A 60,948-nucleotide genomic window follows, 5' to 3' on the forward strand; every position below is an offset into this window, starting at 1 on the left:
ACAGGGTTACAGATAACACAGAATGCCCAGTTAAATCTGAATTTCAGACAAACAACAAGTAAGTTTCAGCCTAAGTATGTCCCATGCAATATCTGGGACCTACTTATACCAAATATTGCATAGGACATACTTATATACTTATACCAAAACAGTATTCATTGTTTATCTGAAATTCAAATTTAACTGGATGTCCTGTATTTTTATTTACTAAATCTGACAACCCTACTCAAGGGCGTTGCTGTGACTTTGCCTAACTGGTTTAACAAGTACCAACCTGCACCCAGCACAAGGCAGGCTTTCAATAAATATCGGATGGATGGATAGATGGGTAGATGGGTGAATGGTAGGTGGGTGGGTGGTTGGATGTGCAGCTGGGTGCATGGAAGGGTGGATGGTGAGTGGGTAGGTGGATGAATAGATGGATGAGTGGCTGGCTGGATGGGTGGATGGATGGATGGTGGGTGAGTGGGTAGGTGGATAGATGGGTAGATGGATGGATGGTGGGTGGATAGATGGATGGATGGATGGTGGGTGGGTGGGTAGGTGGATGGATGGATGGGTGGGTAGGTGGATGGATGGATGAGTGGATGGATGGATAGATGGATGAGTGGATGGATGGGTGGATGGATGGATGGATGGTGGGTGGGTGGGTAGGTGGATGGATGGAGGGATGGATGGATGGTTGGTGGGTGGGTAGGTGGATGGGTGGATGGATGGATAGATGGATGAATGGATGGATGGGTGGATGGATGGATGGATGGTGGGTGGATAGGTGGGTGGATGGATGGATGGATGGATGGTGGGTGGGTGGGTAGATGGATGGATGGATGGATGATGGGTGGGTGGGTGGGTGGATGGATGGATGGTGGGTGGATAGGTGGATGGATGGGTGGATGGATGAATAGATGGATGGATGAGTGGATGGATAGATGGATGGATGGTAGGTGGGTGGGTATGTGGATGGATGGATACTGGATACTATAATGGTTTTGACAGCAAACAGCCTTAAGTATCCCATGACAGAGTCAGGGTGAAGCAAAGGAAGTGCTTGCAGATAGGAAGAACCCCAGCTCGAACACATCTTACCATGTCTGGGATTAATCTGCTCAGCTTCTGTATCTATCAGATGGAAATGCTCTGCTGTGCCCCAGGCAGGAGGAAGCCCAGTGTGCTGGGGCATGGGCCAGGTATCCTTGACATGGGAAGGAGGGAACCTGCCTGCAGGCTTCAAAGCCTTCCCAGCCCCTACCTGATTTCACATAAAAGGTGACCTCTCAATTCCCGGCACCAAGGAGCTGCTCCCAGACAGCTGGCCACCCCCGTGGCCAAGGCCAAGCTTACCAGCTTCTCCCGGCTGCCGTTCAGAGGCTTTCTCAGTGCTGGTGTCCAGTCAATACACCTCTCCCACCTGGAGGTCCTGAGCCCCGGGAGCCACATCTTTCGAGAGAGGCCTGCCTCCATCTGTAGGGAAGGGACTCCTACCGGTTGGTTGGGCCCACAGCACCTGTAGAGATCTTGCTAACCAGCCCTCCTCTTTTGGAGAACTGCCCTCTTGTGGAACCAAGGTCTTGTGGAAAGCAGCCCACACCCCCGGCCCCAGTCACAGAGAACGCCTGAGGGTAGAGGGCATCTCCCCGGGGTGGGGGCGCATCATCACCACATGGACCTACCTACAAGGGCCCTGGGCAAGGAGCAGTGGGGTGTAGGCAGACAGGGCCAGCGGGCGGGGGACACAAAGCGGACCAGGGACAGGGCGCCCCGCTGAGATAGGAGCTAGGAAGAGGCCCCCTCCCATCCCCGTGGGACTTCGGTGGGACGATCCCTCTTTCTCTCCTTGCCTCCTTCAGGTTGGGTTTCTTGCAGCCAAAAGGCTCCTGCTGACTTCCACATCTCCGAACCAGGCCGCACAGGGTCGGAGGGCTGGCCCTCACCAGGACTAGGCTTAGCCCTGTGGGCACCTCCACCAGCCTCAGGGGCCGGGGTGCCATGCCCCACCGTCTGGTGGCTTCCTGCTGGCTCTGACATGGCAGGGGCAGTGCACGATCACCCCGAACACCCCTTGCCCCGCCAGCCCCATCTTAGACAAGAAACCAGAAACCCAGAGAGACAAATAGCACACCTAAGAAGCCGGGGAGGGGGGTGGGGGGAGGGGGCGGGGGAGGGGGTGGAGCCCTGTCTGAGCCCCTGCAGGATTCTTCCTGGTGGCGTGGCATCGACTACACTCAGCCCAGCCCCTCCCACAGCTGCCCCTAGTGGCCAAGGTTCCCAGGGCCCCAGGGGACAGGGGACATCTGCACCACTACAATACTTGGGGGAGGGGGTTGGTACTCCATCCCCCTGTGCTGTGCTAAGCTCAGGACAGTCCTGCAGACTCTGGGGTCCCTGAACTGGGGTAGGGGAGTCCCCGGGGGAATCCCCGAGAAGTCCCTTGGCAGGAGCCCCCCCCGCCGCGTGGCCTGCTTGTCTATGAAGAGCATGGGACACCCCTCCCGACTGATCGGAGGGCCCTGCGGGGGCCGAAGTGAAAGCTGCTTTGGGAAAAAAAACCCCACGCCTACCCCAGCCAGGCCCAGGAAAGGCCCGAGGTGAGGCGCGCCCCCTCCTCCCCCCCCAGCCCTCTACCCGCTCCTCCTCCTTCTCTTCCCAAGGAGACAGATGGTGATGGAAACGGCCTCCTTCGTTTTCCGGAGGATGACTCAGACCGCAGCTGCTTCCTCAGCCCCACACAGCAGCCTGCAGCCTGCCCTCCCCCGTCCGGGAGCACCCCACCCCACCCCACCACCCCTCCCGGGACAATGCTGGGCGGAGGGGCTGCAGAATCTCTGCCCTGACACCCCCCTCCCCAGGCCTGGGTGGGGAAGGGCTGCGGGTCCCACAGCCTGGGCTGACCCCAGGCGGCCCCAGCTGCACACCCATCCCCATCCGAGTAGGCACCTCGAAGCCTCTCACTTCCCGCCCACCCGCTGACGTCAGCACCCCAGGACAGCAGGAGGACCGAGTGTTCTGGGCTCCCCCAGTGTCCCAGGGTGGGGAGAGATGTGGGGAGGAGGGCAGGGGAGAGGCAGGGGCTGGGTGGCCCAGCGGAGCCCTGGTTCTCAGGGACACTGGGAGAGGCACGAGTGGAGGGGGAGGGGAGGGCTAGGAGGGAGCCCCGAGGGAGAAGAACGAGAGCAGTTTCCAGAAGCAGGAGGTCCAGAGATTACTGTGGAATGCGGCAGGAACCAGACAGACCAGACTCCTCCGAGGAAAATGTGAGCCAGAGCCCAGCACGGCAGACCCACCCAGGGATTGCCCCTGGGGACATAAACCCGACCCCTCAACTCAGAACCGGGTTCTCACTCAGAGCTCAGGGACAGCTCTCCCCCCTGGAAGCCCCCCAGGACCGTTTGGCGGGACCCCTACCAGCTCCTTTTCCTCTCCCCTCCTGCCATGCCACAGAACCTCCCTCCAGGACAAGGTCACACATGCATGCACACTGTCTAGCTCGGGGTATGGAAATCAGAAGGCCGAGTTAGAGTCCCTCTTCCCTGCCCCGTGGGAAAGAGCAGCAGTCACCCCACCCCCACCCCCTATCGTCCTGCGCCTCCCCCCACTCCCAGTGACTGCTGCAGAAACTGAGCTCGGGGAGGTTCGGTCCCTTTGCCCAGGGCCCTAGACCCCAGACCACAGTAGGCACTGCCCTCCGCGGGAACATCCACTCAGGTAGGGCCTGGGCGGGTGGCCGGGACTCAGACGGGGGGCCTCCACCTTCCAGCCAGGGAAGTCTGCGGAGGTCCCTGGGGCGCTAGGGCTCCCACAGAGGGTCCCCTGACAGCTGAGCAGACTCCAGCACCCTCCTCGTGTTCCTCCCTGTATGCTGCCCCCGCACTTTGAGCTTCAGGTTCCCTAAGTCGGGAGTAACAAAAGCCCCCTCAGCTCCTGACCAGGTCAATGGGAGGAGGGTGGGGGGCTGTGGACGGGAGGGGGCCCGGGTGCTGAACAGCTGGTTTTCTCCAGGATGGGAAATGCCGACTGCAGGGTAGAGCCCTGTTCCAGCAGGGACACCCAGATGTGAGCTTCGAGTCAGGCCCTGGCATCTGTCCTCCATGTGGCCTTGAGCGAGCTCTTAGCCCCTTGGACCCTGGGTGCCCATCTGCTGACAGGTGGTGACACCACCTGGACAGAGCCGTGTGACAGTGGACTGGGCTGAGCCCCGGCAGGCACCCTGGGTCGCACGCTGAGCCCCCTCTGTATGCACCTGCGCCCTCTGAGCGCCCTTCCAGGGCAGGGCCTGGGGCTCCTCCCCACACTCTGCCCTCTGAGCGTCCCACTGCACATACTGGAGCTGTGGGCACTGACCCACATCCTCACGCCGAGGCAAACCCCAAGGCCGGGCCCTGGCTGAGCCACCCAGGCAGGGCCAGAGGCACAACCAAGCACCTGGGTCCCAGGCCTGGCAGGCCCTGCCAAGGGCTGTGGGGGAGCCAGCTGCCCCTGGAAAGACCTGACATGGGGTGTCTTGAGGTCATGGTTAAGCAGAACTGAGGCCTCAGAGGAAGTCAGCACGGTGGTCAAGAAGGGCTCCCAAGTGTCCCCAACCTTTGTAAACTGCCACGTGCCCCATAAACCTAAGCTGACCTCATCCACAGCAAATGCCGGGGGGCCTGGCTGGCTTCACTGCTGGGCATCCCTGTCTCCCGTGGTCTTTCTGGACAGTCAGTCAGGTGGCGGCCCATTCTCCCTGCGGCAGAAGCCGGAAGCTGACCTCCGACACACACTCAGGCCACGTGCAGACTCACACTCAGCTCTAACCCTACCAGCTCCCGCCAGGTTGGCCCTGCCTCCCTGCCTCCCTCCCCACACCCAGGGGATCTTTCCCCATAAGGCTGGTCCCCCTCCCCATCCCTGCTCAAGCCCTTTCTGCCCCTTCCCCCGCCCTCCCTGCCCTATTCCCTGGCTTGTCCAGAAGAGCCTTCCCTGACTCCCCCAGCCCGCACCCCTCAGCTCCCAGGCTACAGTGGCCGGCTGGTCCACACCGGGCCGCGGGAGGGCTGCTCACTCCCACCCCAGCCTCCACAGCACGCCTCTCCTTTTCACAGACAGTGAAGGCCACTGCTCAGAGGGTGTCACACCCCTCACGCCGTTCGACCCTCCAGCAGCCCTGGGTGGGACCCGCACCTCCACTGGTGTTCTAATGGGGCCCCCAGCTCCAAGCAGCAAGGGTGCCCGCCCAGGACCTAGCAGCATATGAGCACAGAACCAGGATCTGGTAGCTTCAGTGCTCCCAGGCTGGACCACTGGGCCACACAGCCCACCGTCCTCAGGGCATAACCAGCCCCCAGGCAGGTCAGGCCCACTTCTGGACCCTGCGGCTCATGGGCTTGCACTCCCCGTCTGCACAGGGCCACACAGGTGGCGGTCAGACTGCACCTGTCCCCCCACCCGGCCTCTGCACCCCCCACCTCCCACACATGCCCAGCCTGCCCATCCCTCTACTCGCCACCCCCCCAAACCAGCAGCCACTCCAGGGAAGCAGGTGATGATTCAGGCCTGAGTCAGCAGCTTTGGGAGAAGGACTTGGCCACCTCTTTGCCAGCACAAGGCGGGAGGCGGGGAGAAGAGTCCAGGCTCTGTTAGCTCGGGTCAGCAGGGTCCCCCGGCCAGCACTGAATCAGCCACAGCCCTGCTGGGTACTGGAGCCCAGAAACGCTCTCCTGCAGAAGCTACACACACAGGCCCCATCGGCGGGGAGGTGGGTCCAGACCACTGGGAGCCAGTGAGCGGAGGTCTCCTGGCTGGAGGATGGCCTTCTGGACCCACTCGGACTGCAGCCCCCCACCCAGTGGAAACGGAGCTACAGGCTGATGCACTCACTCAGCAAACATCCCTTGGCGCCCTCCACGGCAGGTCCTGTGCTGGGAGAGCAAACGTGGGGGCAGGGGCAGGGCGCCAAGCGCTGGGGCCATCCCCAACCTGGAATGCCCAAAGAAATGGCTCTAGCTCTCAGCAGGGAGGGGTGTGAAGGGCTCCCACGAAGCTAAAGCAGGGAGGGGGCCCCTTGCTATCCCGCTTGCGCCGGCTTTGAATCTGGACCTCACGCAGTCGTCTGCGCTCAGTAAGTCAACAACAGACGCGATTTAAGATGGGAAAAAGACAAAGGGCATCCTGGTGACAGCCATGGGCAGGTGCCATGCATGTTCCTTGCCTCCGTGGACTCGATGTGGTGTTGGCTGCTGCTAGCTGGGCCGGCGTGGGCTGGGGACACGTCTGGAAGGACCAGCCATAGAAGGGCTCTGGCGGGCGCTCCCCCAACAGCCAGATGCCCCTGACTTGGCAAAGGGCGCAGCTGTGCACACGGTCAGGAGACCATTCGCCAGCGCTCCGCCCATCATATTAGAACTAGATTTTCCAGTTAATTTAAAAAATATGGCCAAAGGAATAAGGAATCGGTGGATTGAAGGAAATGGGGGTGCCACCTGGGGAGGCCCCAAAGGGCTTCCCTGGAGAGGGACACACACTGAGTCGGGGAGAGCCTGGGGGGGTCCTAAAGGGCACACATCACAGGGACAGCCCGGGGTTCATGCTGAGGGATCCCTGCAGAGCTAGGGTGGGAGGAACTCACTCAGAACTCCCCCACCCTGCGCCTCCACCCCACACCCCTTCAGCCACACCTGGCCTGGAAACCACAGGCTAATCATACACAAGCCTGTGCCGGAAAGAGAGGTCAAGTTCAGCGGCAGAGAAGGGAGATCAGGGACTCTCCCAGGGACCCACTAGTGGAGAGGCAGAGAGTCTCCCCAGAGGGAGGTCCAGAGGGGCCAGAGGGAGTTGGGGAGGGAGGGGGTCAGGCAGTGCGGGGTGGGGGGCCGCCCCTGCAGAGCCAGCAGCTTAGGAACTGCTGTGGCCAGTGTCTGCAGAAGGACCAAATTGGGGTTTGAGCTTTTTGGCTTTTTTTTTTTAACTCTCAAACCTCCGGCTGCTGTACAGGATACATACATCCTGGGCCCTGCTGGTGCTCGGGAAGGTACGGGGCGGGGCTGAGGAGAGCTGGGAAGGACTGGGGGCAAGATCTGGGGGGCGGGGAGGCTTTGGGAGTGGAGCAGGCCAGCTGGGGCACAAGGAGCCCCTTCCCCACCTTGGACTGAATCTGTCAACTCTATCCATGGGACAGCTTAGGTAGATGCAAACAGGTTCTCTTCCACAAAGGTGAAGAAGCTCAGCGCCTAATTCAGGGGTGGCGGGGGCAACATGGAGGCCAGACCTGAACTTGGGTTATTCTGGGATGACAGGTGGCTGCAGTGTTGGGGGGGCCCGGGGCAGGGCTGAAGGCCAAGGGGTGGGTCAGAGTGAGGCAGGCACCAGCTGTGATTCTATTCATAAATACCTCTGTAACAGGCTCCCTCCCTAAAATAAAACCTTCAAGACCTATGAGGCCCAGGCTTGGCACCGTGTCTCTAAGAAACACAGTCCAGGAGCCGAAAAGCACCAGCAAGGAATTCCAGACTTGGTCCCCATCTCTCTAAGGACACCAGGTTGAGTCCAACCCAGCAGCCTAAATGCCCTTCTCTCCCTGCCCTCCGTGCTTCTCTGAGCCCCCTCCCCTTCTCCCCTGCCCCCAGCCCTGCCTCTCCAGAGGGAAGAGAAGACCCACCCCTGAATCTGCAGCTTCAGGGCCAAGGGCAGGGTGAGTGGGAATAGTCCTGCGTGGTACAGACCCTGGGCTTGGGGTGCAGAGGGTCCCAGGTGCCTCTGCACCCTCAAAGCCCTAAGGATCCCCCCGGGGATTCCATCTGGTGTGCCCCCAATTACTCCCTCCCCTCAGTTCCCAGGACCAGGGCTGCCCGTCCCACTTGTCCATCTAGACCTTCCCTGGGCAGCTGTGGCCACTGGGGGCGGCAGGGGAGGTCAGGGGCAGCGTGTCCCACTGGGGCTCTGCAGAAGCCCCAGGGCTGCTCCCTGCTTCGCAGGCTGCATCTCCAGCCATGACCCTGGGCACAAAGCCCCCTCAGGGCAGGCCACCAACTGCCTGGGGGACCAAGGGATCACTGGCCCAGCCAGCTCAGAGAGGAGCCTGAGGGCAGCAGGCCACAGACCCAGAGACCGGCCAGCTCTGCTCACACCCCAGCCTCCGTGCAGCTCAGCGTCCTTGGCTTGCAGAGGAGCAGGTCCCCCGTGCCTGCCCCCAGCAGTGGGGCCCCCACAGTCTCGGCAGCCCTGGGGCTTGGCGGTGGTGGTCTATGGTCACCACTAACATCGGATTTGCTTCTAAAGGACCAGGGTCAGGGTCTGCCAGCCTCTGGCCAACATGTCACCGGCTAATCAACATGTGACCTGGTTCCGTGTGTGTTTCTGGTTAGAGACACCTAATTTCGTGTAGAATTGACCCCTGAAATCTGTGCTGACCCCCCCCCGACATACACACACAGTCGAATATCCCCGTATAACTTTTAACTGCCCCAAAACTTGACTGGTAACACAAACGGTCAGTTAATACACATTGCACATGCTCTATGTGTCACACGCTGTAGTCTTACGATAGACGAAGCTGGAGGAAAGAACACGTAGCCAAGAAAATCTTAAGAAGAACACATTTACGGCACCGGACCACATTTACTGAGAAGGAATCCGCGTCTAAGTGGACCCACCAGTTCAAACCCGTGTTGTTCAAGGATCTGTACGCAGCAGGCTCGCTCCCTCCGAGCTCCGGGCCAGCCGCTCTGTAACCGGCCCCAGAAGGACGCCTCCTGACACACGTGTTCTCGGGAGGCGCGCCCCAGCCATTTCAACGGCGAAACCTCCAACAAAAGGACCAAAATGCGGAAAACACGTTGTGGGACAGGCGGACAAGGACCCTTGCTCACAGTGTGGAGTGAGACCAGGAGGCAGGGCGTCGCCTCCTCCGACCTCAGCTGGGGACCTGCTCGTTTGGGGACTCCAAGTGTTTGCGGTCCTGGGCATGTTCCCAAATGGCTGTGGTTTTAGGGTTAGAAATATGTGTTAACCAGTAGGGAAGCTCACAAACCATGAATGTCCTATGAGTGTGTGTGGGTGTTCAAATGAAGGGGGGAGAGGCCACTCCCTGACCCAAGCCTCTACTGACCCGCCTGGCCACTGTCCCTCCTGAGAGCCGCTGTGTGGTCCCGTCTCCTGGACCCCGGTCCCCGACCAGGGGTAGGCCCCGACTGACCCCAGCCAACAGCCTGGCACTCAGGGGCTCCCTGCAGTCTGAGCTAGGAACACAGAGGATCTTTGGGAAACTCTGAGGGGCTGCCGTGAGCGGGTACTGAGGCCAAGGGGTCACGGCACAGAGGGAGAGACAGGGACGCTGGGAGGCTCCCTGTCCGGAGGTGACCAGAGGTATGGTGTCCTTACGGACCAGCACAGAGGCAGAATGGCTGCCCGAGGTGCCGCGGCTGCTCTGGGGCAAGGCTGTACCCAGGTTCTCACTCACCAGGTAGAACTAGCCCTGAAGTAGATGACTGGATGGACCAGTGGGTGTGTGGGTGGGTGGGCAGGAGGGTGGCTAGGTGGACAGATGGACAGGTGGGTGGATAGATGGGTGGGTAGGTGGACAGATGGGTGGACGGAAGGGTGGGTAGATGGATAGATGGACAGGTGGGTGGGTAGATGGAAGGATGGGTGGACAGCTGGGTGGGTGGATGGACTGGTGAGTGGGTGTGTGGATGGATGGAATGGTGGGTGGACAGGTGGGTGGGTGGATGGACAGGTGGGTGGACGGAAGGATGGGTGGGTCAGTGGTTTGGCATGCTTTTGCTGACTCCATTCTGTCGCAGTGTCAGAGGTCATCTCAGGGCATCCCAGAAAGGAAACAAAAGGAAAAATGTTTCAAAATGAAAGCAATAAAGGGCACTCTGGGTGCTTGTCCAGGGAAATGAAACTGAAGGCCAGGCTGCTGCCCAGGGTCTCTGGGCTCATGGGTGTCCCCCCAGCACACTCAGGTTTGTCGCGGCTTTCACCTCCGCATCACACGTCAGGCAGGGAGACCGCTCTCTGAGAAATGCCCACGCCTGCCTTCCTGCTCCCAGCACAGCTCACACTGGCAGAACCAAAGCATGCTCACCCCAGTCTCCGAGTTCTGCTTCCTGACGAGAGGCGGTGGCCAGCTCTGTGCAGGTCCGGGGGGATGGGAGGGCACCCTTGCTCTGCTGGAGCGTGGAGGAGGGGCGCGTGCTCCCCCAGAGTCAGGCCCCAGCGCCACGCGGTTGCCGGCCAGCGTGTCAGAGGCGGTGGGCCACGTGTTGGAGCTCCAGCGTGTTCCTTGTCCTCGGGCATCTGGGTATCCAGAGCTGGGGGTAGGCATGGGTGCACCCCCAGCTCCGAAAAGAGACCCAGGCCCCGGAAAGGGACCTGCCAGGGGGACATGGCTTCCAGAAAGAACGTCCGGCATTAGACGGGCTGAGCGTGCTGTCCTGGCTGCAGGAAGTTTCTGAGGTGGGACAGGAAACCAGGTCAGAATGAGGCCTGGATGGGGGCGTGCCTGGGGGTGTACAGTCACTAGAAGAAATGGGGACCCAGGTTGGGGGGGTCTTTTTACGTCTCGGTGGCTAAGGCGGGATGAGCCTTACAAAGCTGAGGCATGGTGGGTCAGAGCCCAAGGCCAGAGGGAAAGCCACTCTGAGAGCAGCGTCCGTACCCCAGCCTGCCTGGCCCCTGACCTCGGCCACCCACTGCACATGGACACAGACCCTCACGGACACACACTCCCTGCCGTCTTCAGCCGGCTCTGGCGGTTACCCGTTGGCCTGCAGTGAACTGACTCTGCCCACGGGGTGCGCACAGATGTGCCTCTCCCCGGTGCCCGCCCGTGAGGCCTTGGACTGGGGACGCCTGTCCCGGGGCCCGCCTGCACCAGGCAGGTACACAAGGGAGAAAGCCCTGGGCAGGAGCCCACCCTGCTGGTGCCGGCTCCCTGCAGCCTCCCTCTGCTCCTTCGGGGCAGGGGGCCTCACCGCTGAGTGGGCCGCAGTGGGGCTGGCCGGTTGGCTGGGATGCAGACCCCGGCCGGGCCGGGCCTCCGCCCAGTCTCCGGGTGAGGCTTGGGGTTCTGCCCACTCCCCAGGCCCCGGGGGTGAGAGCAGGGCTGCGGGGCACAGAGACCCTGCTCAACGCCGAGCTCCCAGCTCGGCCATCCTCCCAAGCCCAGGCTCAAGGCTAGAAGGTCACTCTTTCCTCCACTGCATTCTTCCATCCACCAGGTCAACAAACACACCCACTGACCACAGCCGGTAGCAGCCAGGCACCAGCTCAGGAGAGCAGTGAGTCAGCCGGCCCGCGTCTCCTGCCCCACCTCCAGGTCATGCCAACGCTGGGCGTCAGGCTCTGGGATCCAGGAGAGCACAGAGAGGCCTGAAACCCAGCTCCGGGGAGGGCAGGAAGGCTTCCAGGAGGAGGCCCCGAAGCTCAGAGGGTCAGGGAGAGGGGCAAGGAGCAGGACAGGGGAGGGCTGGCCAGCCTTCCAGGCAGAGGCACACTCGCCCATGCAAGGACTCGGCGCATTCCAAGAACTGCTGAGTCCCCATCCAGGAATGGCCATCACATCTCCGCGTCTCCAGGTTGGAGGGTGTCCAAGAGTCGGCAAGCACCTTTCTTGGCTGGCTCTCCTAGGTACTCAGGGGCCCTCATCCGGCACTGGCTTGTTGCCAGAAGCCACTCCTGCACTCTGGGGCGACCCAAGATTTCCTGGGCCGGGCAGAGGCTGGGAGTGGGCATTTACAGGCCCTATCCCCACCCGACAGAGGCGCACGGTGGGTCCTGGCGCAGAAGCTGGGGCAAGGCTGGGAAAGCACCTGGCCCTAAGCATCTGCACCCGGTGCACTGCCCCCTGCCTCATGCCCTTCTGTGGTCAGTCAGTCCCACCCACCCGGCCGGCCTCCCCAGGGTCTGAATTCCACAGGTCTCTGGAAAGGTTTGTCAGACAAACCCAGGGACAGGGATGCTCTAGCCACATTTTCTCATCTTGCCCTAATTACAAGCTTTAGAAGTTCCTGTCATTCTCCTTGACAGGTGGGGAAGCTGAGGCTTGAAGTTGATGTCCAGGCCAGACCCACACACTGAGCGCTGGAGCCGGGCCCTCAGGGCAGGGGCTATGTCTCCGCCGTCAGACCGGGGCTGGACAGAGCCCCGCCTGCCTCCACCTGCCCCCTGATGTACCCATGGTCCCCTGGGCCCTGAGGCCTGGGGCAATCTGCTCCCTGTGAGCTCCAACTGAGGGTTAGATATCAGAAGGGACTTCCAGAGCTGGGGGCCACCTCTCCCTAGCCGGTCAGCCAGGCTTCCTGAGCCTGCTATGGGCAGGCCCACCCTGGGCAATGTGGAGGTCATGGACCAGGTCCTGCAGTCCGGCGGGATTGATGAGGCAGGGCAAGAAGAGGGGTGGCAGAGAACATGGCCACAGCACTCCTGGAGGTGGCAAGCAGGGGCAGCTTCCTCAGGCCTGTTGCCTGCAGGCCCAGCCAGTCCAGGCTGCCCCAGACCCCTCAGACCCCATCCTGGGCGGGCCTGAGAGGACTGCTGGGAGGCCCGCAGGGGAGGGACCCTCAGACGCGGGATCCAGCTGGCCAGAGCAGGGGGGTCCCGGGTAGGGGGCAGAGGCAGATGAGTGACAGCCCGACTTTGACTTTGCCCCTGAGCCCTGTGGCTGAGCGGGTCAGACGGCTTGCTGCCAGTGGGGGCTGGATCTGGAGGAGGGGTCGAGGGCGAGAAGATGGGGCGCAGGGGCGACCAGGGGGGCGGCCCGAGGTGAGGTCTGGGGTGGGGGGCCGCTTCCAGTTGTTTCCCAGGCCCCCGCTCCGTGTGCTCCGCCCCCCCCGCCGCCCCCGCCCGCCAGGAGTAAGGCCAGCAGGGGGGGGAAGGGGCGACCTCAGGGCGGTGGCGGCGGGGGCACCGGCCCGCGAGGGGAGAGCCCCGCCGCCGGCGCACCCGCCGCCGCCGCCGCCGCCCCTGGGCCGGGCGGGGCGGGGCCTCCCGGCGACCCCTCCCCTTCTCCGCCCCGGGCCGCGCCCGCCCCCCACGTGGCCGCGGGCGGGCGGGGCGGGGCGGCACCTCCTCTTCCGCGCGCCCCGCGCAGCGGGAGCCCAGCCCGAGCCGGCCGAAACCGAGCCCAGCCCGAGCGGTGCGGAGCCCGCGGTGGGCCGGCAGCCGCGGCCCCTGGCCCGACCCGAGCGAGCGCCGCCGCGCCCCGCCCGGTAAGTCCGCACCTCTGCGCCCCCCGCCAGGAGCCGCAGGGGAAACTGAGTCCGAGCGAGGGAGCTCTTGGGGCCGGGGAGGGGGTTGGGGCAGCGCGGGGTGCGCCCCAGGGGGCGGCACAGGGCGGCGGGCTCGGGGCTCCCAGCTCCCGGGCGGCGCCCCAGGAGCCCCCGGCCCCAGGGCGCAGCCCACCGCGGACTGCCGACCCCCGCGCGAGACGTGGCCCGCACGCGCTGCCGCGGTGGCGGGTCGAGGGTCAGCCCGGCCAACGCCCCGCCCGCTGCGGGCAGAATTTCCCCTCCCCGCGGCCGCCACATCCTGACCATGAATCAGCCACAGTTGGGAAAATAAACTTCGGCTTCGGGTCGGCAGCCCGGGTAGCCCCGCGAGGCGCGCGCCGGCCTGGGGTCCCGCCTGTGCTGTTCTGTCCGCAGCTGCCTGGGCGCGGGTGGGCGCACACGGGGCCCTGGCACCCCCACAGGCAGGCCTTGGGGGCGCGAGCCCCCATCACTGCTCGGGCGGGGCTCCTCCGGTCTGGGGCTGGTAAGCCTGGGGGTGGGAGGCTGGTTCTGTGCTCCTCCAGCCCCACCCCTGAACCTCCTTCCTGAGGAGGGAACTGCGGAATGGGCATGACCTCAAGAAGGAACTGCGGTCACCACCTCCATCAGCCCCCAGCTGCTCCCGGGGAGCTCGGGCGGGGGTTCTGCGTGCCCGGCCTCCTGAGGGTCTGTAACCTAGGGCCCCAGGACGCGTGGAGGCTGGCCTCCGTTGTGCCCCATCCTGGCGGGCCACACAGGAGTCCATGTGGGTGGAGCTGGCCATGACCCTGCGTGGGTGAGGCGCACCCTCAGGAGAGCTGCTGTTGGGAACTTCCCTTCCCACCAGCCCCGCCTCCTGCCCCCTCAGGCAGTGGGGCCTGGGCAGGACTCTTGCCTGCTCTGGGCCTCAGTTTCCCCACCTGCACCCTGAAGGACGGGGACAGTGGTTCAGGCGTGGACCTCCTCCCTGTCGCTCCCAGTGGAGAGGAAGAGACCCAGAGCAAGTGCCTCAGTGCCTCCACGGTGCTGTCCAGGGCAGGAGCCTTCGGGGACAGGGTGCTGCAGACCTAGGGTATCAAATATCCGCATTCAGTGCCAGGTCTGGAGTCTGGGGCCTCGCACTCAGTGCCCCCACTCCCTCACCAGGGCAGCACCAACGCCTGATTTAAAAAGCCAAGTTGGGCAGTAGCCCCCAGCTGACCGCTGCCCAGGCCCCACTTTCCGCCTCCCCCGAGGAGCTCGGGGGCTGACGGACAGGTCATCCGAGGGGCCCTGCTGGGGAGGGGACCAGGGTGATGTGTCTGTCAAGGTTGCACTGCTTTCCAGCAGAGAGTTAACTCTCAGGTGAGGCCCCCCCATTCTGTGGAGGTGCTGATGGCTGTCGAAGCTAATTGCACACACCCTACATGCCAGGCCCCGGGAGCTCCTAACCTTACATACACTCTGTTCACTTTTCATCAGAGTGCAGTGATTTTCCAGGCTGGAAAAGTTAGCAGGTGCCTGAGGGCTGGGGAGGGATGGAAGGCAGCCGGAAAATGTCGGGCACCGCCGGTGGGTGCAGGGCATGATGCGGTCGCCCTGGCTCTGGACCAGGGCAGGGAGTGTTCTCCAGGGCACCCAGAAGAGGAACCGGAAGGCAAAGTCCCCCCACAGTCTGAGGGATGGGGTCTGACTCAGCTGCCTGGCTCCTTCCCACTCTGGTCTTGCACACAGCAGGTATCTAGAAGTTGCATGGTTCGAGGCCCAGTGGACACAGTGGATTGGGAAAGGCATGTCCACCTCTATTTCAGGACAGTGGACAGAAGTGGGTCTAGAGGAGACAGGCCAGGATTGGAAGGTTGAGGCCAGGCAGGAGCCAGTCTCTTCGGGGCTGTCCCCAGACAGCGCCACGCCTGGGGGGCCCTGGATGCCTAAGATGAGGAGGCTGGTTTCAACCCATAAGGAAGGAGTGCATGTGAGGGGGTGAGCTCCCCATCACTGGAGGTGTGAGAGCAGGGTCTGACCCCTGGCTGCCTACCAGCCTCACCCTGGGAAGGAGGGTCTTGCCCGTTCCTCCTCTGAAACGGGGCAGCCTGGTCCTGAGCGGGTGTGGGGTCTGTTAACACAGCTGCTCCATCTGCGCAGCGTGTAGAGAAATCTCCAAGATGAAGGGAAGCTCTTTGGCGGTGACCGCCAGCCTCCTCCCCAGCCAGGCAGGGAGAGAGGGGCAGGGTGGGCCTGCACCTTCCCCAGGTGTGACTACGGAAGGGACGGACTGGGTGTGGGGTTTCTCCGCCCTGCTCTGCCGGGTGCACAGTGGAGCCTGGCCACGTTGCCCAGGGCCCTGAGCAGAGTCTGTGTGCAGAACGAGCCAGCCTGCCACGTCCCGCCCCACGGCCTCCGACCCTCACGCCGACCCAGTGGGGCATGGGTACTGTGACCACCATCTGCTTCACAGAAGAGGAAACTGAGGCACGGGGCTGCTGGGTTGTAGAATCAGCGGTGCCATTGTGGCAGGACGCATTTATAAAGCCCCTACTATGTGCGTCTGCTTCTGTGCTCACTCAGTGCTCAGCGGGCTAGAGTGTGGGCGCACAGGAAGTGCTTCCCCGGGGTCAAGGTGAGAACGGGCGGGCCCCAGGGGGCACCTGGAGGCCAAGGCTAGCCCCATGTCCCTCGTCACCGCCACAGAGACCCGTGGTGTCCCAGCACCACCCTCTGGGAGTAAGAGAGCTCTGTCCTGGCCAAGCAGCACCCCTGGGGCTCCCAACTGGGGAGGGCGGGCACCGGGGCACCCACCTGTGTGACTCCGAGCAGCCCATGCAGACAGACGCTGGGACGGCTAGACCACACAGAGGCCCCTGCCCCGGGGCTACCTGAGGACAGGACGCCTTCTTCTTTTTTTTTTTTTTACATTTTATTTATTTATTTGAGAGAGAGAATGAGATAGAGAGAGAGCATGAGAGGGGGGAGGGTCAGAGGGAGAAGCAGACTCCCCACCGAGCAGGGAGCCCGATGCGGGACTCGATCCCGGGACTCCAGGATCATGACCTGAGCCGAAGGCAGTCGCTTAACCGACTGAGCCACCCGGGCGCCCCCAGGACGCCTTCTTCTGCCTGCCCCGCTCATGGCCCCCTCCCACCCAGCCCCACCTCATCCCTGCAGTTTTCCCTGGTCAGGGCCCCCTCCCACCCATGGGCTGTTGCAGCACCCTCCACCACCCCCCTGCCTGTGAGCTGGGTCCAGGCGGGAAAAGAGGGGCTGGAAGGTGGACGAGAGCCCCCTGCTCCCATGAGGTTGGCCTGGGCGACCGCACAGGGAAGGCAGAGCCCCACCGAGCCAGAGTGAGTGGCCAGGGCCACTGAGGGTCATCGGGTAGAGCCGTCCGTGGGTGGGAGACCAGTCAGGAAACACACTTGGGGGGGTGGGGGCAGACTGTGCTTCCCATTTAGCAGATGGTGCCTCTGAGGCCTAACCTCCAAGCCTGGCCTTGAGGCTAAGCCAGGGCACAGCGGGTCAGAGAGGAGGAGGCCAGTTCCGCACACACATATGCTCACACACGCTCACACGCTCACACACACGTGCTCACACGCAGCTCCCGCCCCTACACACGCTCACACACACACGTTCACACAGGCAGTGCCCGCCCCCCACACACACACACCCCGTGGGGCAGGGGTTTCTCTGTTCCTGAGCTCAATCTTGGCCTTGCCGAGTGCTGGTGGACATGAGTGTGGATGCCAGTGTGGGCCCTGGCCAGCTGTGTCAGAGGGCCTCAGTCTCCCCGTCTGTGCCTGGTCCCAAGTGTGGCCTCAGTGTGCAGCCTGCCTCCCCCGCCGTCTGTGTCCCCATGCCCAGGTCCCCATTTCTGCTCAAGTACAGCTTGGCACACAACAGCAGGGAGGCCACGTCTGCTCTTCGGCTGGCCCGGGGGGGGGCGCTCCCTGTCCCCCCTTCCCTGCCTGTCTCTACCTTCCCTGTGCGTAGACATGAGTGTCTGAGAACAGGAGCCCCACGTGCCCAGATGGGATCCTGCCCGTTCGGAGGCACCTACGGCCCTGCCTGGTGCTTCCGGGCTGCATGGAGGTGGGGACAGAGGAGGTGGGGGGCACAGCCCAGGAGGGACTGTGTAGGCCAGGCCAGCAGGTGGGACTGACTCAGCCAACCCAGCATCCCTGGAGAACATCCTGGCCATTTTAGGATGAGAAGACCAAATCCTCGATGGGCCTGGCCCTAGGCAACTGGCAGGGAATGCCTCGGGGTGTCTCGTGCTGGACACCAAGTGTCTTGCTCACCCGCCGAGCCTGGGGGTGCAGGGACCGAGTGGGGGCTGCATCCCAGCTCGATGTTGGCCCCTGGCAGCCTGGCTGAGGAGGAGGAGGCGGCGGTGAACACAGTGGACGGGTGGGAACTTGGGCATTTCCAGGGCCCGGTTTACAGATGGCGTCCTGTGGATCTATCGGCGGGCTCAGGGGCGGGCATTGACATGCTCATCCCCGTTGGAGGACTGCAACCGGGGCCCTGGCAAGTCCTGTGGGTTGTCCAAGGGACACAGCCAGGCCGTGGCAGAGCCTGATCTCACCCAGAAGCTGAGCTGTCCTCTGCCCCCAGGGCCCTAGCCACAGCCCCTGGCAGTGCCAGGCAGCCCCTCCCCCCCTTCAATCCACTGCTTTGTTCTCCCTGCTCCTGGGCTGGAGGCTGGGACGTGGGACAGGGCCAGGGGCTGGGACTGCCAGGACAGGCAGTGGGCAGTCTTCAGCTGCACCCCAACAGCCTGAGGCCTGAGACAGGCACACACATCAGGGCATTGAGGGTCCTCCCAGCCCGGGAGAGGCCTTTCCCGAGGGCAGCAAGGAGACGGGGAGGGACATGGGACCTCCTGGAGGAGGCATCTCTGAGCTGCATCTGATCTTGGGGGGCAGAACCCAGGGAGGAGGGATTCTGGTGCCAGCCTGAGGTCTCGGTGGGGCCCGCAGGAGGCCCTGCGGGTAGAAGGTGCAGCCTGCGGTAGAGCGGCCCCAGATTCAAACGCCGCCCTGCCACATGGGGGCCAGCCAGCTCCTCGCAGTCCCTCACACCCAACCACAGGTCTCTACCCCTCACTCCCCTCAAGCAGTCACAGACGGAACTGGCCACCCTGTGCCGCTCTCCTGTGCTGGGGCAGGCCGGCAACCCCTCCCCACCTCGGGCCGCCAGACTCTGGACCTGAAACCTGAGCATGTCGGAGGCGGCCAGGCCCTCCAGGGAGCACCACCCCCCTGGCCTTGCTTTTATGCGCAGCTGGGGAGATGGAGAGCTGGCGGCAGCGAGATGCCAGGGCAGACCTAGTCCCTGTGAGCCCGCAGTGCAGGTGGAAGCGAAAGCTCAGCTTCCTGGCGTGGGTGCCTCTGCCCTTCCTGCCCTCCCCTACGAGCAAGCCATCCACTGGGGGAGGTGGCATCCCAGACCACCCCCAGCCCTTCCCCAGAAATGCATACACAGTGCCGGGCCCAGGGCTGCACTGCAAGCACCCTCCTCCCAGTGAGCAAGGGGCTCCAGAGCCGCGCACCAGCCTCTAGCAGGCGTTTCCTGTTTGACCAAGTCCATCCTCTACACCAGGGCAGCCCTCTCTGTGGCTTTCTGTGGCTGCCACCCACTTCTCTCCTAACCCAGGAGGGTGGAGGAGGCAAACAGGCCAGGCTTGAGCACCGCGTGTCTGATACCAGTCCCACCTGCCCCCAGATCCCAGACCTGGCCTCCCTGACCAGCGGTGTCGCCGGGCTCTCAGCGCCAGCCTGCCCAGCTCAGCCCCCTCGGTCCCCCTCCACCCTGTGGTGCCACAGGGGAGACCAGCTGCCGGCTCTGCCCTGTGTCCCTGGCGGCCTGCGCTGGGGGCGGGCCCCTCTGAGCCCAGTTCCCCTCAGAGATTATGGGCCTTTTCTGTCACTGTGCTCTTTCTCTCTTTCTAATTATGAAAATGACCACATGCACCCCAGAAGCAATTTCTGTTAGCATTCAGGCATGTGACTGGTGGGACATGTTTGATGGCTGAAATCCTACACAGTACGACTTGGTGTCCTACTTCCTGTCTCTGTTTTTAATTCAGCACCGCTGTGGAGGTCTTGGTGCCCACCCACCCCCAAGTGGCCCCTCCTGTCTTGTTGCTGGATGCGCAGTGGCCCGGCAGGCCCCCTCACACATGGCGGGATTGGGGGGTGGCGTTCAGGGGAGGGCTTGGGAGGCACAGGCCCTGCACTCCATCCTGGGACTGCAGGCAGCAGGGGGCTGGAGTGCTCCTTGCACGTGAGACCGGCCAGGGGCCCGTGAGGACACCACCCCTTGGCCAAGGCCGTCCGCACTCTGTGCCTGGGGATGGGTGGGCGGTGGGTAGGCACTCGGTTGTTCCTCCTTCCCCAAGGCCCACTGTGCATGGCCTCCAGCCCGGGATGAGCCCCTGGTAGGTGACCCACGCTAGTCCTTTGAGGGCTTCCGGCCTGGTGGGGAAGGTGGTGCATGCACTGGAGGCTTGAAAGGAGCCCAGGTGATGGGAGGAAGGGACATGGGGCATCTGAGTAGGACTCAGCTCCAGGGGCATCCCCCAATCCCGCAGGGCCCCTACTGCCCCTGAGCTCCAGGGAATTGCTGCTGGAAACACAGTACAAGGGTTGCCAGGCAGTGGAAAAATTTGGAGCTAAAAATACAGTGTGGCAGCCCCTGCCTCCCAGTTCCGGAACCCCGCTCCTGCCATTGTACCCGCCTTCCCCAAGGAAGACAAGCTCACTCTTTGCACCCCGCCCCCGCGCCCTCACTGGCTCTGGGCCCAGAAACACCCAGCCCCGGTGCTGACGCTGGCAGGGCCGCCCTGAGGCTGCCTCCCCACAGCAGCCAGCCCCTCTCCCGGGTGCCCCTGTCCCCAGCCGGTGCCTCCCCTCCCCCTCACTCCCCCCCTGGGGCCCCCAGCCCCTCCCCCAGCCGTCGCAGTGATCTAGGAACAGAAGGCCAAACCCGCTCCTCAAGGGTGCTGAGCGCTGGCATTTCTCTGGGCTTCCCCACCCCACCACACTGCTGAGACCCCGGGGGGCCCATGCGGGGGCCTCCCACAGCCATGCCCAGGACCCAGCTTGGTGCCCAGTGCCCGCCTTGGGAGGCCCTCCCTCTCTGGCTCAGTTTCTCTGTCTGCATGGCAGGGGCTGGACCCTGAGGCCGGGGGGTGGGGAAGGCAGCTTCAATCCTGCCCCCTGTCCCCCCCCCAGGAACACACTCTGCTTGACAGACCCCTGCCAGGCAGGGGCGGTGCCTCCCCATGAGTCCGCACGGCTGCCTGGCATGTGGGTGCCCGGATGGAGGTGCTGGTACTGCGGTGAGGGGCTGGCCGGGCGTGGGCAGAAAGGCAGATGGGTGTCCGCGTCTCCTCCGGGTCCTCAGGGCAGCCCCAGCTTGGACTGGGTGAGCTCGGGTGAGCGGCGCACCCGGTCAGTGGACTGACCCAGCTGAGGGGGGAGGCGTGACCCCGCCCCAGCGGGAACCCCACTTTATTGGTAGGACAAAATTGAGCGCTGAAGAAGCATTGGGGAACGTGCCACTCGTGTCAGAGCCCCAGTATCTTCCTCTGCAAAAGGCCCCTGCTCACCAGAGTTCCCCTGGCGCAGGGGGAAGGACGGACTGTCTGCGGGGCACTTGGGGGTGCTGAAGCTCCCCCACCTTTCAGCTGCCCGAGGGACTGGGTAGGGCCTGAGCCGCCAGGTGCTTGGACCCTGGGAGACGGTCGTGCTCTTCAGTGGGTGGTGCCTGCCGCAGAAAAAGTCTCTGCAGATGCAAATTCCTGCGCTGGCCCCACCCCCGTGTGGGGTGCGGGGGCCCAGAGATAACATTCCGGAGCGTGTGGCCCCGCCCCACCCTGACTAGGCGGAGTCTGGGAGGGTCCCTGCGACCCCGCCCTGTCTAGGCGCCGGGCTGGCTTGCAGCGGGACGCTTGGCCCACGGGCTGGGCGGGGCCGGGCGCCCGCGGACGGAATGACAACAGCCGGGAGCGCTCGCTCGTGCCGCCGGGTCCAGTTTATCCGCTGGGAACCCCACCGCACCTGTCAGTTGACAGACCGGGAGCAGAGGGCAGCGTCCCGTCCCCAGGAGCACACAGCCAGTAAGCCCAGGAGTCTGGCTCCTGCCTTCCAGCACGCCGCCTCCCCCGCGGGTCCGGCTCTTGCCAGGCAGGCTTGTTCCCCACCGTTCTCCTGACTGCAGCAAATGCCTGATTCCCTCTGGGGCTCCCGGCAGAAACGTTCAACCACCACCCGCACAGGGACAGGCCGTGTCTCGGGAGCTGCTCCTGGCAGGGACTGGGTCACCACCCCTGAATTTGGCTGAGACGCCAGGCGGGCAGGAGAGTGGGATCGCTTTACAGTTTGATTATGTGTATACGCGGTCATGGTTCCTGTGGACGTGCCGTGTTCTATCCGTGTGTAGTGTGTGCGTGTGGAGCGCGTCTATACATCCTGTCTGATTGTTGCCGGGTGTGCCTGTATGTGAGGCACTCGAGTACATATGTACGTGTGACATGCTGTCTACTGTGTGCGTGTCCTATTCTGTGCGCGTGTATAATGCACGCGTGGAGGGGCATGATCAGCTTGTGAAACTCAGCTCCAGGGCACACAGCTTAGGGTCCTTCGTGGGCAGGCAGGTAGACAGGGCTGATCGCCTCCTGCAAGGGGGCCCCTGCAGGTGGGGTCTCTTGGGGTAGTGAGCTGGGGGTGCACACGGAGGCCTAGGCAGTGCCAGGTGGGGCGCTCTGGGCTATGCAGGCTGTCTGGGAGAGGTTGTTTTCTGCACCTAGGGACCCCTGGGGCTCTTGGCTAGAGAAGACCCTTAGGATGCTGGAGGCCTGGCCTGGGAGAGTTCATGCTCCAGCACTCAGCCTGTGCCAAGGAAACAGGGACTTGGGCCAGTGGGGCGGGGGTGGGGTGGGGCGGGGAAGGGAGGGTCAGTCCTGGCTGCGCCTTTAAGCGGCAGCACCCGAGGTGGGCGGCAGTGTGTGCGAAGACCGCTTGCTGTGCTCTTCACGGTGCCGGGAGCAGCCCCCTCCCCTGGCCCCAGGAGGCTGCCCAGGAGGGACCAGAGCCACAGCTGGAGGCCGGGCAGCTCAGTGGGCAGCAGTGATGAGAAGCCAGGAGAGTGCGAGGGGCAGCCTGAGGCAGGGCCTGGAATGGGCGGGCAGAGGCAGCCGGAAGGTCTTGCGCATCTGGGTGAGTGGACGGTGGGGGAGGGGGCGGGTGGTGAAACCGTGCCATCTCAGGGAGGGCTGACGGACACCCTGACGCCTCTGCAGGGATGCCCATACCCCCTGCCTCTCCGGATGCTCCCAGTGGGCAGATGCCAGAGGTTCAGGTGAGGACAGGGTGGCTCACGCAGGACGAGTGGCCTGGTGGGCCCAGAGCTGGTGCGCACGCAGGCCGGAGCCTCTCTCCCCCTCAACGAGACCGCCTCCCTGGGGCACCCCCACGAGCCTGCCTGGCACTCAGCCAGGCAGGAGGATGAGGGGCTGGTGGGGGGCTGGACTCCTGGTGTGGACCCACTGCAAACAGAGGAGGGGCTGCTGGAATGCCAGGCCATCCCATGCTTGGGGTGGGGGGAATTCGGGGAGCACAAAGGAGGACACCCAAGACACTCACCAAGGCGGAGGGGGAGTGGGGCCTCCAGGGGTGCCAGCTGTGAGCCAGCCAGGGACAGGCACCTGAGCTCCTGTCCCCACTCCACCTCTATCTCCTGTAGGACCTCAGATGGCCCCTGGAGTCCCCCCGTAACGTACCGGGTCCGGCAGCCCTGAGAGGGAGGCTGGGCTGGATGCCTGGGGTCCAGGCTCACTCAGTTCTGCCCTTTCCAATTCTGGGGGCTGGGCATGTGACCTGGCTTCTCTGGGTACCACCCTCCTTTCCTCTCCTGTAACGTGGGGCGGCTGGGGACCTGGGGGGGGGCGGTGGCGGGGCCAGGCCCTGGGCATGAGGCTCGGTGGTCCTGCTGTGCCCTGCTTCTCGGGCGCCCTCTCAGCAGCTCCATGCTGTCCTTCTCACGCACTAAATACAAGACCCGAGCCATACATGGTCGCAGGAGAGCCTGGGCTGCCCCTGACCTTTGAGGCCAGTCCCCAGAGGCTCTGGCTGAGGACAGCATCACCGTCGAGGGCCCCGAGGAGGGGGGCTTAGTGGGTGTGGCAAAGGCACGGTCACGGCCGGCCTGTCCTCTTGGGGGAAGGCAGGGTTGGGGGGCTCACACCTGTTGAGGCTGCATCGAGTAGAGCTCCACATGCCAAGGGCTTCAGGGGACATCCGGTCCTCTGCCCACACAGACGGACGAACTGAGGGCCTCAGAGGCAGGGCTACTTCCCCAGGGGCCCTGGCCTTGCTCGTGATGGGGGGGCTCCAGGCCGACTCCCTCAAGTCGGCCCCTTCCCCAGCCACCGCCTGATGCCATGGGCAGCCCCCAAGTGCCCAGGGTCTGGAACGGCCCCTCCCGGTTGCCCCTATCTGACCCCGTCCCCGGGGCAGGGGAAGTGCTCTGGGACAAGATAAGGGAGCCCCAGAGATGCCACTTTGGTTGCTTCGTCACTACTGGATCAGTGGTGTTCCTGCCAGTGTAGCTGCCTTGAGGTCCTCGGGTGGACAGGGAGGCGGCTACTACCCACTCAGCCAATGTGCGGCTCGTCAGGGGAGCGCACGAGGAGAAGCCCGGGACGGCGGCGGCCCTGACGGCGGGACGAGGGCACAGTGTCCCCCGGGCAGGCCCGTCCGGCAGGCGGAGGGAGACACCGAGGCAGAGGACCCTGCCTCCCCCCGCGGGCCGGGGGCTCACGCCCGACTCCCCCTGGCCCCGCAGGTCGGCAAGATGTCGGTGAAGGAGGGTGCGCAGCGCAAGTGGGCCACGCTGAAGGAGAAGCTGGGGCCGCAGGACTCGGACCCCACGGAGGCCAACCTGGAGAGCGCGGAGCCCGAGCTGTGCATCCGGCTGCTGCAGATGCCCTCCGTGGTCAACTACTCGGGCCTGCGCAAGCGTCTGGAGAGCAGCGACGGCGGCTGGATGGTGCAGTTCCTGGAGCAGAGTGGCCTGGACCTGCTGCTCGAGGCCCTGGCGCGCCTGTCCGGCCGCGGGGTGGCCCGCATCGCCGACGCCCTGCTGCAGCTCACCTGCATCAGCTGCGTGCGCGCCGTCATGAACTCGCAGCAGGGCATTGAGTACATCCTGAGCAACCAGGCCTACGTGCACCAGCTCTCCCTGGGTGAGCCGCGGCCCGCTGCTGGGCGGTGGGCGGGCAGCCTGGCACACACACCCCTTCGCGACTCAGTATGGAGGCTCTGGGCCTCGGACGGCAGCGGGAGGGCTGGGGTCGCAGGAGAGAACTCAGCGGGGCAGCAGGGAGGGCTTCCTGGAGGAAGACCAGGTTCCCGTTCGCCCCAAGTCTGAGCCCTCCAGGTCAGCTCAGAGCCATGGTCCCCCAGCCGCTGCACCTGGTTGTCCCCTCCGTTCTGTGACTTTGCCTGGCCTTTCCGTCCAGCCCTGTGCTTGTTCATGCCCCGCCCCCTTCCCCGTCTCTGGCCCACAGCGCCCCTCCCTCCCACCGGCCACCCTGGTCCGTGCCCTGGCAGCCAGACTCACCCGGGCCAAAAACGCAAGTCCACCCTAGTAGCCCCACTTACCTTCGGCCTGGCTCCAAGCCCCTGACCTCCGCAGGGCCACAGCCCTTCGGTTCTGGCCAGCACATGAAGCTGGTGGCACCTTCTCCCACCTTCCCCACACCCCTACCCTGCCCACTCGGTGCCCTGCCCCCACCTCCTGCTCAGGCTGCGCTGGGCCTTTGTGCACCTGCTGACTCCTTAAGGTCTCCCTCACGGTCACCTCCTCCAGGAAGTCTCCCCAGGCTGCACCCAGCGTCAGCCTCCTACCTTTGGGAGGACCTCAGGTGGCCCTTAGTGAACAGGGGTCACTGTGTGTCCCTCGCCTGTCAGGCTGTGATGCTCCAGGGCAGGTGCTCGGAGCCGCGGGAGGGGGCGGTGACGGTGGGTCGGCCCGTGGGGGTGGGCGGGCGCCTGTGTGGCTGAGCAAGCCAGCGGGCACTCAGCCTGCCCTGCGCAGCCGGGCTTGTGCGGCTGCGTAGAGTCCCTCGTAGCCTCTCAGCAAGGCCAGCTAAGGGGCGCCCCCAGCGCTTCCCCAGCCCGGGAGATGCGGTGGGAGGCGGGCTCGGGCGACGAGGAGGCACCGCAGGCTGTTTGGTGGAAACCTGGGCTCAGCCCAGGGAGCTGTGCCAGGGGCCGCTCTCGGACCAAGGCCCGGCCCAAGCGGACCGGTCCTGCGGGGCCGCTCTCGGAACCCAGGCCCGGCCCAAGCGGCCCGGTCCTGCGGGGGCCGCTCTCGGAACCAAGGCCCGGCCCAAGCGGACCGGTCCTGCGGGGGCCGCTCTCGGAACCAAGGCCCGGCGCAAGCGGACCGGTCCTGCGGGGGCCGCTCTCGGAACCAAGGCCCGGCCCAAGCGACCGGTCCTGCCGGGGCCGCTCTCGGAACCAAGGCCCGGCCCAAGCAGACGGGTCCTGCAGGGGCCTGGGCGCCGGCGCAGAGCGCCCCCTGGTGTCCACCTGTGGGCCTGCTTGTCCCGCTGGAGTGGGGGTTCCGTTGGGCGGTCAGACGGGTGGGAAGGGCCGCCGGGAGGAGGAGGAGCCCAGGCCTGGGATCGATGCGGGGGCGCCCACTGAGCCTCCCTGGCCCTCGGCAGCTCTGGACACGTCCAACGTGATGGTCAAGAAGCAGGTGTTCGAGCTGCTGGCCGCCTTGTGCATCTACTCCCCCGAGGGCCACATGCTGACCCTGGATGCCCTGGACCACTACAAGGTGAGCCGCGGGGCGCCTGGGTCCACGCTGGGCCAGGGCACGTGCTGACCCGGCCCTCGCCCGCCCTGCAGACGGTGTGCAACCAACAATACCGCTTCAGCGTCATCATGGCTGAGCTCTCCGACAGCGACAACGTGCCCTATGTCGTCACCCTGCTCAGTGTGATCAACGCCATCATCCTGGGCCCCGAGGACCTCCGCACCCGCAGCCAGCTGCGCGGGGAGTTCATCGGTAAGCGCCCGTGGCCCGCCCTGTGCCCCCTGCAGGAGCTGCCCCTCCCCGCTCCCCTGGGGCCCTGGACTTGGGTCCTGCATGGCTCTCAATGTGAGGCTGACCCCCCAGTTCCAGTCCTGCCAGGGTGGCAGTGACCGTTCAGCGGGGACGACCGTGTTGCCCTCCAGAGCGTTCTGGGTACTTGTAGGAATGGCAGGGTCCCCCTCCCGCCCATGGGCTGGGTGTTCTGGGTGGTGGGAATGAGCCCAAGGAGGGCGCAGAGAGGAAGGCCTCAGAAGACGCAAGCAACCCGGGGTGGGGGGCTGACCAGAGCAGCCTCTGAGGCCCGCTGACCCCACTGTCCCTTCCCAGGGTTGCAGCTGCTGGACATCCTGACACGGCTACGGTGAGTCCCCACCACTGTTCTCCAAAGCCAGGCTCACCCTTTCCTTGGGTCCCACACGGCACCTCCAGTGGGCAGAGGGGGCTTCCAGGAGTAGCCCCAGTGGGCCTGCCCCGCTGAACCCAGTCCCAGTGACAGTGCAGTCTGCCGTCGCTCACACTGCCTGACGGGCCACCCTGCGGAACCTCTCGGCCCAGGGGCTTGGGGGTTGCCAGACACAATGCAGGACACCCCGTCAAGTAGGAGTGTAGACCAACAGCAAGGCGTTCTAGCGTAAGCATGTCCCATATGTCGCATAGGACATACTCATGCTAAATACCACTCGCTGTTTTCCTGAAATTCAAACTTATTTGGGTTCTGGGAACCCACGCAGCTGAGAACGTCCCTCCCAGGCCCCATCAGGACCACTGTCCTGGGTGGGGCCACCTGTCCCAGCTACAGGGCCACGTGCCCAGCACAGCCCCGCTCAGAGAGGTCTGTGCGTCTGTCCAGGGTCGGGGGGGAGGCGGGGGGCGGGCAGCAGCCTCAGCCCGCCCGGCCCCTCTCGCCCCAGGGACCTGGAGGATGCCGACCTGCTGATCCAGCTGGAGGCCTTCGAGGAGGCCAAGGCTGAGGACGAGGAGGAGCTCCTGCGCGTCTGTGGGGGCATCAACATGAACAGCCATCAAGAGGTCTTCGCTTCTGTGTTCCACAAGGTGAGCTGGGGCAGGGCAAGCTGGCCGGGGCCCATCTCCAGAGGCGGGGGTCCGGGGCTCAGACACGGCTGCCTTCCCTGACCGGAGACCCCACCCCGGCCAGATCAGTGGGGCCAGATCTGGAGCCACATCAGGGAGCAGCGAGGGATCAGGGGGCTGGAGACAGGAGGAGCCCGGAGCTGGAACGGGCAGCCTGGGGGCAGTCTTCGCTGTCACAGGCTCCGAGCCAAGGCCACGGGACCCGGGAGGACAGCATCCCAAAGACCAGGGCTGCCCAGAGGTAGCTGAGCTGTCCTGGGCCCCCGCAGGTGGGCTGCCTCGAATGGCCCAAGGGGCTTCCGGACCAGCAGGAGGCCAGGAGGCTGCGTTCTGGTCCAGCTCAGGCCCTCCCTGGCCGGGACCTCCTGTCCTTCGCTGAACCCACGGCTCTCAGCCAGGGGACGAGTGTCGCCAGGGGGCCTCCAGAAACATCTGGACACATTTGGGGTGGTCTCAGTCGGGCAAGGGGTACTACCGGCTGCAGGCGGGTGGAGACCAGGGATGCCGTGAGACCTCCCACCATGCCCAGGGCAGTCCCCAGCATGGAGAGGGGTCCAACCCCAAATATCACTGGTGCAGCAGTCAGGGAACCCCAGCTCTGGCTCATCCAGAGCGGTGACGGGGTGGACGTTCCTGGCAGTCTGAAGCCTGCCGTTGTCGGCCTGCCCCGGGAAGGGCATGGCTGCCCACCCATCCTTTTCCTCCCCACCCAGGTGAGCTGCTCCCCAGCCTCTGCCCAGCTGCTGTCCATGCTGCAGGGCCTCCTCTACCTGGAGCCCACCCTCCCCTCCAGCCAGCTGCTCTGGGAGGCTCTGGAGAACCTGGTGAACCGGGCCGTGCTCCTGGCCAGTGACGGTGAGCAGGTGGGGCAGATGGGGGCGTCCTGCCCACAGCGCCCTCCCTGACCCCAACCCAGCGGGCAGACAGTGGGTCTTAGACTGTTGTGGGAGGGTTCCGTCCTTGGCCCCTCACCCACCCTCTACCTGAGGGCAGTGGCCATGCCTTGCCCGCCGCCCACCACCCACCTCCTCTGGCACCTGCCCTGACCCTGGACAACCCCTCCACAGTCCAGGAATGCACCCTAGAAGAGATGGTGGAGCGGCTCCTGTCCGTCAAGGGGCGGCCACGCCCAAGCTCCCTGAACAAGGCCCACAAGAGTGTGCAGGCCGACCTAGGCCAGAGTCAGAAGGGCAGCATGCCCCAAAACAGTGGTGCCCTGAAGGCGGGTGTGGAGGGCCGCCAGCCCGAGGCCGACCTCACCAGCCTGCACACCGTCGACGTCCAGGGCTTGAGCAGCATGGTCGCCCCACAGCAGCGGGCGCCCACCCCAGTCCCACCTGCACCCCCACTCCCCGGCTCCCCTGCAGTGCCTCCTCCCCCACCCCTACCTCCCCCACTGCCAAGCCTGGGGGCCCTGGCCCCCCCACCCCCTCCCCCACTGCCAGGCCTGGGGGCCCCGCCACCCCCTCCCCCACTGCCAGGCCTGGGGGCCCCCCCACCTCCACCCCCTCCCCCACCCCCGCTGCCTGTCTCGGTTGGGGCCCTACCTCCCCCACTCCCGGGCACAGGGTGCCCCCCTCCCCCCCCACCCCTGCCGGATCTGTCTGGCTCCTCTAGGGTGGGTGGCGAGGACATCATTGTGGCCCACGTGAGCCACGGCCTAGACTCTGCCTGGGTCCCAAGCCACCGGCGAGTAAACCCTCCCACTCTGCGCATGAAGAAGCTCAACTGGCAGAAGCTGCCGTCCAGGGTGGCACAAGGTGAGGACCCCCGGTCCCTGTGAGTGGCTGCCTTCCCGCGGCCGGGGGCTGGGCTGCTGGGCAAGTGGCCCGCCAAACCTGCAGCAGCCCTGCTCCTGTCTGGGCCTCGGCCCGGGCGTGAGCCTGACCGGGCACCCCATGCGCAGAGCACAACTCCATGTGGGCCTCGCTGAGCAGCCTGGGTGCCGAGGTCGTGGAGCCGGACTTCTCCAGCATCGAGCGGCTCTTCTGCTTCCCCCAGGCCAAGCCCAAGGAGCACGTGGCCGCCCCGGCCAGGAAGGAGCCCAAGGAGGTGGGGCCGGGCTGGGGCTCGGGCGGGGGCCTCTGTGCTGCTCAGGGGCCAAGGGCCAACACCAGGGCCGGGGTGTTTTCCAGATCACTTTTCTGGACTCCAAGAAGAGCCTGAACCTCAACATCTTCCTGAAGCAGTTTAAATGGTGAGCAGCCCCTCCTGGGAGCCCCCTCCCCTCCCCTGCACCTCCCGTCTTGGGCTGCGCAGTGCCCTCTGCAGGCCGCTCCTGGGAAGTGCACACCCCCCTCCCTGTGGCCAGTCATAGCTGCAGACGGGCCCCGCTGGGGGCCCTGCAGAGCACCAGGCCCCACTTCCTGGGGAAGCTGAGGCCCAGACAGCAGCAGTCAGTGCTCCTGGCCCCCAAGTCCTTGCCTGCAGCTGCTGGGCACTGGCTCCTGCCAGGGAGCTCCCTGGGCATGCATGAGCCGGCCTGCCTGGGTCCTGAGCAGCCGCCTGGAAGGAGGAGCGGGGGGTGCAGACCCGGAGGGCGGTATTCAGCCCCCAGCCTCGTTACTGTGTGACCCCAGGCAGGGGGTTTGCCTTCTCTGTATCCCGGCAGCTCGGGCCCCCAGGCAGCAGAGAGGTCATGGGCTGAGGGCAGCCCCCGACTGACAGGGTCCCCAGGAGCCCCCAGGAGGTGGCCGTGCTCCCTGGGCTCCCACCCCAACCACGCCCTCTCTCCTGCAGCTCCAACGAGGACGTGACTGCTATGATCCGGGCTGGGGACACCACCAAATTCGACGTGGAGGTTCTCAAGCAGCTCCTCAAGCTCCTTCCTGAAAAGCACGAGGTGAGTGGGAAAGAGCCTGCCAGCCCTGCCCTGGGGGCCCCCAGCAAGGGACAGAGGAGGGGACACACGGACGCACAGTCCGGAGCCGCACGGAGCTGTGCTGGACACGAGGGGGCCCTGGCGGGGCAGGTGCACGCAGGTGCCGGGCAGTGCAGGGGGCTTCCTGGGAGGGGATGGGAGCTGGAATCCCATGTGTGGCCTCCTCCCTGCAGATTGAAAACCTGCGCTCCTTCACAGAGGATCGGGCCAAGCTGGCCAACACCGACCAGTTCTACCTCCTGCTGCTGGGCATTCCCTGGTGAGTGGGCAGCCCTCGGACCCCAGGGCCCAGTGGTGGGGAAGGGGCGGGGGGAACTGGGCCTAGACCTCGAGGAAGGAGTGGGGCTGCGCAGACTGTTCCCTTGGGACTCCGCGAGGACCGCTGCACATGTCACTCACGCGCCCACCTGCTCTGAGAGGGAGGGGCGCCCCGCAGGGAGGTGACTGCCCTCCTGGGCCCACCTGGTGCTTGTCTCACGTGCCCCTTCCCGGGCCCTACCCCAGGCCTGCTGAGTCCGCCACTGGGACCTGGCCCAGGAACGTGCATGTCGAACAGGGCCGGGCCGTCAGCCCCCCGAGCTGCAGGCCCAGCGCCGGTGAGGGGGGCCCAGTCCCTGATCTCCTGCTCTGTCCCCAGCTACCAGCTGCGGGTGGAGTGCCTGCTACTGTGTGAGGGCACGGCTGTCGTGCTGGACATGGTGCAGCCCAAGGCCCGGCTGGTCCTCGCGGCCTGCAACAGTGAGTGGGGGCAAAGCCTGGGGCTGGGGGGACCTGGCGCCCGGAGAGCGAGCGATCCCGGCGCGCTGACCTTCCCCACCTCACCATAGACACGCAGACACAGCCCTGCTCTGAGACACGCACCATGCACGCGCACTCACGTGTGCACCCACCAGCACTCACACAGACCCACTCAGCCCCATACACAGCTGCGTGTGTGCACGCAGGGACACACACGTGAACACTCACTGCTTTCTCCAAACGAGGGACGAGCAGGAACATAACCAAGCCCCGGGGCAGGGACGCAGCAGTGGACGTCCACTCCCATCCCGGCCACAGAGCCAGGAGGGCCACCATCCCCGAAGCCCCAACGGATGGTTAGGGGAGACCCGGGGAGGCCACAGCTACAGCCTTCTGGAAGGTTCCCCCCAGCAGCGTCATCCCCAGAAGGGGGCAGGGGTCGTCCGCCCCCGGGGCGCGGGGGTGCAGTGAGTGCTAACAGTGGTAGACCTGCACCCAGAGCCCCTGAGCCTGTTCGCCGTGGGGGGGTTCCAGCCACCCTGCCCCCCCCGGACCGAGCCCAGGGGAGGGGAGCGAAGAACCGCACGCCACAGCCTCAGACACTGGGCAGCACCCTCCCCTCCCTCAGCCCTGGTGCCCTCCCACAGGCCTGCTCACCAGCCACCGGCTGCCCATCTTCTGCCAGCTGATCCTGAAAATTGGAAACTTCCTTAACTACGTAAGCGAGCCCCCCCTGCTCCCCCCCACCCCGCTCCCCCCTGCCAGGCAGCAGGGGCCCTCACTCCTGACCCGGGCCCTCGCAGGGCAGCCACACGGGGGACGCTGATGGCTTTAAGATCAGCACGCTGCTGAAGCTCACGGAAACCAAGTCCCAGCAGAGCCGCGTGACCCTACTGCACCACGTGCTGGAGGTGGGACCGGGGCTGGCCCCCCCGAGGCTCGGGCATCCCTGGGGCCAGGGTGTGGCCACGGGGCTCTCACTGGACCCGTCCTGTTGCAGGAGGTGGAGAAGAACCACCCAGACCTCCTGCAGCTGCCCCGGGACCTGGAGCAGCCCTCCCAGGCAGCGGGGTAGGTGCCCCCTGCCCCCCTGACCCGCCTGACCTGCGCTGGCGCCCCCCTACCTGCCTCCCTGCACCAGCACCCCTCACCAGCCCCCCTGCCTCACCTGCGCTGGCACCCTCCTCGTCCGGGCCGGTGAGGTGGCTGGGCCAGGTAGGCCCCCAGGAACCACTGCCCCATAGAAAGCTCACTTTCACCTCAGACTAGGACCTTGGGTCCATCATGGCTTGTCCCCACGTGATTTGCAGGAGGAAACTGAGGCCTGGGGGAGGTAGGGAGTGACCTGGTCATGGTCACACCAGGGGCTAGGCTGACGCCACCTCTTTACAAGGTTGAGCCTCACAACAGCCCATGAGGAAGGCCATGCCACTCCCATTGTACAGATGGGGAAGCTGAGGCCCAAGCAAGTGGGGCTGCATTCATGGGGCCCCTCAGCACAGAGGGGCAGCTCAGGGAGGGTGGCCTGGACCTTCCAACTCCAGGTACATGCTGCTGCGGAGGGTCCTCAGGCCCAAGAGCCAACGATGGGCTGAGCCGCTGGGTCCCAGCATTTCACCCCCAGCACCGCCTGGCCCGCCCAGAGCTCTGACGTGTTTCCAGCAACCTGCGGGTGTGTGGTCCAGTGTCCCCCGCTGTCCCTGTGCAGGCAAGGGGCTCCACTGACCCCACAAGATTGGACAGCAGCTATCACCCGACCCCGCCGGGCTCTGGGGTGTTTTTCAGGATCAACCTTGAGCTCATCCGTTCCGAGTCCAGCACCAACCTGAAGAAGCTTCTGGAGATAGAGCAGAAGGTGTGGTCCTCCATCCCTGAGGTGCAGGAACAGTACACCCAGCGCGTCCAGGCAAGCCGGGGCCGGGGTCTGGGCCGGGGGGCGACGGCGGATCGTTTCCGGGGGGGGAGGCCTTGCTGGGGGTGCGGCAGCCTAGGCCAGCGAACCAGGCAGGGGCCGGTGAGCATGGGGGAGGACAGAGCCCGGGCCAGGGGCCCCGCGGGAGGGCAGCATGCTGTCCCTGGTCCCACGGTGGTTCCTGCAAGTGAGGGGCTTCCCCGACCCGGGGGCCGCAGTGCCCAGACCTCCTGGTCCTGCTGTCTGTGGGGTCCGCTGCAGCTAGCCGTCACGCTCCTGCGGCCGGGGCCCCGCCCTGCCCCCAGGGCTCCCTCCACGGGGCTCCCCCAGGGCTGTGACCGTGCCCCCTGCCCCCAGGCCAGCATCAAGGCCTCCCGGGCGCTGGATGAGGTGTTCCAGGCCATCGAGCAGAAGAAGCTAGAGTTGGCCAGTTACCTGTGTGAGGATGCTCAGCAGCTGTCCCTGGAGGACACATTCAGCACCATGAAGACCTTCCGGGACCTCTTCATCCGCGCCCTGAAGGTGGGCTGGGCCGCAGCCCCTCTGCAACCTCGGGCAGAGCAACTGGAATCGCCCCTTGAGGGCTGGGGGTCACGGGCTCTGTGTCCACCCGCCACAGGAGAACAAGGACTGGAAGGAGCAGGCGGCGAAGGCTGAGAGGAGGAAGCAGCAGCTGGTGGAGGAGGAGGCGCGGAGGCCGCGGGGGGAGGACGGGAAGCCTGGTGAGGCCGGGCCCAGCTGGGGGGTGAGGGAGAGCTGGGGGGGGGCGGCCCCGGCTGGGGGACAAGGGAGAGCTGGGGGGGCGGGCCTGAGTCCTCCGTGCTCGTGCTCGTGCTCGTCCCCCATCCTCAGAGCTCTTGGGGCACCGCCCACCCCCTCCAGGTCATCTCCTTTTCAGGGTCACCTGGGTGGGCTCCAGGGACCCACAGGCAGCCTCTCTGAGGGTCTCTGGGGCTTCTCAGTCAGGAGGGGAGTCGGGAGGCAGGAGGAAGTCTGTGTCATCGACGCCCTGCTGGCTGACATCAGGAAGGGCTTCCAGCTGCGGAAGACGGCCCGTGGCCGAGGGGACGCAGAGTGGGGCAGCAAGGCGGCCGCCGTGGACCCGCCGAGGGACAAGGCGCCTGGTGAGACCCTCTCCTGCCTCTCATCACCATTTCCCTCCTGCCATCCCTCTGCCTGCTCTCCCCCCTCCTGCAGGAAGCCCTCCCTGACCTCATAGGAGAGCCCTCCGGGCAGCTCCCTTGTTGCCTGAGAAATGGCACGGCCACGAGGTGGGGCTAGAGGGGCAGGCAGCTCGGCCTTCTGGTGCTCCCGTCGGCTGCGAGGGCCTTTGACAGGTGTCCCTGTCCCCGGGGCCCAGGGATGCTGAGGTGGTGGGAGAGGTGGGCACGGGGCCTGGGAGAGGGGCGCTCCACTCAGCGTGGCTGCTCGGTGGGGGGGCGCTCTAGGGACAGGGATGAAATCAGCCCAGTGCCCCCTGCTCGGCCACACCGTGGGCCTGCTCTCTGGGAACCCACACCTGGAGGCCACCAGGGAAGTCTCCTGGGGCTGTGGGCTCTGTAGGGCTGGTGGCATTCGGGTAGAAGCTGGGATGGACGGAGGCCTCCCCCTTGGGCACATCCTCAGGATGGTCTGGGAGTCGGGGCCCGCCCTCAGCCGCCATGTCCTGTGTCCACAGTGGCCCCCAGAGTCCCCTCAGGAGGCACCGGCTGCCCCACCTCTGAGCCCCGGGGCTGGGACCTCTCAGATGCCACTGCCCCAAGCCCGCAGCCCACTGCAGACCCGTCAGAGGAGGGCGGGCCTGGGCCCCTGGAGAGGCGTTCTTCCTGGTACATGGATGCCAGCGATGTCCTGACCACCGAGGACCCTCAGAGCCCCCAGCCTTCTCAGGGCGCCTGGCCCGTGGTGCTGGGAGGTGCGCAGGCCCTGAAGCCTCTCAAGCTCTCTGGTGACAAGCCTCCCGGGGTCAGAGGGTCGAGCCAAGATGCTGAAGACCCCACAGCCCCTGAGGGCGTCGGCCTGGCCGAGGCCGACAGCACCGTGGAGGGGCCGCCGGACGCCGCTGCCCACGGCCGCAGTGCCGACCTCCCCGCCACAGGCCCTGGCGTGGCCGGGGACGGCGACGGGGACCAGGAGGACACAGCCCCAGATTCTGCACTGGACACATCCTTGGACAGGTCCTTCTCTGAGGACACAGTCACGGACTCTTCAGGGTCCGGCACTCTCCCCAGGGCCCGGGGACAGGCCTCAAAGAGGACGGGCAAGCGAAGGAAGAAGCGTCCCTCAAGGAGCCAGGAAGGTAACTTGGGGCTCCCCTCCCGTCATCCCTCGTCCCCCGGAAGCAGGGGACCCGGGTAGGCAGGGCACATGGGGCTTGGGGGCATTGGTGTGCGACCCGCAGCGGGGCCCCGAGCCGCGGCCGGCCGTTCCCTCCTCTCCCCCCAGGAGTGGGTGACGCCCGGGACACCCCACGTCCTGCAGGAGAGACGGCCACCCTTGTGCTCGTGAGAGGAGCGGCTCCGGGAGGGGGAGCTCTGCCCTCGTCCCCACGCCCCTCGCCCGCTGGCAGGGAGTGGTGGCCGGGCGGGTGTGGCCCGGGGCTGCCTGAGACCCCGCTGTGTGTGGTGCAGCCGGTGCGCCAGCTCCGAGCTCAGGCAGGTCAGGAACAAGCCGCTGAGCGCGTCTCTCTTATTTGAAAGCAGAGGTTGTCCCTGACTCTGACGGTAGTAAAACACAAAGACTCTGTGTGATTCAGTGAGGTACGTACCCGCGCGGGCGCTGAGCACTAACAGCGCCGCAGAGGCCGCCCGCACCCCGCCCTCCCGGACGCTAACCCGCCCCCCAAGCCGCCCGGGCCTGTCTGCGAGCCTGCCCGCCTCTGCCGCTGGTGGTGGGACCCGCCTGGCTCGGCCTGCCCCCGCTCTCTGGAAGGGCAGGAGCCGTGCTTTGCTTAGCTGGTGTCTCTGCTGCGGCCCGGTGTGACCTTGGAGCTGTGCGCTGGCCAATAGGCCTCAGGTTGGGGGGGCTCTGATGGCGGGGGCGGCTTGGCCTCCTAGGCCGGGCAGGACAGACGGAGGCTGCCCCTGTCCCAAGCGGTCTGGCTAGTCCGGGGCTTTCTTGACTCCTGTCCCTCAGGGTGGCACCTTCGCTCTGAGACCTTCCATGAGGCACACCCCAGCCCTCCTCTGGCCCTTGTTGGGCCACAAATGTCCCCAGGGAGGCAGTGAGGGACAGAGACAGTCCCAGGGGCCGGCTGCCAGGGAGAAGCGGGCCACAAGCCCTCTCCAAGGAATGGACGGACCTCCCCTCCCTGGCGGCCAGGTCCTGGGGACCACAGATGGGTCTGTAGGCACATCCTGGGTCCACTGCACCAGGCCTCCCAGGACCCCCGAGTATGGGCAGGACCGTCATTGTCTCTGACGTGGCCCGAGAGGCTCACAGATGCAGACAGACAGGCCTGGGGTCCCTACTGCATTCCGGGCCATGCTAGTGGTATGCAGACCTGTTCCTCACGAGCGGGGAGCCACTTGGGTCTGCAAACACCTGCACCCAGCTCGGTGCCAGGGTGCTGTGCTGGCCTGCAGGGCCCGGGGCGCAGGACTCGGGGCATAGAGGAGAGGTCCAGCAGTGCCCAGAGGAAGCAAGGGCAGAAGCGAGGTCAGGTGCACCCCTCTTTACAGTGTATCCTCACTATTGGGTACAGCCTTTAGTCTCAGTTCCAGAGTTTGCTCCTGGGGTTACTTTCTGAGCTCGGCTCTTTGGTGGGAAACACCAGCGTGCACTAGCAAGTGGGGCCGAGTGGTCTGTGGGTTTGGGGGGCTGGCAGCCACATGTGGCCGCTGCCCAGGGAAAGATCAGTGTGCACAGCACGGCTCTGTGCTCTCGCAGGACCGCCCCCATCCTCCAGCATAGTGGTCCCGCTGCCGCGTGCTCGCTCCCCCACCCTGGGCCCCAGCATCCCAGTGGCTGGGGGCAGGAGGAAGGAATCCCACCGTCCTTGTCTCCTCAACCTTTTATTTGAAAAACTTCAACCAGACAGGGAATTTGCAAGATCATAACAAACACCACATACCCTTCACCCCGAAAGGGCAAGAACTTGCAAAAAAGAGCGAAATGATCAGCATTTGCTGCATTGCTCTCAACTTCACTAAAGGATTTGAGAGTTAGGGGCATCGTGCCACTTGAACACAGCCCCCAGGGTCTCCTGAGAATGAGGCTGCTCTCCCCAGCCCCCACCCAGCACGTTTCGGGGTCTGTCATGTGCAGCCCCAGGCCCCAGCAGGGCCCGGGCAGGGGTCCCACCTTGCCTGGTTGTTTTGGCTTGTTGGAACTGAGACACCCCCCACCCCTGGGGACCACACATCCAGCCTCTGTCTGTCTCGGGTGGCCCCCGTGTAGAAGGCACCTTCACTTCAGGGGTGTCCCACGGCTTCCCCCCCACTGCTTCCAGATTGTGTTTGGGGCAGGAATTCGACACACGTGATGTGGGTCCTCCCCAGGGCCCCTCAAGAGGGGCTTGGGCCCTTTTATCCCCTGGGTAGGGGCCTGGATGCCAATTACCTGGTTGAGGTGGTGATTTGGGAGCCCCCTGCTATGTGGTGCCCTGGCCCCGCCTTGCCCTGGGTCCTGGCACCCTGGAGGGGGGCCGACAGAAACCCTGCTCTGAATGACTTTTGACTTCTCTTCTTCTCACTTCTGTGCCCCATCTCTTTCAAGCATGATCCTCAAACGTGTCTGCCCAAGACCCACAGGGAGCCTGGAGTGGCCATGGGGGCGGGGCATTTGCAGGGAAGAGCCGAGCAAGGGGCCCTGGACCAGAGGGCTTTGATGGGCAGGGGGCCTGCAGGGCCGGTTGGGGGCGTGCACGTGGCAGGAACTGTGGAGGTGGGGCCCTAGTGCCCTCAGGACCAGAGCTGGAAAAAGACAAGTCAGGAAGCATCCAGTGTAAGGGGTGGATAGGGAAGCAACTGAGGAAGCTCCAGGGAGAGGCAGCAGTGGGGACTGATGAGGGTAGACAGTGTGGCATGGGCCTGGGCTGGGAGAGCAGGGCCTTGGAGGGTGGTAAGGGGAGAGAGCAGGGCCTCTGGTGCGGGGAGAGAGCAGGGCCTTGGGTGGGGGGGAGAGCAGGGCCTCTGGTGCGGGGAGAGAGCAGGGACTGGAGGGAAGGGAGAGAGCAGGGCCTGGGGGGAGGAGAGCAGGGCCTAGGGGGAGGGGGGAGAGCAGGGTCTGAGGGGAGGGGAGAGCATGGCAGAGGGGGGAGAACAGGGCCTGAGCAGGGGAGAGAGCAGGGCCTCGTGGGGGTGGGGCGTGAGAGTGGAGAAGGTTGGGGAGAATAGGACCTGGGTGGGGAGAGAGCAGGGCCTATGGTGGGGAAGGAGAAAAGGGCCCAGAGAGGGGGAGAAAGCAGGGCCTGTCAGGGGTTGGGGGTGGCAGGCCTGGGGAGGGGGCAGGAGAGAGCAGGGCCTGGGGGCCGTGGAGAAAGGGGGGATGAGGGGAGAGAATAGGGCCTGGTGGGGGAGAGCAGGGCCTGAGCCAGGTGAGGGAGAATGGGGTAGGGGGAGGCGGTGGGGCAGAGCAGGGCCTTGGGGGGGTGGGGGAGAGCAGAGGGGGCAGGCGGGGTGGAGAGCAGGGCAGAGGGGGAGAGAGTAGAGCCTGGGGGCTGGCGGGAGAACAGGTCCTGTGGGGAGGGAGGAGAGCAGGGCCTGGTAGGGGGTGGAGAGCAGGGCCTGGGGGGGGGTGGAGAGCAGGGCCTGGGGGGGGGGGTGGAGAGCAGGGCCTGGGGGGGGGGCAGGCCCAGAGATCCAGGTGGACAAGAGCCAGCTGGCTGGGGGTCATCCCAGCACCTTCCACCTGGAAGAGTCTTGCTGCTCAAGAGCAAGGGCCTAGGGTCAGCGTGGACCGGGGAGACACAGCCAGGCCACCAGGCCATGGTGACGGGACCACAGGAGCCTGGGGACCTGGAAGCAGGCACCTTGGCACTGTCCCCAGCAAGTCTGCTCCTAACGATGCCATTTCCTCTCGCTCCCCACAGGCCTCAGCCTTAAGCCCAAAGCCAAGTGAGCGTGCCCGCGGCCGGCCCCCGCACAGCAGCGGGCCCCTGGACGTGCTGCTGAGTGGGGCTCCTCCAGGGCCAGGCTGGAACTGGGCCCCTGAGAAACCAAAACTCTGTGCCTTACCCTCCAGGGAGGTGGGCCTCCCAGAGCTGCTTGGGGGCACTGTGGCCGAGACCCCAGCAGGCACCAGGGCCCGGCCCCCCGGCCCCCTCCTGGACAGCCTGCACGCCCCCAGCCCTCTGTGGTCTGCTTTCTGAATGCCAATGCCCACGCCTGCACCTGCATGCACCACAGCACCCCCACGGGCACGTGGGCGGTGCCTGTGTCCCCAGGGCGCCTCTCAGCTTGCGCCCTGCCCTCCAGCCACCTGGCACCCAGATGCTTCTAGAGACAGGCCCTCGCAGACCTCAGACCTCTCCCCACAAAGCCATGGGAGCCAGGCAGAGCTGGAGCCCCCACACCCCTGCCCGCTGCCTCCTTACCCAGCCCCGGGCCCCTGCTCCCAGCTCTGCCTCTCAACTGGTTTGGCTGGGCTGGAACTGAGTGGATTTTAACTGAAAGAGGATTGTTTATGCATCTCTGCTCTTCTGGGGTAGCTGAGTTGGGCATAGGTGGCGGGGGGAGGACCCTAGGGCCTGGGGTAGGGGCAGGCTGGCCAGCATCACCACGAACAGGCCATGGTCCCCCCGCTCAGCAAACGGAGGGCGCCTCCCCCCGGGGCTGGCCCCCCTCCCGGTACACCCAGCCCTGGCTGCCACGGCCGGGGCCTGGCCACCTTGTCGCCAGAACGACTCTCCCTACCGCTGCCTCCTCCAGAGGGACCGGGCTCTCCCCGCGCTGGGCTGAGAGGAGGCCGAGGACCCAGGCCTGGCGGCTGCCAGCTCCCCCTGCCCCACCCCTGCCCCAGGCGTGTGCTCCCGAGGCTGGCGTCTGAGAGGCTCAGACCAATAAAGAAGAAAAGAGCTGGCCCCGGGAGCGGCGGCGTGGCGTTTAGGAGCAGCGGGCAAACGTGCAGTGACCTCTCCCAGCGGCTGTGCGGACGCGGGCCTGCCTGCTCCCAAAACACCCCCAGGACCGGAGCAGAGCAGGTGCCAGACAGACCCCAGAGTGGGGGCGAGGGGAGCCCAGAACGTCCATGCAGAAATCTCACCCGCGGAGTCTTCAGCGGATTTACAAGGCCTTCAAGCACCGTGATCCAGTTCTAGAATATTCCATCATCCCCCCGAAGTTCCCTTAGCAGCCACTCCCCATGCTGCCTCCCCCAGCCCCCAAATCTGCTTTCTCTCTCCATAGATTTGCTTTCTGTGGACGTTTCCTATAAATGGAGTCCCGCTACGTGGCCTTTCGTGGCCGGCTTCTCCTACGTAGCGTGTTCTCGAGATTGACCGTGTTGTAGCGTGTGTCGGGACTCCACTCCTTTTTGTGGCAGAGTGGGATTCGCCGTCTGGGTGGGCCTCGCCCTGCCTCACGGCGTGGACGCCGCCAGGGGGGTTTCCGTGGGAAGCTGCTGCGAATATCCGCAGGCCGGTCTGCGTGTGGACTTGGGTTTTGGTTTCTCACAGGCCGGCTCGGTAACTGTGTAGGAAACTGCGAGGTGTCTTCCAAAGCGGTGGCCCCGTGTTGCACTCAAGGATGTGAGCCCCTGTGCAGACATCTGAGGGCTCTGCGTCCGGGCCCACCGCGCGTGAGGTGGTCCGCGGGGCGCTGTGGCCCAGGGTGGAAGCCCCAGCTGGCTGAGCCCACCCGCTCCCACCAGGAGCCCCCCAAGCTCGGTGACCTGTACTGCCCCTACCCCGGTGACAGGCCCACGGTGCACAGGCCGCCGCAGGGGGGACGTGTTCTAATTCCGGAGAGGCCGTGTGACAGGCCGGACCCAGCTGCCGGGCCGGGACAGGGCTGTTTATAGAAAAGCCTGACTCCCCCCCAGGCCCGCCGGCTATTTATAGACCTGGGCTTGGGGGAGTTGGTGCCCCTACCGGCCAGCATCCGGCCCTGCAGATCCCGTGTGAACCCCCATGGTGGCCCCCTTAGCCCCAGTCTCCCCAGGAAGGGCCCCCAGCCAGCACCCCCCTTCCGCAGAGGGAAGCACCCCGTCTGACGGGACTCCGGCACATGTCCCTCCCCTCCGCGGCTCCAGTGGGCATTCCAGCCGCTCAGCAAACAACCCTTCCCGCCTTCTTGCTCCCTTCTGCCACCAGCCCGCCTTTTCCTTGTCTACACAGCCAGCCTCTGCTCCAGCTCCACTCCCACCACCTCACTCCCAGAAACACCCAGGCCACAGCCGGCCACCCAAGGCCTGCTCGCCCTGGCCTGCCTTCGAAACATTCAGAGCCCAGAGTCTCAGGCCCTCCTGCCCCTGTTCAGCCACTTCCCACGGGCTGGCAGTGGGGGGTGGGGGGAGCGGGGGGTTGCTGTCACCCAGGAAGGCCAAGGACACAAAGCCTGCCCCTCACACCCCACTTACCCCTGCATTATGGTGTTTGCCCCACGGCGATGCCGGGAGAAAGGAACTGGTGGGGTCCCCATGTGAGAGAAGAGGGTCCGGGACCCAGAGGGGTCAGAGCCAGGGTCCCAGCAGGAGCCCAGGGGAATGTAGGAAGGGAACAGGAGGAGAGGACTAAGGAGAGCGGGCTGGCAGAGCCGTCCTCTGCTGGGACTCTCCATGAGTGACCTCTGTGTGACTACTCTCCTCCTCCATGGGAACTTCTGGTCTCCCCGTGGGAGCCCAAGGAGCCCAGCGGCTCTCTGAGCCCTGGCCACAGGCTAATTGCTGGGCTCCGGGTCCCTCTGTACTGAGACACTCCTCCCACCAGAGAGGGGACAGGGGCTCCTGGCCCTGGAGGGAGGGGCCCATAGCGCACGCCTGCCCCCAGGGGTCCATCCCTCGCCCCTTCTCCCAGTGGGGCTAGCCATGTCCACACCCAAGTCCACGTGGGACGTCGGGGGACCCGGGTGGGCCAGACGGGAGCCCCGCAGACTGTTGCAAATCCTCTCTGGAAGCCCTGTCCCTCCAGAGGCAGGCCAGGAAAGGAATCTGCTGTGGGGCCTCTTGGGGACCCTGGTTGTGCGGGGCTGGTGAGCATCCCCGGCTGCTTCTCTGCTGGCCAGGTGGCCGGCCATCAGGCGTCCTGTCCCCCTGGATTCTAGGGTCCTGCAGCAGCCTGGTGGAAACTGCGAGCCACTCCAGGCAGGCACGTTGGTCCCGCCACTCCCTGTCCTATGCTGGACACTGAGCCCCTGAGAGTATGGGTGGGGGCGCTGGGGGAGGGGGCACACTGTCCTCTCTCTCCTTGGCCAGCAGAGCACGCGCATGGGCCCTGGGCCGAGGTTCGCCTCAGGGCCCGTGCCCACCCCAAAGTCCCAAGGATGCAGACCCGCCAGGTGGAGTGTGAAGACATGGCCCCCTCTCCCACCCTGAAGAGGGCCCCCCAAGTTTCTAAAACCCTGAGGTGCTGGGCCTGGAGTGGGGCAGCACAGGGGTCCCCATTAGGGTTCCCGAGGGAGAAACCTGGCTGGCGCGGCTCACCGGCTATCCCTGTGCCCCCACCCCCAGAGGTAGGTGCCCGGGGCCCAGCTCGGCTCCCCGGTGGGGGCTGGGCTGGCGGGGGCGGGACCCGGCAGCAGAGGTCACCCAGAGGCGCCACTGCGCCCGCCGGGCCCGCCCCCGGCCCGCCCCCCTGCCTTGGGCCGGCTTCTTTTAGTGGCGGCGGCGACAGGGCTGTCCCGTGGCCCAGCACAGCAGAGGAGTGACCAGACCAACATGTTGGGGACTCGCGCCTCCAACGACCGGCCCCCCGGCCCCGGCGGCGTCAAGCGGGGACGGCTGCAGCAGGAGGCGGCGGCCACGGGCTCCCGGGTGACCGTGGTGCTGGGCGCGCAGTGGGGGGACGAGGGCAAAGGCAAGGTGGTGGACCTGCTGGCCACGGACGCCGACATCATCAGCCGCTGCCAGGTGCGGGGCCCCCCACCCACCCAGCAAGCCCCCTCCTCCCCTTGCACCCAGGGGCCCTGACCTCCCTGTTCTCCCGCGCCCTGAGCTGGACACGCCTCTTGGATAGCTCCCCTTCCTGGACTCCCTCCCCCCACCCCACGGCCACCGACCCCTCTGCACGCACACTCTCCCCTCCCCCGCTCCCTCCCCGGGGACCGCCTTCCCCACCCAGCCCCACCCCTCCAGGCAGTGGGCCAGGGAGGAGCTATAAATACCTTAGCTGAGTTGGGGACACCCGATCTTCAGGGCGGGGGGGGGGGGGGGGGGGGGGGGGGGGGGGGAGTGCGCCATGGGTGTGACACTGGGCCCTCCGGTGTGGGGGTGGGGTGGGTGAGGCCCCCAGCTCCTGGCTGTCGGGGTCTGGCACAGGGCTGGCCACGGGGTGGCCCTGGGGGGCCAGCCAAGAGGACGCAGAGGCTAGGGCAGGACAGTGGGCCAGGACCCGAAGGAAGACAGGCCAGGGACGAGGAGGGTCCCCGGCCGGACTGGGGTGGGGGGAGAGGGAGGGGCCACGGATGGCTGGCCAGGGTGACCCAGCGGCTGGCGGTGCCACCAGGGAGGCCAGACACAGGCTGTGTCCCCAAGGGCCCAGGGAGGCCACTGCCAGCTGTGGGCTGCCCTGGGCGGAGCCACGCCCCTATGCCGGGGCTGAGAGCCGCGCTGCTGCTGGGCCGACTTAGAGCCCCGGGCACAGGGGACAGCTTTAGGGTGCATGCTTTGGCATGCAGTTCCCTGTCTGGTCTGTGGCCTCGTTTCCCAGCTCCTGCCCGGAAGGCTAGGGCCGGGGCACACCCCCGGGGAAGGAAATGGGCCCAGCGCTTGGCTCAGGGAACAGCCAGCCGCTATCTGGGCCACTCCTCTCGATGCAGACAGTGGATTCCTGGAAGGAGCTTCCTGGCAGCGTGAGAGACCTCCCACCCCTCTGCCCTTAGCCAGGCGAGCAACCCACTCCTGGCCGGACAGCCCCCAGTGCCAGAGGCGGTCTCCGGGCACCCTGCTTCATGGGCTGGGGGCCTTTGCCCCCCCGCAGCCGGGCACACGGTGCCAGCACTCTCCATGTACCCTGCTGGCTCCAGTGAGCCTCACAGGTCTATCTGTGGCCCCTCTCCCTTCTGAAGAGCCTGGGCGGGCTTTGCAGGCCCTCCTGGCCACAGAATGGTTCTGGAGTGGGGCCTCCCTGCTCTGCCACCTGGGTCAGCAGGACAGACCGGCCAAGCACCGAGCAGGCTGGAGCCCCATCACCTGACCTGGGGGCCCACTGGGCACCTTCGCCCCGAGGTGACTTCTCAGACTGAGATCAGATGTGTCTCCGCCTGCAGGAGCCCCGGCTGACCTCACAGTGGGGATAATCGTGGGCCGCCTTCTCCAGCCTCCCGACAGTGGTGAAGCAGGGAAACTGAGGCCCAGAAAAGTTGAGGAATGAGAAGAAGCAGCATATGTGGGCCCTCACGTGTGCCACGCATCCATCGAGCCAGGACGGGGTGTCAGGATGCATAGTGAGGGCCCCGCGCTGGCCCTAGGGAAGGCTGCCTCTTACCTAGAGTGTGTGCATGAAGCTCCCAGTCACAGCCGCGGGTGCCCAGAGCCAAATGCAGCCCTGACCCCAGGAGCCGGGCAGCACATGGGAGCAAGGGGCCCCAGGAAGCGGGCAGCGGGGCACGTGCAGTGGGCAGGAGTCCCGCCTGGGTGGCTGCCTGGAAGGGCTGAAGCCGGCCAGCCCCAGTCACCAGAAGGGTCACCTGGCCTGTCACTCGGGCCCGGGCCGTCCTGAGTGGCAGCTGCATGCCCCACAGCTGCTGGGCTCCACTCCGCCTCTGCTGACCCCCACCACCCCTCCTCCCATTCAGCACCCCTCTGAAGCCCTTTGTGGCCCTCAGTGGTCTGGGGCCAGGCCCACCTGCACCCCCACAGCTGTCCTGGTTTCTTTCCCATCAATCATGTGGGGCCTGTGGTCAGCACCCCAGGACTCCCCCACCGCCTTCCCGACGGTCCAGGGTCTCGGGCTTGGGTCCCTCCTGCTGTTTTCTGTGCTTTTGGGGGGGGCAGCCTCCCCTTCTCACTACACCGACCCCGCACGGTCCACCCTCCCCTGCCGTTCCCATGGCACCCCCAGCCACTCTTTGTCTACCCCCAGTGCTCTGGGTGTGTGGGGGCTGCTCTGGGGCGCCTGGGGTCAGGGCTTGGCCGGGAAGGCCCCCCTTTGCTCGTTGCGGTGCAGGCTCCCTCTGGGCCGTGTCACGGCGCCCCTGGGCACCACTGCTGGCCTCCAGGGGTGCTGGCAACCCTGTTCTCTGCGGTGACTTTGCACAGACAATCGGGCTGTGAGGTCTGCCCACCCTGTCTTCGGAGTCCACACACCTCCACTGGGCTCTGTCCTTCTGCGTCTGCCAGCATCCTTCCCTCGACCCTCTCCCCAGCCCGGAGTCGGCTCCAGTCCCGTGTAGCCTGCTGCTCACGCCCACCCTTCCTCTGTTTCCAAAGTTACTTTGGCCAGAAGGCTCTGGGGCTGCCCAGGACTGCCAAGGTCGGAGTTTGGAATTCCCTCCTTTGCAACTGCAGTGTGAATGGTCCTGGAGCTCCACGCGTGACTGTGCTCGGTACAAGGGTGCTGTGTTTCTTTCGGTTTCCACCACAGTCTCCATGCAACCACCCCATCTGGGGGGGGCCGTGTCCAGCCGGGGCCATGTCCTCTGATGGCAGTGGTCACCCAGCGGTGGCTCGAGAGGAGGGGCCTCCCCAGCTCACACAGCCCTTTGTGGCCGTGGGAGCGTCTGCCCTGGGCAGCTGACCCTGCATACCCACCTGGAGCCCCTGAGCTCTCCCTCCTGCCCCAGTGCCCTCTGAGCGGAGGGCAGCTGTGGTTGGGGTTGAACGAGTGAATGGGGCAGACAGTAGATGAGGTAAAGCACTGCATAGGTGGGTGGACTGCAGGTCTCCCCACCGACAGGCGGGGGGTGGGTCACCAGTGTCTCCACCCTGAGAGCAGGCCCCTTGCTGTGTGTCGCCCAGGACCCAGACTCAGCCAGACCCCACAGCACCCAGGGCTGGCCAGGAACCTTTCCACTGCCTCTGAGAAGCTGCCCCCCTCCCCTGCTCACCTCCCTGCTCCTTTTGTCCTCGTGCCCGGCACTCAGACCAGGGCTGGGGATGGACGCGGGCAGATGAGCTGGACCCGAGCAGGTCCCTCTCCCAGTGAGCCAGACGGGGGAGGTCAGCAGGCTCTGTGGCTGCAGGGGTGGGGGGTGGGGCTGTCAGAGAAACAAGATCAGGAATGTCGGGGAGAGTCTGGAGCTCACAGGCCTGGGGCCCCTCAAAGCTGATGGGGAGGGGGGCGGTGCTGCATCCCAGGACAGACAGCCAGGCTGGTGCCCCCCAGGGACCAGGGCCGAGGGGGCACTGTGGCCAAAGGAGCCGTCCAGAACAGCATGGAGACCCGTGTCCTTGGGGGTCCAAAGAGAATGGGGGGGCCTGGCAGGTCAGAGGTCAGCGGAGGACGACAGCAGGGTGCTGGGGATGAGGGCCGGTAGAGGAGGGCAGGAGCGGGACGGATGTTGGCCAGCATGGGAGACAAGGCATGCAGAATGTGCTCCACCAGGGAGCCTCGCGGAGCCGCGTACGTGTGGAGAGGGCCTGGCAGGGGGATGGCCGCAGCTCCGGCGGAGCGGGGGTGGGCGCCCCAGGGGCGTCCCTGAGCCCCTTGCGCTGCCCCCAATGCACACTCGCAGCCCACCGCGCCCCACCCGGTTGGCCCCAAGGAGGTGGAAGCCCCTGACCGGCGAACGGAGACCCTCTGAGCCAGCTGAGCCCACCCGTCATCGTCCCGAGGCCTGCGCCGGCAGGTGCCAGACCACACTTGGGGACCGAAGGCCTGGCCTTCACAGGGCCCAGCTGCCTGCCCTGGCTGCTGCCGGAGCAGGTCCCTCAGCCCGGGACGGCCCCCAGGAGACGCGCTGTGGGAGATTCAGGGGCTCCGCAGAGGGCGGCACGGGGGAGAGGGGCAGGAAGATGGCTCTCACAGGCTCTCTGTCCCCCAGGTTTTGGGCCCCAGTGGGGCATCAGAGCTGGCTCTCAGGGCCCACAGCCTCGAGGTGCCAAGGAGGGTGGCTGAGGCCACGCTCTCTAGGTGCCGGGTGGGGACCGGGGAGACGGTCTGCACTGTGGCCCACGGCCACCGCTCACACTCCGGCAATAGGCCATGTGTGTATCTCCCTGCTGGGCCTGGGCCCCGCTGGACTCCTGCAGGGACAGGAAGGATCAGAGCTGGCCAGGCTCCTGAGTGGGCCAGCCTTGGCCGTGGTCCTCTTCCTCTGTCCAGGAGTGAGAGAACCCCGTTTCTTAGATCCCTGCCTCCGGGGAGGCAGCTGGCTGGGGCGTCCATGAGGTTCGGGCAGGAGTGGTGGGAGTGGCTTCAGGGTCCGTGGTGGGTCCAGAGCTGGGCCGGACCCAAGGCTCCACTGCAGAGGGAGGACCTGGAGGCAGGCAGAGCCCCTGAGGGGCCACACCAAGCCCTGCCTCTGTGCCCAGCTCCCGCCTGACTTGGCCTGTCCCCAGGGGCACAAAGGCAGGGGGAGGTCAGCTCCAGGGAGCTGTGGGGCAGACAGCGAACCTGAGGTCTGGGACAGTCCTCGCTCACTCTCCCAGGGCACAGAGCATGGAACCTCCAGAACCTGCCCCCCTAGGACAGGGAGGCTGAGAGCCGCCCAAGAGGCAAAGGTGGCCAGGCTGGGCCGGACATTCGCACCGTCCCTCACTGGGGCCCTGGACAAGCTCCTCCCTCCACGTGGTTTTCCAAACGGGGCTGGAGCTGCACCCCCAGCCCGACGGCCCCCTGGCCCGGCCCTCCTTGGGCCTGCAGATGGCAGCTGGCAATTGGGCTAAAGCCTAAGGAGGGCAGTGGGGTGTTCCTGCCCCCACCTCGCCACCTGCCCGCATGCCACCCGGGTGGCGGGACAGACCAGGGTCTCTCTGGGACAGTCACCCTGGACCTCGGCAGAGCTGCTGGGAGGTGCTCCCTGCAGGTCAGCAGGCCCTGGGCTCGGCATCCTGGGGCAGGCTCGTGCCCCTGTGAGTGGACTGTGGTCTGAGGCCTGGGCCCTTCAGCTGGCCGGGGTCATCTGATGCCCACTGGCCCGCGATGGCCTGTGCCTGTTCCTGGTGCCTGTGTTTACCCCAAACAGAGGTAGGGGTGTGCTCAACAGTGCTTCTGGTCTGTGTGTGTGTCCTTGGGCCAGCTGACCTTGGCACTGGGCGCTGGGAGAGCAGGGCCGGGGGTGGGGGTCTGCCTCTGAGGCTGAGCCCACTGCCTCCCCTCCACCCCGTCTGCCCCACTCCATCAGTGTCTGCTCTTTCCCTTCCCTCCGGCAGCCCCTCTGGGGTCCCTTCCCCAAGCCTCCTCTCCGTGGCAGCCCAGCCCGCTCACCTCCCACTACCATCTCCGTCCTGAGCCCCCGAGGCCTGGTGCTGCCTGTCCACCCTTGCTCGTGGGGCGGCCCCCTAGGCTCCCAGGCCCCCAGCACCCCCTTTGTCCTTCCCGTCTGCTCCCCACAGAGCAGCCCATCCGTTTCCACCATCGTTCCCTCAGAGGCTGCGGTCAGTTCCCACAGCCAACGACCTGGGAGTCCCAGGGCAGCTCGGCCCCCACTGGCCATGGGGAAGCCCAGGGACATGGCACAGTCATGCATCAGGGCCATGGGGTGCACACCTGGACTGCGGTGGCCTCGGGAGTCTGTCAGAGACATCCTCCACGCCGTGTCGGAGGTGGTGGGAGCAGCCCCACACGGACCTTCCACATGCACCCCGGACACTCAGTGCTCGGCCGTCTGGGGCCCTCCGTGGACCCGGCTTCTGGCAGGAACATCCTGGGCAGCTGGTAGAGCTCACGGGGCTGAGCCCGGAGTGAAGGGGTGTTGTGGAAGTCAGGGAGATGCGTTAGGGGAGGGCCCCACTACTTAATTTACCGATGCATGATGTGAGGTCCAGGAGGGAAAGCCCTTGGCCTGGCGTCTCTGGTGTCCGCCCCTCGCTGTCCCCGGGCGCCCTGCCACCCCCCTGCCTGGGCTGTTTGGGTGGAGGAGCCAGGAGATATAAATCTCAACCAGATGCTCCGTGAGGAACAGGTGCTCCCGGTGAGGAGGAGGGGGGAGGAGGCCACCGTCATTCAGCCCTGCCTGGGGTGGGCAAGACTGAGGCCGCTAAGAGCCAGCTGCCCAGCGCCCCCCTCTTCGAGGCAGGAGGACAGTGGGGTGTGGTAGGGAGTGGGCCTTGTCCGTGGAGAGGCCCTGTGGATAAGCCAGTGTTTCTGCGGGAGCTTAGGGCAGGAAGGAGGGGCTGGGCTGGGCCCAGAGCACCGGGCACCGGCCAGCATGCTTCCCCACCCAGGGGCAGCCCCGAGGGTCCGGTGCCGCACACCCTGGGGGCCCACAGTGCCCTCTGCTCATGGGAACAGCAGAATGAGCATCCCTCCTGGGGCTGGCTCTCCTTGGGCTCCCCTCAACCCCCTCAGCCAGCCCCAGCCCACCATCAGCAGCAGTTCCAAAAAGAAAGGACCCTGTCACCCAGGTATCCCCCAGGACAGGGCTAGACTCAGAACCGTGTTTTCCTTTTTATTCTTAGATGGGAGGCACAGGCCCAAAGGGAGCAGTCCCTGCTCAGGGGGCGAGGGGCGCTGGTCCCACTGGCCAGTGACTACACCTGTCCCTCCCCCCGCCCCAGATGACAGTGTTGCCTAGCCCCCCCCCCCCCGCCACCACGGAGCTTGGGTTGTGGGGGCCTGGGTTTGTGCTTCTAGGAGAAGTTGGCCCCCTCATTCCTTCATCAGAGGACGGACCTCCAGAGGGGCTCATAGGCGGGGCCTCTGCCAAGCCAGCCTCCGTGGGGCGTCGGCCTGTGCCCACGAGAGATGGTCCAGGGCCGGGTGCAGGTGTGGGGAGGGCGGGACCAGCCAGGGCCAGGCCCCCTCCAAGCCAGTCCGCTGGTCAGGGCCCTGCACCTCATCCGTGGCCTGGGTCACTAGCCTGGAGCACCCCAGGCACGCCTCAGAGCCAACCGCGGCACCAGAGGCCCCAAGTCCAAGCGAGGACAGCATCTTGTGCACCCTGGGGGACAGAACCACCGCCTAAGCCACCTGTGTTTGGAGCTGGTCCACAGTGAGGCTGGACGGGCCCTCCCAGGGCAGGTCCAAGCCCTGCAGCTCCTGCATACTCAGCGGGCTTCTGTTCCTAGGGGGGCAACAACGCTGGCCACACCGTGGTGGTGGACGGCAGGGAGTATGACTTCCACCTATTGCCCAGCGGCATCATCAACACCAAGGCCGTGTCCTTCATCGGTGAGTGCCAGCAGCCGGGGGTCCCGCGTGTGTCATCCAGCCCAGGGCCCCCCCGCAGGTGGGCCTGGACCCGGCAGGAGAGCCAGGCTGGCCCACGGGCCTGGTCTGGGAGCCGGTCCTGGGAGCCGCCAGCCTGGGCGGGAGGGAGAGGGGGCGGGGAGCCCCGCGGAGCGGTGTGTGCGAGCTTGTTTGCATGTGAGGGAGTGAACGTGAGTGGGCGTGAGTACGTGCAGGTGTGCGTGTGCGTGTGCGCACAGGGGCAGGGGCCAGACTCCGCTGCATGGGTGGAAGCCCAGCCTGCGGGCTCCCCGGCCTCCCCCTTCCCACAGCACTCCCTGCCCTTCCGGGGGCGCCCGGCCTCTCTCTCTCTCTCTCTCTCTCTCTCTCTCTGCCCCTCCCTCCCTCCTGGCCTCCAGGCCGGACCTCCTGTCCTGCCCTCGGCTCAGCCTGAGCCTCCCTGCCCAGAGCCGCCCCGCCCCGCCCCAGCCAGGCGGCCTGACGCCCTCCCGCGGCGTGCAGGACTATTCGTCGGGCTCCTTGCACGACTTAGCAAGACCACCCTCGTGGCTCATCTGCCCCCGCCCCTCCCTGGTTGCGAAGCTTGGTTGTGCAGCTGCAGGTGTGCCCAGTGAGGGCACAGGGCTGGGCGACGGGAGGCAAGTGTCGCTGAGGGGCCGTGTGCGGTCGGACTGTGCAGGAGGACACACCGGGGCCGCTGCAGTGGGCGAGGACAGCACGGTGACCTCCCGCGGTTCGCCCGGGGTGGGGGCCCGGGGTGGGGCTCTGCTGCAGCCTTCTCCAGGCCCAGCCTCGTCCGCTGGGCCCTGGGCCCCACCTGGTGGGAAACGAGGCCAGGGAGGCCCGCTTGATGAGAGGTCTCCGTCTGAGAAGCCGGGGTGGGTCAGGGCCAGCAGCTGGAGCCCAGGCTGGGTGGTCCCCGGGGAGCATCGCGGGGGTCAGCTCGGCCAGCCCGGCCGGCAGCGTGCTCAGCCGGGGGCGAATGTGCCAGAACTCACACAGCTGCCCCTTGGCTCGCGACATTCCCGGGGACCCTGCCACGTGGTCATTTCAGGACGCCCTGGCATTTAGGTGACCTTTTGTACTCGGTGTGGCTTGCACAGTCTGAGCCACTCCCATCTGGACCCATGTCCTGTCTCCCTCGGCCGAGCTTGTGCCACCGGCAGCCCTGGGGGGGACCGGGGCCAGGGGGGCTCCTCCTGGGAAGACAGCAGGTGGCCTGGCCCAGCCGCCTTCGGTCTAAGAGAAAAGGGCTCGCATTTCGCTTCAGCCTGGACCCCACACTAACATGCTGTGTGACCTGGGGCGGGTCACCTTCCTTTTCTGGGCCTCAGCCTCTGCCCCTGTGAAACTATGTGGATCGCACTTCAGTGTTGTATGGATAGGGAGGGCCCGGGTCCCCAGAGGCCCTGCCCGGGTCCCGGGAAGGGTCGGGGGCTGCGTGTCTCCTGCTTTCCCATTTTCACACCATTCACATAGACTGTACCAGCTTAACTGCGGTATAATTTATGTGCCATGACATTCAACACAATTCAGCTCTGGAGCACCGTCCTCACTCCAAGAAGTCCCCTCTGCCATTTGCCGGCAGCCCTGCCACCGCAGCCTCCGCAAGCTCTCCTCTGCTCGCGGGCTCTGCACACGCTCCCCATGGCTTTGGTTTGGTTTGGGGCCATTTCTTCCACTGTCGTGAGTATGCACAACAGAAATTTTCCATCTTTGCCATTTCTAGGCATAGAGCCCGGTGGCATGAAGCACATTCACGCTGTTGCACACCCACCCCCACTGTCCGTCTCCAGAACTTTCCATCTCCCCAACCTGAAACTCTGTCCCCCTTGAACACTAACCCCGGCCCCCTCCCCAGCCCCTGGCGCCCCCCTCTACTTCCTGTCCCTGTGAATCTGACTCCTCCAGGGACCTCCTATGAGTGGAATCACACAGGGTGTTTGTCCTTTGGTGACCTGCCTGTGTCACTTGGCATAGTGTCCTCAAGGTCCGCCCATGTTGTAGCAGGTGTCAGAATTCCCTTCAACGTAAGTCGCCGTGTCCGCTGCACAACTCAGTCCCCTGTGATGTGTTGCAGGCAATGGGGTGGTCGTCCACTTACCCGGCTTGTTTGAAGAAGCAGAAAAGAATGAGAAGAAAGGTAGGTCCGAGTGCCCGCACGCGCACCCTGGCCCAGGCAAGTTCCTAGCAGCGTGGTGGCCAGGGCCTCCCGTGTGGGTTCTTGGTAGGGGTCAGTTTCCCCAGCCCAGCAGTCCCCCACCCACCTCCTGCCCACTCTGCCTGTGCAGAAAGCTGGGTCTGCACTCGGGATGCGGAGAGCAGGGCAGCCCAAGGCCCCAAAGTCTGGCTGTGGGTCTCAGTGTTTATGGGGAGCTTTCACGACACTGGGGACAGGTGGCATCTGGAGGGTCCCACTCAGGAAGTCTGGAAGGGGCCCTGGGACCTAGAATTTGATGAAGCTCCCCAGGACACCTGGATGTCTGGCCGAGATTGGGGAGCACTGGGCCGACCCCACCTACAGGGAAGGATGTGGTTCCTAGGGGCTCCTGGGGGCTCCTGGGGGCAGGCAGCAATGGAGGCCACCAGCCAGGGTGTCTGGGCCAGCTGCCCCCCTGGAAAGGTTGTCTAGAGGTGGAGCCCCAAGACCCTGATGGGGTCCAAGAAGGAAGCGGGCCTCAGCCTCAGGGCTCGAGTTCAGGACAGGAGTGAAAAGAGCCAACAGGAAACTGACCCTGGGCATGAAGCGCCAGGACAGAGGCCCCGCAGGGAGAGGTGGGGGGTGAGATTCCAGGGCCCTCAGCAGGGAGAGAGGCCACATGTGACCTTTGTGGACTCTTGCCCTGGGTGGGGGCTGGGCCAGCTGCCCAGCCTTGGCCACCTTGCCCGTGACGGCTGACCGCCTGCCGCGTGACCGCAGGTCTGAAGGACTGGGAGAAGAGGCTTGTCATCTCCGACCGCGCCCACCTCGGTAAGCACACCCGGGCTGGGTGCAGGGCCGGTGCCACCCACCCGCCGTGGGAACCACCACCCCACAGTGGCCCTCCTCCCCGGCGTGCTGAGCCCACGTAGCTCCATGAAATTCCAAGTGGGCAGTGGGTCGGAATCACAGTCCCCAGTTGCAGATGGGAAAACGGAGGCCCGAAGGGCCTCCCGGGCACGTGTGAGTCTGTGCTGGGCAGAGGCAGAGTCCAGTGTGTCCCCTTTCAAACTGGACCACCTGTCCCGGGCAGCCCGGGCGTGCACAGGGGAGCCCCATAACCCTGTGTCTGTCTCTCGCTTGGGGACACTCACCTGGCCGCGCAGTGTTTGATTTTCACCAGGCGGTCGACGGGCTGCAGGAAGTGCAACGGCAGGCCCAGGAGGGCAAGAAGTGAGTATATCCGGGGCTTCTCTTGTCTCGCTGGCCTTCGAGTCTGGGAGCTCTGGGGTGTGCCAAGAGGGGAACGGGGTCCCACTGAAGCCACCACGACCACGGCAGCCCAGCCCAGCTGACCACAGACATGGGCCACCCAAACCCTTGCCCCACTAAGCACCCAGGCCATTCCCTCGTCCTCCAAAGATATTTATGAAAATGTGCCGAGCACTGGTTCTCCAGGCGAGGACAGGGTGCAACCGTGGCCATCCTGCCCCATTAAGTGGCACGCTCACTTGCCACCCACGTGTGTGCATGCACTCCCACGTGTGTGCACACTCAGACTCTGCACACTCACTCACACACAAGTATGCCAGGCGGCAATGCTGAGCAGGCCATTCACCGAGCCTGGGGCTAGGGCAGTGGCAGGCAGTGGGCACAGGGTGGGCATGGCCAGCGCGCCCAACCCCCAGGAGGCGGCAGCCGGCACACGTGGACAGGCGCATCCTCAGCGCCCGGCCAGAGGGAAGCCGGGGCCCAGTGCAGACAGGATGTCTCAGAGCCAAGGCATGGAATGACGGGAGGGTTTCGGCTGGCCCAGAACCGCCGGCGGGGCCCAAGCCCCCGGATCCCTGACAGCCAGCCAGCGGAGGGGGCCAGTGGGCTCTCGTAGCCATCCCAGACTGCAGGTGCTCCTGCTGGGGAGGGCCCCTCCCAGGCCCCCGGGCCGGGCCCCCCCGGCTCACGGCCGCCCCCTGTCTTTCAGTATCGGCACCACCAGGAAGGGGATCGGACCGGCTTACTCTTCCAAAGCTGCGCGCACGGGCCTCCGCGTCTGCGACCTCCTGTCGGACTTTGACGAATTTTCCGCCAGGTACCTGAGCCGCCCGAGGGGGGACTGTGGCTAGTGCTGAGGGCGCGGACCCCCAGGCGGGGCGAGGGGTCGCAGTCACTGTCGCCCCCGCAGATTCAAGAACCTGGCCCGCCAGCACCAGTCCATGTTCCCCAGCCTGGAAGTGGACGTCGAGGGGCAACTCAAAAGGCTCAAGGTAGAGCAGGGGCGCGGGCGGGCCGGGGGCGGGAACGGGGGCGGGAACGGGGGCGGGGGGGGCGGTCTAGGTCGGGTGCGGGCCGGGGGTGGGCAGGCGGGGCATGGCGCGGTGGGGGGAGCATGGCGGGGGAGGGTGCGACCGGGTGCAGCGGGGTGGGGGGCGTGGCAGGGCATGGTGGGGGCGGGGCGGAGCCCAGCGGGGAGGGGGCGGGGCGCGGCGGGGCGCGGCGGGGGCGGGGCGGGCAGCCCCCACCGGGGCACCGCAGCCTTGCCAGACGCCCAGGCAGCACTCAGGGAGCGCACTGTCCCAGGCACTGCTATGGGGTGGCTGGCCCTCTTGGGGACCACAGGCCCCCTGTGCAAGCCCAGGCCAGGGAGGGCAGGAAGGTTTCCCCCGCCCCCAGGCCAGGGGACATTTCCCAGGACAGGCTGGGGAAAGAGGCTGTCCCTGTCCTATTTGGGGTAGCTGGTAAAGGTGGCCTTGCTGACTCGTAGAGGGTCAGTGCAGTGTCAGGGATGGGATGAGGAGAGCACAGAGCCTTTCTGGAAGTTTCCAAGGCTGGGCTCCTGGCTCCTCCCAGCCCTCTTAGGGGAGCTGTGAATGAGGACAGGGCCAGACCAATGAAGACGTCAGTCACACTGGATTAGGGCCCACCATAGCGACCTCAATTTAATCCCCCCTTTGAAAACCTGTCTCCAAATACAGTCATGTTCTGAGATGCTGGGGGTCAGGACTTCAACAGATGAACCCGGGAGTCGGGGCGGGGGGGGGGACAATTCAGCCCATGGCTGCAGGAGGCTAGTGCGAGCCTCACAGACAAGACCCAGACAGGACTGGGGGTCGCTCCAGGTCTCGGGACAGGTTTGCAGGCCAGGCCTCTTTCGGGAAAGGAATGCACTGGAGGTGTCTGGCTGTCAGGAGGGGCCTGGCCCCACCACAGCCTCCTCTGCCTCCCCCGCAGGGCTTTGCTGAGCGGATCCGACCCATGGTCCGAGACGGCGTCTACTTTATGTACGAGGCGCTCCACGGCACCCCCAAAAAAATCCTCGTGGAAGGTGCCAATGCAGCCCTCCTTGATATTGACTTTGGTAGGTCCCCAGCCCGGCTGATCCCCACGATCCCCCTTTCCTGCCTGCTGGCGACCAGGCCGGTCACTGACCGGATGTGGCAGGGCTGCCTTCCGCGGCCACACTGCCACCCTGCCCACGACAGTGATCATGCTGCCCCTCATCTTCCTACTTCAGCTGGGAGGGACAAGAGAGAGAGCTGACCTGGACAGAAAGGGAGAGAGGCCAGAGCTGCGGCCAGGGCTCCCAGCGAGGCTGGGTAGAGCCGGTGCTTCCATCCATGTGGGCCTTCTGTACATCCTGTCCCGAACCCACGGCCACCCCAGCGCCAAGGCCACACGGTCCAGGCAGGGGAGGCACCCACCATCCAAGTCGGGAGCAGCCTTCTCCCGCTATTCACCCCAGACTCCTACACAGGCCACAGCGGCCTGATGCACAGTGCCCACGTGGGTCACTCCCCCAGGATGGTCTCTGGGACCGCGGGCCCTGGAGATCCCACAGAGGGGACATGCAGGAGGCCGAAGCACGCACCACCCTCTGCCGAGCTGGAGCCCGGGGCCGGGGTGGCCTGCCGGGGTGGCAGCAGGCCCTGACCCGCTCGGTCTTGCAGGGACCTACCCCTTTGTGACGTCATCCAACTGCACCGTGGGCGGCGTGTGCACGGGCCTGGGCATCCCCCCGCAGAACATAGGCGAGGTCTACGGCGTGGTGAAGGCCTACACCACACGCGTGGGCATCGGCGCCTTTCCCACCGAGCAGATCAATGTGAGTCCCCAGCCCCAGCGGGACCCCAGCGGGACCCCAGCGGGGCGCCCAGTGGTGGCGTGTGCAGAGACACACAAGGCAAGAGCAGAGACAGGCATCCACAGGTGCACGCAAGGTGGCGGGCGCCAACAGCCCTGCACCACACAAGCTCCCGCGGACCCGGTTTCCCCGGGAAGCACTGCAGACGGGCGGAGTGCCTCCCGGCCCCTCAGAGCAGCCCGTGTGGTGTGGCTCAGGGACCCCCTCAGGGTGCCGCTGGCCGCCTTTCCTCAACATGGCCTTGTGCCCTTGGCGGCGAGGGCCCAAGGCTCTGGTCCTGAGCAGGGGTGCGTGAGGCCAGCGTGGGAAGTGGGGGAGGAGGGGAGGGGCAGGAGGCAGCAGAGAGAAAGGCTGAGCCCCGAAGCAGCCAGGCGCAGGCTCCCGCTCCATGCCGCAGCGGGCCTGCTCTGCTGTCACGCAGGAAATCGGAGACCTGCTACAGAGCCGTGGCCACGAGTGGGGGGTGACCACAGGCAGGAAGAGGCGGTGCGGCTGGCTGGACCTGATGATTCTCAGATATGCTCACATGGTCAACGGCTTTACCGCGTAAGCAGCCCTTCCCGCACGGTCGTCACGTGGGCGTGCAGGCCACTGAGTCTCCCGTCCGGCACGGCGGGGCCGCGGCAGTGGACGGCCTCAGAGCCGGCCGGCCATCTGCTCCTAAGCACGTGCGGGGGAGGCGGCCGCAGGGGGTCAGAGGGCGTCCTGGCCCCTGTAGGGGGTTAAAATCGTCCATCTAGAGAGGGAGAGGAAGCCTAGCCCGGAGGGCCTCCACCGTGGTCCTCAGGGACATGACTCCTTCTCCGCGGGGCCGGGCCTGGCTTGGCTTGGCCGGACCTCACTCCGTTAGGTCTGCTGGGGTGTGGGGCTGGGCAGTGGGAGGGAGACACTGTCCCCACCCTGGGACCAGGTGCCAAAGAGGCTGCGCTCTGAGCGCCAAGGTGCTGAGGCCGCAGCAAAGCAGAGGACGGGGTGGCCTGGCCACCACGGGCGCAGGAAGCACGGAGAGACCCACCTGCAAGGGCCTGTGAGGGAGGAAGGAAAGGGAACGCGGAAGGAACAGGGCCTGTGCCAGGGAGGACTGTGGCTCGACGCGGTCCCTGGGTGTCCCTACACGCGGTGCTCATGGGGCCGCGGGAACGGGGTCCCATGGGGACACCCGAGGCGAGGAGACCTCAGCCAGGCAGAAACCGCACTCCCGAGCCCGCCTGCGTGCTTCTGGGGCACCCCATCTGCGTTTCCCGGCGACTGTAAATAGCAGGGCAGAAGAAAGGGTGCAGTCCCAGCATGCCAGCAGCTTCTCCAGTGTCGCTCCGTCTGCTGGTCTGGGGACAGGTTGGCCTTAACGAAACTGGACATCCTGGATGCCCTGGACGAGGTGAAAGTCGGCGTCTCGTACAAGCTGAACGGGAAGAGGATCCCCTATTTCCCAGGTACGGGGATGCCATGGCTTCTCCCGTCTGTTGCATGGGAAGAGGAGAAGGGACGGGTCTGCAGCCTGGGGGGACAGGTGGGAGCCAGCCCCTGCTAACCCCAGACCCTGCGGGACTCTTAGGCGCTGCCAAGGCCCACCTCCTGGGCACCCTGGAAGCTCCCCGGGCAGGCGTGGACTGCTCTGTGCAAACATAAAGATGACTGTTTTACCTAAGAAAACACGGTTTTCAGTTATTTAAGACCTAAGGGGTTTCTGCTACCGTGTGTCGCTTCTTTTAGAAAGTACAAAGGCGAATGTTTTCTTGGATCTCACAGTTCCCATTCTGACCGCATCCCCCTCCGCCCCCGCCGCCCCAGTGGCTTCTTCCCTGCAGCCCTCATTCTCTTCTGAGCTCATGTGTAGACCCCCTCCTCCCCTTGGCCTGTGTCCCCTGGCCCCACTGACCCCTGACCTTTGAGAAGACACAGCGGGGGTATGGTGTGACCCCAGGGATCCAGGGCCCAGGGGAGCGTGCAGTGAGGATCCCTCAGGAGACAGCTTGTTCCAGCACCTTCCATCAGTAAGGGTTGGTTGGCGTCTACTGTGAGCCACATGCCCAGGAGCCACGGAGTCCTGGCTGGAGCAGGGTCCTTGCCCTGGTAACAGGACACAGAGATTCTTCAGGATCCTGTCATGCTTCAGGACTCTTAGAATTTCCTAGTTGGGAGAAGGGGGGACACCTGAGTGGCTCTGTCAGTTAAGCATCCAACTCTTGATTTCGGCTTGGGTCATGATCTTGGGATCGTAAGGTCAAGCCCCACGTAGGGCTCTGTGCTCAGGGCAGAGTCTGCTGGAGATTTTCTCTCTCCTCTGCCCCTCCCCTTGCATGCTCACTCTCTAAATAAATAAATAGATAAATAAAATCTTAAAAAAAAAAAAAAGAATTTCCAAGTGGGGTCCATGGAATTCCTCAGCTGAGCCAGCCACCTGTGGAGGTTCTAGCAGAGCCCTTAGCAGTCCTTGTCTGGGGTGGACGTGTCCCCTGGTCTGGCAGGGATACAGCCAATGTCAGAGAACCCTCACCACCCCCCGCCCCCGAGAAAACCAACCAGGGCCATGTGCCTTCCACCTGGCTGAGCCCCGCGGCAAGCAGGTCCCCGAATGGGAGACCCGAGCACCAGAATCTTCGGGACATGGGCCGAAGACAGGGCCCGACCCTTTGTCTCCCCAGCAAACCAGGAGATACTGCAGAAGGTTGAGGTTGAATACGAAACGCTGCCTGGGTGGAAGGCGGACACCGCGGGCGCCAGGAAGTGGGAGGACCTCCCCCCGCAGGCCCAGAACTACGTCCGGTTCGTGGAGAATCACGTCGGAGTGGCAGGTGGGTGTATGTGCCCCGGCCACCATCCCGCCCTCTGTGCCCCACCCCCCACCCCCGGGGCTGAGCAACTCTTTTCCCTTCCAGTGAAATGGGTTGGGGTCGGCAAATCAAGAGATTCGATGATCCAGCTCTTTTAGACGGAGAGCGCTGAGCCCGCGGAGCGCAGCGGCCCTGTCCCTCATCGGCAGCCGCAGAGTCACCGCCCGAAACGCAGAAGTAGGAAAACTAGTTTCTGTACTTTTATATATCTCTCCAAGCCTTCAGCTCAGCCACCGATTTCTACAGTGATCCAAACATCTGACGGCCAGCGTTGTGTATGTTTGTTTTTTTTTTAAATCCTGCTACTGAAAATGAGCCAAAGTACTCAAAACAGAGAACTTTTATGGCACATTAATTGTCACATGGTTGTATGGCTGGCTGGAGCCGTTTAGTAATAAACACACGCAGTAGCCACTGAGTAGTGGTGATCGGTCCGTGTCTGGTTCTGTCCTTTCGTTTTGACTTTGGCGGCGACAACAGTCTGGGGGACGCACATTTCCGGTATCACAAAGCCGAACTGTTCGCTTGCTTAGACGGCAAACTGGTCACTGGAACGGGCCCAGGTAGGCGAGACCACAGGCATTCAGTGCTCCCCAAAAGGGAATCGTTACAGGAGCGCCCCCTTGAGCTCTAAGCCCCCCTGCACGGGGCGGAGGCAGCCCCCCAGCAGCCCCTCTTCACGTCAGTTGCATGCACCTGCCCTCATCCCTCTGGAGGTCACTGGACTGAATCAGTCACTTCTTAACAGGCCACAGCTGCTCGAGCTTACTGTGGTCTCCACTGGAAGCTGAGGAGCCTCCTTGAACAACTCTTCACAGAGTCTGGGGTAAATTTAGAAAAATAACCGCCCTCTCGGTATGATTCGGGAGAGGGGAGGAATTAGATGGGGAGACCCAGAGTCGGTCAGGGTTAAATCCCGGCCTTGTAACCCTGACGCTGGCATCCGGGCTCATGGAAATGGGTCGAGTGCCCACGGGGCTTGCTTCCCAGGGACCACATGGGGCTCCAGTCCGACTGGCCTACACCAGGGAGCCGCTAACCACGTGACAGCATCTTTAATGAGCAGGCTCCATTCTGAAACTCCTGTGACGTCACGCCCTCTAGCAAACTGCTCCAAACAGTGCCCAGATGAGTCTTGAGTGATTTGAAAGAAGCCAGGAAAATGGGCTACAACCAGCTTCCCTGGACCTTCCAGTCAGTGAGGAGCACAGCTACTTGAAGGCAGGAGCGAGAAGCACCACCAGAAACTGTTGAGTTTCCCGAGAATTATTTCCTTCCATGATGCGGCAAAGCAGGGGTCGGTTCTTCAGGAAAGAGGGGCTGCCCCCTCAACTACACTGGACCCCACAGGCAGTTCTCTGGCCGCATCTTGCCACAACAGAGATGCACGCCTTTGATAGTCAACCGAGCTGGCATTTTTCAAAAGAAAGAGAAATCATTTCATTCTGCCTAAAAAGCTACAAGCCTGGCTTTGTGAGGTTAACCTGCAATTTAAATTAGCTGCAAAAACTGTTTTCA

General features: G+C 65.1%; 2 protein-coding genes and 1 long non-coding RNA gene across 7 annotated transcripts in view; 2 read left to right on the top strand and 1 right to left on the bottom strand.

Moving 5' to 3' along the window:
- LOC123862521 (uncharacterized) overlaps window positions 1–2,721 on the bottom strand; it is a 7,267-nt gene extending 4,546 nt beyond the window's left edge. The window contains exon 1 of one of the 2 annotated variants that reach the window (XR_010405344.1): window positions 1,342–2,721. This is a non-coding gene — a long non-coding RNA (uncharacterized LOC123862521). The other variant, XR_010405343.1, reaches the window with a different exon arrangement.
- Window positions 2,722–13,025: 10,304 nt separating this feature from the next.
- Window positions 13,026–40,385, top strand: INF2 (inverted formin 2). Of its 2 annotated transcripts, XM_045901628.3 has the most exons (23): window positions 13,026–13,184; window positions 24,048–24,447; window positions 25,936–26,051; window positions 26,123–26,282; window positions 26,637–26,670; window positions 27,221–27,362; window positions 28,115–28,256; window positions 28,469–29,161; window positions 29,308–29,453; window positions 29,537–29,598; window positions 30,141–30,243; window positions 30,456–30,541; window positions 30,920–31,020; window positions 31,668–31,738; window positions 31,824–31,931; window positions 32,021–32,091; window positions 32,806–32,926; window positions 33,290–33,454; window positions 33,552–33,654; window positions 33,895–34,056; window positions 34,611–35,231; window positions 35,635–35,691; window positions 38,964–40,385. In XM_045901628.3, exons 2-22 carry the CDS (start codon window positions 24,057–24,059, stop codon window positions 35,688–35,690), a joined length of 3,654 nt encoding a protein of 1,217 aa, XP_045757584.1. In that variant the 5' UTR covers window positions 13,026–13,184; window positions 24,048–24,056; the 3' UTR covers window position 35,691; window positions 38,964–40,385. The 2 variants fall into 2 exon arrangements, with proteins under 2 accessions (XP_045757584.1, XP_054369877.1); XM_054513902.2 differs by lacking the exon at window positions 35,635–35,691.
- Window positions 40,386–42,671: 2,286 nt separating this feature from the next.
- On the top strand, window positions 42,672–59,864 carry ADSS1 (adenylosuccinate synthase 1). 3 transcript variants are annotated; one of them, XM_045901629.1, is made up of 13 exons: window positions 42,672–42,937; window positions 50,198–50,300; window positions 52,399–52,461; window positions 53,239–53,289; window positions 53,625–53,691; window positions 54,440–54,547; window positions 54,641–54,722; window positions 55,687–55,813; window positions 56,403–56,557; window positions 57,018–57,142; window positions 57,932–58,029; window positions 59,242–59,391; window positions 59,476–59,864. In XM_045901629.1, the coding sequence occupies exons 1-13, from the start codon at window positions 42,746–42,748 to the stop codon at window positions 59,526–59,528; spliced, it is 1,374 nt and encodes a 457-aa protein (XP_045757585.1). In that variant the 5' UTR covers window positions 42,672–42,745; the 3' UTR covers window positions 59,529–59,864. The 3 variants fall into 3 exon arrangements, with proteins under 3 accessions (XP_045757585.1, XP_045757588.1, XP_045757586.1); XM_045901632.1 differs by lacking the exon at window positions 42,672–42,937 and adding an exon at window positions 45,841–45,876; XM_045901630.3 differs by lacking the exon at window positions 42,672–42,937 and adding an exon at window positions 47,958–48,155.
- The last annotated feature ends 1,084 nt before the right edge of the window (window positions 59,865–60,948 follow it).

This window comes from Mirounga angustirostris, unplaced genomic scaffold (assembly GCF_029215605.1).
Source record: "Mirounga angustirostris isolate CCGP_5_RB_7025 unplaced genomic scaffold, mMirAng1.0.hap1 SCAF_9, whole genome shotgun sequence".
NCBI classification, from domain to species: Eukaryota; Metazoa; Chordata; class Mammalia; order Carnivora; family Phocidae; genus Mirounga; species Mirounga angustirostris.

Bases quoted from the DNA above. Each gene is read 5' to 3' on its own strand.
- INF2 (XM_045901628.3), top strand. From the start codon at position 24,057: ATGTCGGTGAAGGAGGGTGCGCAGCGCAAGTGGGCCACGCTGAAGGAG. The intron at 26,671-27,220 runs GTGAGTCCCCAC...CTCTCGCCCCAG, and splicing joins GACATCCTGACACGGCTACG to GGACCTGGAGGATGCCGACC. The intron at 28,257-28,468 runs GTGAGCAGGTGG...ACCCCTCCACAG, and splicing joins CGTGCTCCTGGCCAGTGACG to TCCAGGAATGCACCCTAGAA.
- ADSS1 (XM_045901629.1), top strand. From the start codon at position 42,746: ATGTTGGGGACTCGCGCCTCCAACGACCGGCCCCCCGGCCCCGGCGGC. The intron at 50,301-52,398 runs GTGAGTGCCAGC...GATGTGTTGCAG, and splicing joins CAAGGCCGTGTCCTTCATCG to GCAATGGGGTGGTCGTCCAC. The intron at 59,392-59,475 runs GTGGGTGTATGT...TTTCCCTTCCAG, and splicing joins GAATCACGTCGGAGTGGCAG to TGAAATGGGTTGGGGTCGGC.